Here is a 71309-nt window from a genome sequence, read left to right as displayed (position 1 = left end):
TCAATCCCCAGTGCAGGGCGTGCAGGAGGCAGCCAATCAGTGATTATCTATCATCATTGATGTTTCTATCTATCTTTCCCTCCCCTTTCCTCTCTGAAATCAATAAAAATATATTTTAAAAAAAAAAGAACAGTGCTAGGCCAATGAAGGAAAATAATACCTAGCATGTAATCAAAGTATAAAACGGGACCTAATCTGGACTGAGAAGTAAGAAAAACCCTTTCTCAGGAATACCTGAGAGATGAGTATGCATTAGCCAGGTAAAGAAGGAAGAAGAGTCTTCTGAAAAAAGGGACAGAGAGCTTTGAAATGAAAAGGAGTTTGGCTCATTGGAGGAGTAGAGAAGGCCCATACGACATGAGTGAGAGGAAGAGTAGCTGGAGAGTGAACTATAAAAATTGTATTAGCCCTGGCCAGTTTTGCTCAGTGGATAGAGCGTGGGCCTGCGAACTGAAAGGTCCCAGGTTCTATTCTGGTCAAGGGCACGTGCCCAGGTTGCGGGCTTGATTCCCAATGGGGAGCATGCAGGAGGCAGCCAATCAGTGGTTCTCTCTTTTCATTGATGTTTCTATCTCTCCCTCTCCCTCTCTGAAATCAATAAAAATATATTTTTTTTTAAAAAATTATATTAGTGCCCGGCCACTGTGGCTCAGTTGTTGAGCGTCAACCAGGAGGTCATGGTTTGATTCCCTGTCAGGGCACATGTCCAAGTTTTGGGCTCAATCTCCAGCAGGAGACAACTGATGGATGATTCTCTCTCATCATTAATGTTTCTATCCATTTCTCCCTTTCTCTCTCTGAAATCAGTAAGAACATATTAAGAAAAAAAAATTGTATTAGAGCCAAATCATAATATACCTTCTAGGTCTTACCATTCCTGAGCTATGGGAAATCACTAAAGAGTGACAGGATCTTTAAAGACAGTCATATTTGTGTTTTTAAAAGGCCATTTTGGCTCCTGGGTTGAGGATGAATTGGAAGGGGCAAAAGTAGTTACCTACTGTGGTGGTAATGCCATTGCCTTGCTCCATTTCTTGAACCTAGGCAATGCAATTCTATTGGCAGAGGTGAGCTCAGAGCTACTGATGCCAAAACACCCCAAAATCCTGGCCCAATGTCCCTCTGCTGCTGTTGCCAGCCTGAAAAAACAAAACAAAACATAGGGACTCCCTGCAGGATGTCTGCTCCTAGCTCTAAGTGAAGTTATGTATGGTGAAGCAGGCAAAGTGGAAAACATTTTGTTTCTAGTCATACACCTGGCAGGGAAGCAGCTACAGCTGCTATTTTCTCCAACTCCCTGCCAATCAGTATAGACAAAGCATGTCAAACTCTCGGCCCGCAGGCCACATGCCACCCACAACAAATGTTTTTGTGGCCTAGCCAATATAACAGTATGTAAGAAACATTTCAATAAAAATTTCTTAACTTAATTTTTACAATATCCTGTTATACATAATCCTATCTAATAAAAGAGTAATATGCAAATTGACCATACTTCCACCACACCCACAAGCCATGCCCACCAGCCAATCAGGAGTTAGTATGCAAATTAACCCAACCAAGATGGCTGCCACCACGGAGAGAGCAGGAGGACTGGGTTTCCCTGGCAATGGAGGAAGCCAAGCTTTCCACCTGCCCTGGCCTGCCTTGGCCTCCGCTTAAGGCAAGGGTCCTCAAACTACGGCCCACGGGCCACATGCGGCCTGCAGAGGACATTTATCCAGCCCGCCGGGTGCCGCTGCCTGTCCTGCTTAGCAGCCAACTCGTCCCGGGCCCGCAGTGAGCATAGGAATTTGTTCATAGTTTTTTATTTAAACTATAGTCTGGCCCTCCAATGGTCTGAGGGACAGTGAACTGGCCCCCTGTTTAAAAACTTTGAGGACCCCTGGCTTAAGGCTACAAAGTTTCAATTATAGAAGAGAAATAAATCCGAACAAAAATAGCTGTGGCCACGGAGCGAGCAGGAGGCTTGGCTCCGCTCAAGGCTACAAAGTTTCTTTTTTTTTTTTTAACTTAATAAATCTTTATTGTTCAGATTATTACAATTGTTTCTTCTTTTTTCCCCCATAGCTCCCCTACACCCGGTTCCCACCCCACCCTCTACCCTTACCTCCCCCGCACTGTCCTCATCCATAGGTGTATGCTTTTTGTCCAGTCTCTTCCTGCACCCCCCCATACCCCTTTCCCCCTGAGAATTATCAGTCCACTTCCTTTCTATGCCCCTGCTTCTATTATATTCACCAGTTTATTCTGTTCCTCAGATTTTTAATTCACTTGATTTTTAGGTTCACTTGTTGATAGACATGTATTTGTTGTTCATAATTTTTATCTTTACTTTTTTCTTCTTCCTCTTCTTAAAGAATACCTTTCAGCATTTCATATAATACTGGTTTGGTGGTGATGAACTCCTTTAGCTTTTTCTTATCTGTGAAGCTCTTTTCTGACCTTACATTCTGAATGATAGCTTTTCTGGGTAGAGTAATCTTGGTTGTAGGTTCTTGCTATTCATCACTTTGAATATTTCTTGCCACTCTCGTCTGGCCTGCATAGTTTCTGTTGAGAAATCAGCTGACAATCGTATGGGTGCTCCCTTGTAGGTAATTAACTGTTTTTCTCTTGCTGCTTTTAATATTCTCTCATTGTCTTTTGCCCTTGGCATTTTAATTATGATGTGTCTTGGTGTGGTCCTCTTTGGATTCCTTTTGTTTGGGGTTCTCTGCACTTCCTGGACTTGTAAGTCTATTTCTTTCACGAGGTGGGGTAAGTTTTCTGTCATTATTTCTTCAAATAGGTTTTCAGTATCTTGCTCTCTCTCTTCTTCTGGCACCCCCATAATTCGGATGTTGGTACGCTTGAGGTTGTCCCAGAGGCTTCTTACACTATCTTCATATTTTTGGATTCTTTTTTCTTTTTGCTTTTCCGGTTGAGTGCTTTTTGCTTCTTTGTATTTCAAATGTTTGACTTGATTCTTGTGGTTCTCTAGTCTGCTGTTGGGTCTCTGTATAATATTTTTTATTTCAGTCAGTGTATGTTTAATTTCTAGTTGGTCCTTTTTCATATCTTCGAGGGTCTCGCTAAATTTATCGGCCTTTTCTAGGATATTCTTGAAAAGCCTTATAACTGTGGTTTTTGAATTCTATATCCAGTCGTTTGTTTTCCTCCATTTCTTTCATTTGTGATCTGTTTCTTTGTCTCTGCATTTTCGTTGCTTCCCTGAGTTGGTAGGGTAGATTTGTGTGCTAGGTTTCCTATATGGCCCAGTGGGTCGGCCTCCCCAGTTAACCTGAGGTGGACACTCTTGGTGCACCCCTTTGTGGACTCTGTGTACAGCCTTGTTGTAGTTAAGTCTTGATTGTTGCTGGTATCACTGGGAGGAATTGACCTTCAGGCCAGTTGGCTGTGAGGATCAGCTGTGTTTAGGCTGGGAGAAGTTCGGTGTTGGAGACAGCCTTATAGGATTAGACTTGCCAAATTACAAAAGCCTCTGTGCTCAGCTTGGATGGGGCAAGGTCTCAGGGAGGAGCAGACAGTCTTGGCTTCCCGTCAGCCCTGCCCTTGTGCGCGCACCTCTAGACCTCTGCCTTCCGCGGCTCCCCTGAGTTTCTGCCTGACAGTCCAGATTCCACCCATAAGAGCGTGGGTCCCCAGGGGCTCACCCGGAACTGGGGTTCAGTGCAGTCGGAACTAGGGTTCAGTGCAGTCAGGAGCTTCCGACTCCCTTCCGCTAGGGAATGCCTGCGGCAACCTCCACATTCAGTCTTCTCTGCGATCACTCGTGCACGCCTCCAGACCCCTGCCTGCCGCGGCTCCCCTGGGTCTCCGAGTCTCCATGTGCCTTTCTCTCTATCTGACAGTCCAGACTCCCCCTGTATGAGCCTGGGTCCTCGGGGTTTCGCCCAGAACTGGGGTTCAGTGCAGTCAGAACTGGGGTTCAGTGCAGTCAGGGGCTTCCTTCCCCCTCCCTCCAGAGAAAGTCAGCCAGGCACTCACCCGCCCTTCCTCTCTGCGCGCGTGTCTCCGTACCTCAGCCCTTTGCCACTCCTCTGATTCTCTGTGAGCTTTTCTCTTTCCTTCTAGTTGTAGAATTTCCACTCAGCCAGCCTTCCTGTGGTTCTGGATGATGTCCGTTCTGTCTTTTAGTTGTAGTTTTGAAATTGTTGTGCGAGGCAGCAGTTTAGGTGCTTACCTATGCCGCCATCTTGGTTTCTCTCCAAGGCTACAAAGTTTAAATTATAGAAGATAAATAAATCCCAGATACCAGGGCCTCCACTTGGGTCGCCGGGGGAAGTGGCCGGCCTGCAAACCACCACAGGCCCCTCGCCCAGGCCGCCCCACACCCCAAGGGAACCCCCACCCTGATCCAGGACACCCTTCAGGGCAAACCAGCTGGCCCCCACCTGTGCACCAGGCCTCTATCCTATCTAATTCTCCTATCTAATAAAATAATAATATGCAAATTGACCATCACTCCAACACACAAGATGGCTGCCCCCATGTGGACACAAAATGGCCGCCACAAGATGGCCAGCAGGGAAGGGCAGTTGGGAGGGACCAGGTCTGCAAGGGAGGGCAGTTGTGGGCGATCAGGCCAGCAGGGGAGGGCAGTTGGGAGGAACCAGGCCTTCAAGGGAGGGCAGTTGGGGGCAATCAAGCCTGCAGGGGAGGGCAGTTATGGGTGACCAGGCCGGCAGAGGAGGGAAGTTGGGGGCAACTGGGCCTGCAGGGAAGGGCAGTTGGGGGGAACCCAGGCCTGCAGGGGATAGCAGTTGGGGGAGACCAGGCCTGCAGGGGAGGGCAGTTAGGGGTGACCAGGCCTGCAGGGGAGGACAGTTAGGGGCAAACAGGCTGGCAGGGGAGCAGTTAGGCATCAATCAGGCTAGCAGGGGAGTGGTTAGGGGGGGATCAGGCTGGCAGGCAGAAGCGGTTAGGGGCAATCAGGAAGGCAGTCAGGCGAAGAGTTTGGAGCCAGCAGTCCTGGATTGTGAGAGGGATATCCGACTGCCCGTTTAGGCCGATCCCGATAGGGCCTAAACGGGCAGTTGGATATCCCTCAAGGGGTCCCAGATTAGAGAGGGTGCAGGCAGGACTGAGGGACATACTCCCCCATGCACGAATTTCATGCACCGGGCCTCTAGTTATTAATAACGAACTACAACATTCACTAATGCCTGATTACTATAATCGTGTTGCATTTATTTCCCTTTTGTGCCTTACGCGCAGGCGCACCATTTCTCTCTACTAATATTAGCAACGAATATTTTAGCAGCTGATTGCCACATCATTAGTCTTGGACTGACTTGTTTGGTGTGTGCAACAGGAACTATTTCGATTTCAGAGAACAAGAAAAATATGTTTATTTGCATTACACTTATTAATTTGTGCAGTTATTCAGTGTCTGGTAAGTTAATGTTCAAGAAAAAATACTAATTTTTATTAAAATGTTCCATTATTTTATGTTAACAATTACTCATTTATTTCAGCCCTTAGTATTCAGCATGTCTCTATCAAAATAAACCTATGTTTCTATGAAAATTGAAACTTTCGTTTTTTTTGCTGTCCACATAAACTTAAACCTTGCTTATTTGGCCCATGTTAACCTTTGAGTTTGACATGCTTGGTATAGGCAGTTTCTGGCCAATAGAGGATCAACTTCCAACATAAGGAAGACATTTGATCTTGCATTGGAGCACAGCAAAGGAGTGAGTCACCTAGGCCCATAACCTTTGCAAAGAAAGGTGGTTAGCATTCTCAGCCACTCATGGAGGACAACTACCTCCAGGACAAAGGTTCAGGGGCAATTTTGTGGGCCAGGCTGTGGACCAGCAAATACAACTGCTATCAAAAGTCTCTCCTGCTCTGGCTGGGTAGCTCAGTTGGTTAGAGCATTGTCCCGATATGCCAAGATTGTGAGTTTGATGCCCCATCAGGGCTCATACAAGGAGCAACCAATGAATGCATAATTAAGTGGAATAACAAATGGATATTTATCTTTCTCTCTTCCCTTCCCTCTCCCTCCCCTAATCTCTCTAAGCATGTCCTTGGCTGAGGATTAAAAATAAATAATTTTTTAAAAATCCTCTCCTATGCATAAATCTCTCCTATTCACTGATGAGCAACAGGCCTTGGTTGGTAACCTGTGACTCTTGAGAAAACTACTTTCTGGGCTGCAAGTGGAGGATCATGCCCAGATAGCAATGTTACACCCATCTTCCATCTGTGCCACAGCTTCTCCCTGGAAGCACAAGACCTTACTATCATATTCTTTATTTCATATAGGCTACCTGTCATCAGCTTTGCCCATGCCCCCACCATCTTCTGTTCCTTTGACAGTGTACTCATATGTAGGTGGTTTATGCAGACTGGGATGCAAAGTTACCCTAATATTGTGAGTGCAACTGATAAGTAGAGATGATTGCTCCCCGTAGCCCAAGTTCTTCCTAAGCAGGTACATAAGATTCCCCATATATAGATGCAATGGTATAGTGATTCAAGAACCTGCATTTTTGTTGAAGGAAAATCAATGGAGTTCTTTCTCTACCAAGATGACCATAATCTCAACCTTGAGCTTCTGACCCCAACCTTCCAGAACCAGCTCCAGAGAACTTGCGTTTTCCTAGAGCTAAAACTCCCAGGACTCTTATGTTAGTAACTAGAGGCCCAGTGCACAAAATTCGTGCATGGGGGGTGGGTGCCCTCAACCCAGCCTGGACCCTCTCCAACCCAGGACCCTTCAGGGGATGTCCAACTGCTGTTTTCCGCCCGATCCCAGAGATCGGGCCGAAACCGGCAGTTGGACATCCCTCTCATAATCCGGGACTGCTGGCTCCTGACTGATCACCTGCCTGCCTGCCTGATCACCCCTAACTGCCCACCCTGCTGGCCTGGTCACCCCTAAATGCCCCCTCTGCTGGCCTAGTCACCCCTAACTGCCCCCCCTGCCAGCCTGGTTGGCCCCAATTGCACCCCCCCCCCCCGCCAGCCTGGTCGCCCCCAACTGCCCCCCCCCATCAGCCATCAGCCTAGTTGCCCTTCACTGTCCCCCCCGGTCAGTCTGGTTGCTCCTCACTGTCCCCCCTGCCAGCCTGTTTGCCCCTCACTGTCCCCCTCTGCTGGCCTGGTCGCCCCTCACTGCTCCCCCTGCTGGCCTGGTCACCCCTCACTGCCCCCCTCTGCCGGCCTGGTCGCCCCACACAGCCTGCTGGTCAGTTGTTTGGTCATCCCTCACTAACCCCCCTTTTGGCCTGGTCGCCCCATGCAGCCTGCTGTTCGGTTGTTATTGTGAGGGTGTCATGACCAATTTGCATATTGCCCTTTTATTAGTATAGATGTCAATTGAATTTGGAAGATAATTGAGTGGATAATGTTTTCTTCTAGTCAAATCTGCAAAGATACCAGTAGACCTGTGGAACACTTATCTTTCATCGATTAATAGAGATGATCTTATATTTCCTCTTGGACCATGGTACTCTGGGCAATCCCCCATTATACTACCTCTCAATTAACCCAGGAAAATGTATTTAAGAGCATAGAGGTATATTCCTTGGCCCTTATGCTTACTAAACAGCTAAGCCTTCCACATTAGTCTTGATGAGATGTTAGCGGATCTGAAGTAGAAGACTCCCAGGATTGTCTTACAAAATGATTATTTATCTTCTCTGCTCTGATATCCCCAAAAGTTTACTTCTTTAAGGAAGGAAAAAGATTATGTTCCAAGCTGAAGGCTGCATACCTCAGCTAAAGAATTTGTTTACCTCTGCCCTAATCAAAACTTGAAAGTAGTGCCTTTGACCTGCAGTAGGGATCATCTTATTACCTGTGATCTCTTCCCTGAGCTAGCGTTCTCAAGAAGTTGATACTAATTTGTGGAAATGACTCCTTAGGAGCCATCTAGGCCTTTGAGACATGTAGATTATCCTTCAAGTGATGGTGTTCTTGGACCTCCACAACCTGGAACAGTGGTTCTCAAATTTTATTGTGTATCAGAATTACCTGCAGGGCTTGTTATCCACACTAGTGCACCCTGCCCCCAGAGTTTCTGATTCAGTAGGTCCCAGGTAGGCCCAAGATTTGCTTTTCTGACAAGTATTCAGGTGATGCTTAATCTACTGGACTGGACTGAGAACCATTGTCTTAATCCAGAGCTCTTTGTCAGTAACTTTGATATTAGTGACTGGTGGAGGATGTTGTCTCCAGGAGTCATCCCTTCCCAGTTATAGCTAAAGATGACTCTCCAGTGCAGACAATGGTTTCATAACTATGCCCAAGGTCTGTCCTCATGGAGCTTACAGTCTAGTGGTGGAAGACAGTCTATGAGGCCAGCATTACTATCATACTAAAACCAAAGACATCACAAGAAAAGAAAACTACATATCAACATCTGTTATGAACATAAACACAAAAATCCTCAAAATACTAGCAAATCAAATTCAAAAAAGCATAAAAAGAATTATCCGTGATGACCAAGGGGATTTATCCCAGGTATGCAAGGCTGGCTCAACATTCAAAAATCAATTAATATAATCCATCAAGTAAACAAAGCAAAATAGAAAAATCACTTGATCATATCAATATATGCAGAAAAGGCATTTGACAAATTCAACACCAAATCATAACAAATTCTCAGTAAACTAGAAATATAGGAGAACTGTCTCAACTTGCTAAAGATTACAGAAAACTTGCAGCTAACATCGTACTTAGTGGTGAAAAATTTGAAGCTTTTCCACTAAGATCAGGTACAGGGCAAAGATCAGGTACATCGCTCCTTTTCAACATTTTATTGGAAGTCCTTGCTAATTCAATAATGCAATAAAATGAAATAAAAAGTGTACAGATTGAGAAGGAAGACATTAAACTGTTTTTTTCCACAGATGATATGATCATTTATCTAGAAATTCTATAGCAAGTTTGCATGATAGGTTAATATGTAAAAGTCAATTGCTTTCCTAGATATCAAAAATGAACAAGTGGAATTATAAACTAAAAACACAAATACCATTTTATTAGCAGCCCAAAAGTGAAATAATTAGGCATAAATTTAACAACATATATGAGATCTTTATGAAGAAAACTACAAAACTGATGAATGAAATAAAATAAATACATCCTATATAATAAAACCCTAATATGCAAATCGACCGAACAGCAGAACGACTGGCGGAATGACCAGTCTCTATGATGTGCACTGATCACCAGGGGGCAGACACTCAATGCAGGAGCTGCCCCCAGCCCGCAGGCCCCAACAGGCAGTGGTGGTGGGGGACGGGGCCAGCAAGCGGGCGGCACCAGGCCAGCCAAGGCAGGTGCCAGCAGGGGCCCTCCAATCGCCCCGCCAGTCGCCCCACAGATCGGCCCTATCACGGCCAGGCCTAGGGGCCCTACCCATGCACAAATTTTATGCACCAGGCCTCTAGTAGATACATAAATAAATTCCATGTTCATAGATAGGAAGACTCAATATTGTCTAAAAGTCAGTTCTTCTCAACTTGATCTACAGATTCAATGCAATCCCAGAAAGTCATTTTATGGATATCAACAAAGTAATTCTAAAGCTTATATGGAATAGCCAAGACAATATTGAAGGAAAACTAAGTTGGAGACCTGATACTATCCAACTTCAAAATTTACTATAGAGCTACAGTAGTCAAAACAGTGTAGTACTGGTAAAAGAATAAATAAAAAGAGCAGTGGAACAGAATAGAGAGCCCAGCCACAGACCCACATAAATATAGGCAACTATTCTTTGACAAAGGAGCCAAGGTAATCCAATGGAGCAAAGATAGTCATTCCAACAAATGGTGTTGGAACAATTGGACATGTGCGCAAAAATAAATATAGAACTCCAGATATAGAACTCACACCCTTCACAAAAACTAACTCAAAACAAGTCATAGACTTCATGCAAAATGCAGAACTACAAACTTCTAGAAGATAACATAGGAGAAAACCTAAATGACCTTGGGTTGATGATGCCTTTTTACATACAACATCAAAGACATGTTCCATGAAAGAAATAATAGATGAGTACAACTTCATTAAAATTAAAGTATACAATTTAATTTTTTTTTACTATATTCATAGAATTGTGCAGTCATTCTAAGTTTAGGACATTTTCATCATCCAAAAAAAACAAAATCCTTTACGCATTGGCAGTTAACTCCTTGTTTCCCTGCAGCCTTGCATAATATACCTGCTAATCTACTTTCTATCTCTATAGATTTGCCTATTCTGGACATTTCATATCAATGGAATTATATATGTGGTTTTTTGTGACTGGCTTCTTCCACTTAGCATAATGTTTTCAAGGCTCATCTATGTTGTAGCATTAGATATTAGGACTTCATTCTTTTAATTGCCAAGTAACATTCTGTTGTACAGATATGACACATTTTATTTATCCACTCATCAGTTGATGGACATGGGGGCTGCTTCCATTTTTTTTTTTTTTTGTCTATTATGAATAAAATTGCTAATGAACATCCTCCATGTTTAACATTTTGAGAAACTGCCAACTTGTTTTCCATATTGGCTAATCTACAAGGATTTTAATTTCTCCACATTCTCTTCAACATTTGTTTTCCTTTTTTTAAAATATATTTTTGAAAATAAATTTCAGAGAGAGGAAGGGAGAGGGCGAAAGAGAGAAACATCAATGATGAGAGAGAATCATTGATACATGCCCCACACTGGGAATGGATCCTGCAACCTGGGCATATGCCCTGACAGGGAATCAAACCGTCACCTCCTGGTTCACAGGTCAATGCTCTATTTTTTTTTTTAATATATTTTATTGATATTTTACAGAGAGGAAGGGAGAGGGATAGAGAGCTAGAAACATCGATGAGAGAGAAACATCAATCAGCTGCCTCCTGCACACCCCCTACTGGGGATGTGCCCGCAACCAAGGTACATGCCCTTGACCGGAATCGAACCCGGGACCCTACAGTCCGCAGGCCGACGCTCTATCCACTGAGCCAAACCGGTTTCGGCAATGCTCTATTTTTTTTTTTTTTTTTTTTTTTTAATCCTCACCCAAGGATATTTTTCCATTGATTTTTAGAGAGAGTGGAAGAGAGAGGGAAAGATAGAGAGAATGTCGATGTGAGAGAAGCACATCAATTGGTTGCCTCCTGCATGAGCCCTGACCAGGGCCTGGGCCAGGAAGGAGCCTGCAACTGACGTATGTGCTCTTGACCAGAATCAAACCCAGGACCCTTTGTCCTTAGGCTGACACTCTATCCAGAGTCAAACAGGCTAGGGCTCCTTTTTTTTTTTTTCTTTCTAATGGCCATCCTAATAGGTATAAAAGGGAATCTCATTGTGGTTTTGATTTGCATTTCCCTAACAATTAGTGATGTTGAGAACCTTTCCGTGTGTTTATTGGTTATTTGTATATCCTCTTTAGAGAAATGTCTATTCAAACACTTGCCCATTTATTTTAATATCAGAACTTTTTTCTATTTCAATGAACAGAATATACTTTTCATATTAATAACTAGAGGCCCAGTGCATAAAATTTGTGCACAGGAGGGGGTGGTGGTGTGTGTCCCTCAGCCCAGCCTGCACCCTCTTCAATATGGGACCCCTTGAGGGCAGTCAAACATCCCTCTCACAATCCAGGACTGCTGGCTCCTAACTGCTCGCCTGCCTGCCTGCCTGGTTGCCCCTAAACACTCCCCTGCCAGCCTGATTGATGCCTAACTGCTCCCCTGCTGTCCTGATTGCCCCTAACTGTCCTCCCCTGCCAGCCTGGTCCCCCCCAACTGCCCTCCCCTGCCAGCCTGGTCCCTCTCAACTGCCCTCCCCTGCTGGCCTGATTGCCCACAACTGCCCTCCCCTGCTGGCCATCTTGTGTTCACATGGGGGTGGCCATCTTTGACCACATGGGGGTGGCCATCTTGTGTGTTGGAGTGATGGTCAATTGGCATATTACCTCTTTATTCAATAGGATTTTATTTGTTAGAGCTATTTTAAGCTCACAGAAAATTGAGCAGATTGTACAGAGTTTCCATATATCCTCTCTCCTCTGTTCAGTCTCCCTATGATTAACATCTTGCACTAGTGTGGTACATTTATTACAACTGATGAACCAATATTGATACATTATTATTGACTAAAGCCCATAATTTACATTAAAGTTTACTCTATGTATTGTACAGTTCTGTGAGTTTGACAGAGTCATGATGTAAGTGTAATCATCAATATAACATCATACAGATTAACTTCACTGCTCTAAATATCCCCTGTGCTGGACCTATTTATCCTTCTCTCTGTACTCCAAGCCCTTGTCACCTACTAATCTTTTTACTCTCTGTATAGTCTTGCCTTTTCCACAATGTAATGTAGTTGGAATCATACAGTATATACCATTTTCAGACTGGCTCTTTTTACTAAGCAATATGTATTTAAGTTTCTTTCATTCTTTTCTTGGCTCAGTGGGTCATATCAAGGGTGGGGGGGAGGTCTTGCCTCTTGGTATTCCCATTCCTAGCCAGATTGTCTGCATTTTCTCTTTTTATTGCTGAATATTTCATTGTATGGATGCACCACAGTTTGTGTATCCATTCACCTTTTAGGGGACATTTGGTTGCTTACAGTTTTTTGCAATTAGGAATGAAGCTGCTATAAACATTCATGTTCATGTTTTTGTGTGAATGTACTTTTCAACTCATTTGGGTAATCACTGGATCGTGTGGTAAGATTATATTTAGCTTTGTAAGGAACTGCCAAACTGTCTTTTAAAGTGACTCGACCATTTTGCATTTTTACCAATGAAGAATGAGAATTGCCTCCACATTCTTGTCAGTACTTGGTATTGTCAGGGTTTTTGTTTTTTAGCCATTGTAACAGGTTGTAGTATCTCACCAATTTAATTCGCAGTTCCCAAATGACATATGATATTAAGCATTGTTTTATATGTTTATTTGACATCTCTGTTTGAGGTATGTGTTCATATCTTTTACCCATTTTTTAAACTGGGTTATTACCTTTTTTAAAAAATACTTTTTTATTGATTTCAGAGCAGAAGGGAGGAAGACAGAAACATCAATGATGAGAGAGGATCATTGATTGGCTGCCTCCTGCACCCCCTGACTGGGGACTCAGCCAGCAACCCCGCAGGTGCTCTTGATGGGAATTGAACCTGGGGCCCTTCAGTCCTCAGGCCGACACTCTATCCACTGAGCCAAGCTATCTAGGGTGTGTCATTAACTCTTTATTATTGAGTTGCAAGAGTTACTCATAGATTCTGGATAGCCATCAGTCCCTTATCAGATATATAATTTGCAAAGTTTTTCTCTCCTTCTATGAGTTGTCTTTTTAATTTTTTGATGGTAACATGTGCAGCACAAAAGTTAATTTTGTGTCATCAGTGGTGTTATCTCCTAATGACTTGCATTCCTATCACTTGTGGCCAGAGGGTGTAGGGGCAGCAACAAAAGCTAGAATGGGCTGTAGAAACCGCAAGAAAAGAGACGGCTGGGGAGAGGCACTGACGCAAAGACATGGGTGAAGCAAAGGAAGGAGTAAAGGGGATCTGAGTAAAAGATGCACCTCTTGCTCTGGGAGTACTTGACTAATGTTCCTAGGGGGGATCCTGTTTGCTTTGTAGCCCAACAGATATGCTGGCTTCACCGCCAGAATCCTGCACCCTCTTCTCTCTACTGCAGGCTTGGGACAGGGTCATCCCGGCAGGGGTCTTGTCTGTTGGTATTCCCATCCGTCGCTGACTTTCCTGTATTTCTCTGAGAAAGGGAAACGCACATGTAAAGGGAATGTTTGAGGTCCCTCTATAGTAAATACCAGTGTTTAATGTTCCTCAAGGGCTGGGACACTGTTTCATTTATCTTTTCATCTCTCAGCAGCTAAAACCTGGCACACAGCCTTTCAATAAGTGTTCGTTCCGAGTGACAGAGGTGGGAGACCATAGATAAGGCCAGAGGGAGGGGCTACTGTTTGTTGCTGAGGATGCTTGAATGCCTTAAGTCTCGGAGAGTCCGGGCTAGGAAAAAAGTTGTCTCTGCTGACAACAAGGGAAGCAACTAAATAATTTCTGATTCCTACTGTCTACAGGAGCTGATGGCTCCCGAGGTAGATATGGGGGCCCGAGAACTCTCTGGAGAGTGAAGAAACTAAAGCCCTTGTCACATCTGAGCTGCGTTCATAGCGGGAGAGGGAGGAGGAGGAGAGACGCGAGCAGGAGGAGGCGGAGCCTCTTGGCCGGCCTCTGCCAGTGGAGGTTGGGAAGCCTCTCCTCCTTCCCCTCCCCGGTGCCTCCACCTGGCTCCTCCCCTTGTTCGCCAACCTCCCCTCCCCCCTTCTCCAAGGACAGTGTGCAAGCAAGCCGCGTCCGAGAAGAGCTAGAACAAAAAGGCAAGAGGGGCCCTTGGGTAACAAGCGAGGGGGAAAGCTGAGAGCGACGTGGAAATGAACGTTCTGGGAGGAGGCGGTGGGGAGAACGGAAAGGAGCAGCAGGGAAAGAAGAGGTGGTGTGGCATCAGAAGCCAGAGGGGGGATGGGTAGAGCAGTCATGAAGAACCCTAAGCCCCTGGGCTCACCTCCCTCGGCTCCCACACACAGCCGGTTCCCTGGGAATCAGGGATGGGTGGAAGGTGCTTGGACCTTGTTGCTCTTGGCTGGTAGGCTCCTATCCTGGCACTCATCCAATTCAAATCAGTGCACCTACGATGCTGACTCTTATTTCCTCCCTCCTGCTTCTCTACACACGTGATTTTATGTTTAGGTTTGAGTATTTCTTCATTTTTACGTATGTGTCACTGTGGATCTATAAGGGATGCTTATATTTGAATCTGCGTGCATTTCTGTGTCCTGTCCCTATGTAACTGTCTTAGACATGCAGAAGAATCGGAGCAGTTTTTTTTTGTGATCAGCACTACTAACCTCCTTGCTATGGTGAATTCTCTCTCTCACTGAAGCCTCCAGGTGTGGGTTTCTATCCCCCAGGAGCTCCCAGAGTGAATGAGAAAGAAAACAACTTAGGGGAAAAGGGATCGGCATACTCATGTTTTGGTCTTTTCTTTACAAATTTTTACCTTCCTATTTGCACCAGCCACTTAGTCTTTCATTTTTTGAGAACAGTAGAAATTTGGACATGAACGCTAAATAGGAGATTGTCTCTATCCACATGTTTATATTTCTTTTAGCATTTGGTTTCTTTGGTCTTTTTTTGTATCTGTATGTGTTAGAAGTACAGATAATATGAAGCTGTATCTGTATCTGAACATATTTAACATTTTTCATATATTTGTGTGCATTGTGTGTTGTTCGTCAGTTCACTAATGCTTTCAACAAGTATTTATTGAACTTCTGTTATGTGCATAGACTTCACTAGACTTTGGCAGGCTGTGGGAGAGTTTTAAGAAATGGACATGATCCCTCCCTGGGTGAGTTTTTAGTCTAGTCAGGGGAAATGGCTTTAGTAATCATCTAGTTAAGGGGGCTGTAAACTTTTTCAATAAAAAGACAGATGGTAAATATTTTAGGCTATGCAGGGCATCTGGTCTCTGTTGCAATAATCTACTCTCTTGTAGCACAAAAGCACCCATAGATGATACATGAAAGAATGAGAGTGGTATGGACACTGAAATTACAACTTTAAATAATTTTCACACGTCATGAAGTTGTTTTTTCAACTGTTTTTAAAATGAGAAGGGCTAGATTTGGCCTATGGGTTGTAATTTGCTAACCCCTGATCTAGTCTAACCTTCTTTTCAATAAATAATACGCAATTAAAATACTGCAGAAAGTAGTAATTAAGTGCCACATGAATGATCCAGGTCCAGACAATATGTTACTAGGGGAGGTCCAAAAAGGAGCCCTCCTTGACCTGTGGTCATCGGTGAAGGCTAAATAGGTTTGATAAGGGTGCGACTAAGATGGGTCTTAAATGATGGAGCGGGATATTGATCTGTGGAAAAGGCACCAGGACAATAAGGAACTGTATCGCCTTCTGGAAAAGGAATGCATTGTGTCCAGGAACAGAAGTGGGGAGGAGCAAAGCATTGTTCAGGTGATGATGAAACAGAATTCGTGGGAGCAAAGGTTCAAGCTCCAGGCAAGGGCTAGATCTTGGAAGTTTTGAATGCCAACCCAAGAAGTCTGGACTTATCTGTCAGCACTGATTATATGAAGTATGTCTGTGAATCTGTGTCTCTTAATAACACTCTGTGTGTATGTATGTCTTCATGAGTCTCATTGCATGCATTTTATTGGCAAGTGTGTGGATCTGTGTTTATGTGTGTGACCTATATCTTTATCGGCAGTTACCCTATTTTCCCAGATGCACACCAGAAACATGATTTGTGCTTAAAGGTCATCACCCTCTGTTCATGTGAACGAATCTTCTCTCCACTGAGGCCTCAGAGGTCTATGACCTTCCATGGAGGTTTATTTTGTGTCTCTAATAGAGTGGACAAGGGAAACACAAGGAGAGGGAGACAAGCTATTGTGGTGGGCAATTCAGATGGAAAGAGGCAGTGAGGATAGACGAGACTGGAGTGATAATAAGAAGGAAGAATAGACTTAGCTAGTTTGGTTCAGTGGATAGAGCATCGGCCTGTGGACTGAAGGGTCCCGGGTTTGATTCTGGTCAAGGGCACGTACCTTGGTTGCAGGTGCCTCCCTGCCCCAGGCCCTGGTCAGGGTTCGTGCAGGAGGCAACCAGTCGATGTGTTTCTCTCACATCAATGTTTCTCTCTGACTTTCCCTCTCTCTTCCACTCTCTCTAAAAATCAATGGAAAAATATCCTCAGATGGAGATTAACCAAAGAAAAAAAGAAGGGAGAAAAATAGGATTTGGTAACTTTTGATTCTGAGAATAAGGAGGAAATAAGTTTTAAAATATAAGATTTTAGCCTGGATAACTGGGAGAATGATGATTCCATTGGCATTTTATGGACACAAAATATGTCTTGCATGTTCCTTTGAGAGAGATAAGCCCTAAAGACAAAAATATGAAGGTGCTCACAAGTTGTGTGCACATATCTGTGTATGTGTGACAGTGATTTTGTGTTATTCTTCTCCTTTGATCTTATGTAGTGTGAGGGGCAAAGGCTGAAGACAAAGGATCAAGAGATGTTCAGGAAGTGAAGAGCCTGAGAGGGATTGGAAAAACCATAGAAAGTCCCTAATTATATAATGACAGGAGAAGATTTGACTTTGGGTGGTGGGCACATGGTGCAATATACAGATCTTGTAACAAAGAAACCCACACTGAAACATGTATGTCACCCCAATAAATCTAATAAATATTTTAAAAAGTAATAATAAAAAGTAAGTCCCTAACCATTCCTGAGCCTGACACTGTTAACATGCCCAAGCTTTAATGCACCTTTAAACCTTAAAGTCCATTTCCCACTTAGCCCAATTCCATAATACCCAGCCCTAACCTTAACCATAATCCAACCTATCTTCGCTTTTCTGCTTTCACTTTGCTGGGTCTCATCTGATTCCTAGGCTCTGCAACAGCCCTTCCCTTCATTAAAAGAAAGAATCCCTAAGGCTAACTTAACTTTCTCCTTCCTTTTTCATTTCTGCCCAGTCAATCACTCTCCTCCTTGACCTTTGCTTATTCTACAAATAGGCTCCAATTGGCAGGATCAGCCAGGACTTTTGTGGTCTCGGGCTTGATGACTGTGACATTTCAGCTTGTCACTCTGGGGGTGTGTGCCTCTCTTTTGGAAGAAGTTCAAGCTCTCAGGCTGCAAAGCCCAGACTCCGTTTAGTGAGAGAGCCTGACTCAAGTGTCTCTATCCAGTCTAACAGCCATTTCCAGAGCTCATAACACCTTGATCCAGCTGTGTCTTAACTGACTACTATTTGCATTCTAGACTGGATCATGACCCATGAAGAGCATCATGCAGCCAAAACCCTGGGGATCGGCAAAGCCATCGCCGTGTTAACCTCTGGTGGAGATGCCCAAGGTAAGGAGGAGGGCCCTGCTTGGTTAGAGACAAAAACATGGCTGATGGGCCCCCTTGAGCTTCTTGACTCCCCTTAGCCTGTAGAATGAACTATCCTCCTGTTACAGATTCACACTGGAATCTTGGGTTTTCCTAAAAATCCCTCAACTGCTTTGGATTTTATTTTCTCTACTTTTATTTACCTAAATCTTCATAAAACTTCTTTCCAAATTTCTCTGAAGATGTGGGTCCATTTGGGTCCTTTGGTACCTAAAAGACTGGTGTTGTCTCAAAGAACATTGGAAAGAAAGAGACTGATGATATAAAATGATTGAGGAGGCAAGTGGATAGATTCACTTCAAGTACCGTGGAAATGTTGGGAAAAGGAGGAGACCCAGAATTGGTATTTGGTGGGCTCCAGCTAGAGCTTCAGGATTAACTCTGATGTCTACAGAATTCCTGCACTGACCAGGGTCAGGCACCTCACTCTTACGGCACATGTCCTTCTACTAGGCAGAGTTCTACTCAATTCTCTGTTTTTTCTGGCCTTCCTCCCCTTCCATCCCTTTAGCCCTTGAACACACAGAACAGCAGCAGTTATTCGGTGCAGATCCATGGTGGGGGTGGGCAGTGGGCAGAAAGCCAGAGGGGACCCATTTCTGAGTTGCGTTGAAGAAAAACCAGGTTTATGGAAAATGAAGTGGGAGATAGGGGATGTGTGATTTATTTTGCTTTTTCCCCTCCTTTGATGATCTTGTATATTCTAACTTAATACATGGAAGAGAGGCAGAATCTCTTTGAAAGGGACAGTAGGACACAGACTGTGATGAGAAAGAGAAAGAAAGAGATTTTGGCTAGTGTCCCCTTCCTCTGCACCACTCTCCCTAGGCTTTCCAACACTTTGTGGTAAGCACACACTTTGTATAGAGCCCTGTCTCATATGTTGTAAAGAAGGTGATTTCCTTTGGGAACTTACAGTTTAATGAGAAAAGATGTCATACATTACTAGAATGCCTATGTAGGACACATAAATAGCAATTATTAAGTGTGCTTAACCCAGTAGAATCCACTTATACAATGAAAAGATAGGATTAACCAGGGAAAACTTCACAGAGAAGATAGATTTCAAGAAACTGAACTCTTCATTCAGCTAAAGTGCTTAGAACAGTGCCTGGTACATAGTAAGTACTCAATAAATGTATTACTAATTAAATAAAGTGAATAATTGAGCATCTGCCATCTGCCAAGCAGGATGCTAAACACTAAGGCTATATTAATGAAGAAGTCACACATTGTCTTTGTGTAATTGTCCTTCTTGTTAGTATGCTAGACTTTAAGCATCTTTTAAAACTAACATTTATTTAGTTATAGTTGGATGTATATTATGAATAGAAGAATGCTAGAATGAGGAAGCTGAGGAAGGGGTGCAGAGAAGCCCAACTTTAGGAATAGAGGGAAGATTAGAATGCAGAGCCCAAGTTGAGGCTATAGAGACTGTTGACCTGGCTCCTGCCGCTTCACTCTTCTCTCCTGGAAAGATCCTGTGCCAATACTGAGCTCTTCAACATAAACTTTGAGTGTTGATGCTAAATCTTGGGTAGGATGGCCTGTAGAATGGATCAAATTGTAGAAAATGAGTAAAAGTGATGACCTGGTAAAAGTACCAAGTAAGTCACCCAGAGTTGTGAAATTATGAAAAAGAAGATCTCTCTGGAAAGGGAAAGAGGTAAGAGGGAAAAAAAGGTTTAGGATTTAACGTGGGTCTAAGAGCAACAGAGCCCTTCTGGCATCTGATCCTGAGCAGAGAGACCCTCTTACTCTAGAGATGACCATCACCTGTGTTAAACATGTGTGAAGGGAAGGGTCATCTTCTGTGAAGGCAGTGGCTATTGACAGGCTGATTTCTGGAAGGCCCACCTAGGACAAGGCCCAGGGGATTCTATGACAGAATCAGTGTACAGGAGCTATCTCACTGTGAGTCCACATAACATCACAGGGCATAGCAGTATGCACCGAGAGTGGTGGAGGATGAAATTCTAGGGAGGCAAGGAAGCAAAGCAGAAAAGTCACAGTAGAGCTGAGAGGTCCCAACTGAAGGAGCAGCTCAGATGCAGAGGCAGCCTGGCCAGGGATAAATTTAATGGTGCCTATTCTCTCAGGGAGAGCACAGAAGTGTGTTTTCCCTGGAAGCTAGGGTCACATGGGAAAGTGAGGTTGGGCTCTGTAAAATCCAAGGAAGTCATAGCTCTGTCATTCCCTGAGCCTTAGCAAAGCTAATAACCTCTTAAAGTAGAAGAGTGGTCAGGAATGAGGAGACATCCTGAGCTCAAAAGTTGGGCTGATGAGATACCAAATCCTACATCTCTTCCCAGCCCTTCCCCCCTAAACCATGCCACAGTTGGCCTTAGGAAATCGGCATGTCTGTCAAAAAGGACCTCAGTCATCTGCTCTTGCCCTCTGTCTTCAGACCGACAGTCCATTTAATTAACTTATTTCATTATTATTATTATATTTTTTAATCCTCACCCAAGGAATGAGGATTTTTTTTTTCATTTATTTCTACAGAGAGTGGAAGGAAGGGGCGAAGGAGAGAGAGAGAGAGAGAGGACGAGAGAGAGAGAGAGAGAGAAACATGAAGTAAGAGAGACACATCGATTGGTTGCCTTCCGCTTGCATCCTGCCCTGGGCCAGGGATTGAACCTGCAACCAAGGTACATGCCCTTGACTGGGAATCGAACCCAAGATCCTTCAGCCTGTGGGCCAATGCTCTAACTACTGAGCAACCAGCCAGGGCCAGGCAGTTCATTTAAATGCATGTTCACTCTATTTTTACATGTTTACAGGAGCAGGGATTCTGTTCTCTCTCTGATTGCTATTCTAGGAGTTATAATTTTCAGTGACATATTCATCAGAAAGAGTAATTCACATCTAACAAATATTTCTCTTATTTGGAGTTTAATAATTTTTCTCTTATTCAAAGTTCAGTTAAGGTAGAAAGAAACATTTTAGCTTCTGCTTTAAAAAAAGATAGTGATCAAGTCATATATTAGTTTTATTTCTATCTTGTAGAGAACCATCACCCATAGTTCTTCTTCCCAAAGCCTCTTTCCAACAGGCTGTAATTGGAGACTCTAAAAAATTGCATGCTTCTGATGTTCTCCAGAGCCCCTCCTAGCTGTACCCAGAATACCCCCTGGCTGCAGCCTGTAATCTTATCCTTCATCTTGCTTCTAATAGGTCAGACAGCTGCTCATAGAGAGTTATTTAGGACAACATGGAACAGCCAAGGGGAGCCTGGCCAAGACTGGCCTGGGGCCAGAATAGGCCAATGAGTTTGGATAGCAGAGTCCAAAGAATTACTGGGACTTCCTAGTATAAACTATCTATACATCCTGGTCTGTGATTCCTAGGGGACTAGGAATTTGAGACAGGTCCGGGACACAAGAGGGTCCTAAAACTTGATTTCTAAGAAAACACTCAGCTATCCATTTAGAAGCAGGAAAGATGACCTCTAGAGGTTGGTAGGGTTGAGGTAAGAAGAAGGCAGAGGGAGGAGAGAAGAGAATCTTCTTTCCTTGTAGGATTTTTCTTCTGCCCAATGGAGTTGGATATTTTGTGCCCACCATCTTTTGTTTCCTTTACACTTAAAACCTTTTACTTATTTATTTATCTTAAAATATATTTTTATTGATTTCAGAGAGGAAGGGAGAGGGAGAGAGAGATAGAAACATCACTGTAGAGAGAGAATCACTAATTGGCTGCCTCCTGCATGCCCCCACTGGGGATTGAGCCCACAACCCCCGCATGTGCCCTGACGGGTAATCGAACCCTGACCTCCTGGTTCATGGGTTGACGTTCAACTGCTGAGCCACACAGGCCGGGTACACACAGGCTTTTCTTAAAGCTTCTGAGAAGCTCCCTCCCTTCACAGACTTTTCAGTTTTGATTCCTTCAATCTGAGTGTGTTAACTCGGAACTCTAGCCTTCATGGGGCTTTGCTTCAGTGATGTCGTAAATAAGCTTTGATATCAGTGCTCACCAATGATCTCTTGTTAGCATGCCCAACCTTGCGGTTGTTATTTTAATTATCAGAAGCATTAGACACTGTTCCCACATCTTAAAAAACTGTAACCTATGGCTTCGAAGACATTGCTAAGTCCTGGTCTCCTTTTGTCTTTCTGGTTGCTCCTTAGAGTTTCCTTCATGGATTCCTCATCCCCTGCCCATTCCTTCAATGTTGGTTTTCCTCAGGGTTTCTTTCCTTGCCCTTTTCCCTTCTAATTCTTCGTATTCTCTTGAGACCGTCTCTTCCAAGGTCACATGATGTCCCACAGGAACTCAACTCAAAATATGAGTGTATCATCCCCACCCCTATCTTCCCAAATCAAAACCTGCCTCTGCTCAGTTAACTGCATGACAGTTTTACCCTTTGTGAAAGTCAGTCATGGGCATTTCCTCTTCTTCCACAAAACTTTGAAATCTAATCACATTGCTGATTTAGATGTAAGTCCCATTGCTTCTGTTTCCTGGGTGTCTCCTGTCCTGTATCTCTCTCACAGCCTAGAACCTCATCATTTTTTGTCTGGGATATCTGATGGCCATCTAATCCTGTGTCATCTTTTTCAGTCTGTCCTCCACACTGCCAGAGCCATCTCCTGTTATGTCGATCTCATCCTGTCCCTGTACCCTCACAGTGCTTCAATGATTCTCCATAGACTGTAACTTTTTTTTTTGGTCACAAACCCTTTTAAGAATCAAATGAAAGCTGTGGACCTTCTCCCAGAAGAAGTGCCCATGCCCGCAAAACCATTACCCATGGATCCTTAGTCAAACACTGGCCTACAGAATGAAGGCCACTTTCTCATATAGCTTACAGGTGCCTGCCCACCTGTGTAGCTTCATCACTCACCACTTCCTATTTTATATTTTACTAGAGGCCTGGTGCACGAAATTCGTGCACAGGGGAGGGGGGTGTCCCTCAGCCCAGCCTGCACCCTCTCCAATCTGGGACCCCTCGAGGGATGACCGACTGCCCGTTTAGGCCCGATCCCACGAGCCTGCTTGCCCCTAACTGCCCTCCCCTGCAGGCCTGGTCACCCCTAACTGCCCTCCCCTGCAGGCCTGGTCCCCCCCCCCAACTGCCCTCCCCTGCAGGCCTGGTCACCCCCAACTGCCCTCCCCTGAAGGCCTGGTCACCCCTAACTGCCCTCCCCTGCAGGCCTGGTCCCCCTCAACTGCTCTCCCCTGTAGGCCTGGGTCCCTCCCAACTGCCTTTCCCTGCAGGCCTGGTCGCCCCCAACTTCCCCCCTCTGCCGGCTTGGTCACCCCTAACTGCCCTCCCTGCAGGCTTGATCGCCCCCAACTGCCCTCCCTTGCAGGCGTGGTCCCTCCCAACTGCCCTCCCCTGATGGACATCTTGTGGTGTCCATCTTGTGTCCACATGGGAGCAGGATCTTTGACCACATGGGGGCAGCCATCTTGTGTGTTGGAGTGATGGTCAATCTGCATATTACTCTTTTATTAGATAGGATAGAGGTCGGGTGCACGGGTGGGGGCCAGCTGGTTTGCCCTGAAGGGTGTCCCGGATCAGGGTGGGCGCTCCCTTGGGGCGTGAGGTGGCCTGGGCAAGGGGCCTGTGGTGGTTTGCAGGCCGGCCATGCCCCCTGGCGAACCAAGCGGAGGCCCTGGTATATGGGGTTTATTTATCTTCTACAATTGAAACTTTGTAGCCTGGAACGGAGCCAAGCCTTCTGCTTGCTCCATGGTGGCAGCCATTTTTGGGGGGATTTATGTATCTTCTATAATTGAAACTTTGTAGCCTTAAGTGGAGGCCTGGGCCGGCCAGGGTGTGTGGAAAGCTTGGCTTCCTCCATCACCGGGGCAACCCTAGCCTCCTGCTCTTTCCAGCTCTGTGGCTGCCGCCATTTCTCTTTGGATTTATGTATCTTCTATCATTGAAACTTTGTAGCCTTGAGTGGAGGCCTAGGCTGGCAAGGGCAGGCGGAAAGCTTGGCTTCCTCTATTGCCAGGGAAACCCAAGCCTCCCTCCTGCTCTCTGTGGCCGTAGCCATCTTGGTTGGGTTTATTTGCATATCTGCTCCTGATTGGCTGGTGGGCGTGGCTTGTGGGTGTAGCAGAGTGATGGTTAATTTGCATATTACTCTTTTATTATATAGGATTTTTTATAATACTGAATTACCTAAGGTTATTCCTTGAAACTTGCCTTTATTTGTGTTATTCTCCCTGCCTGGAACATTTGCCCCAAATTGTCCAACTGACAAAAAGATTAAATGGAAATTGTCCTTTAGGTCTCAGCACAAATGGTCTTTTCTATATAGCCTTCCCAGACTTCCTCCTAGCAGTTGAAATGCTCCTTCTCCTTGTTCCCACTGCACTTTATACAAATCTCCTTCATAGGGACCCATAGTGTCACCATATTATAATTCTTCACAGGTCTTGAGGACCATTACCAAGCCCTTTATCTCTGTATCCCCTAACTCTGTGTTCTTCTCTGCTGTATACCCAGTGCCTACATAGTACCAGGAACATGATATGTATTCACTAAATATTTGTTCAATGAGTGAATGGACCTCCAATATGATTTGGAGCTTACAGCCATATTAGCCTAAAAAAAACCAAAACAACAACCAGAAGCAGACATTCTAGTCTTTTTTATTCTCTTCCTTTCCAGAGAGCTTTGGGTTATGCAGTAGTGTGTGATGGATTTTAGTCTGGTGCTGCAGATTTTTCCACCACTGGCTTCTCCAGTGCTCACTGGTAGATGGTATTTCCCCAGGTAGGGTTAAGGAGCATGCAACTAGATTTTAAATTGAAACAAAAATACATACTGGAATATCTTGAATAAGAAGTTGATCTCTTATGGCGCTATGATTCCTTGAACATCACCTTGAGTCCCTCCTCACATTATAAGCCAGAGAATCTCAACTGTGTGGTACACATTGGAACATACACCAACTCAAATGACACTAAAAAGCTGTATATGTGTGGAGACAGGTCACTGAGCCTCAGAGAGTCATGTCTTTGTCCTGAAAAGCCTACCAAAGCTGGATGTATGTCTAGATTCAGTGCAGAAGGCAAAGAAAAACCTAGGACAGCCATTGAGATTAGGAGGACATAGCATGGAGGTCGGTAGTGTTGGTTTAAGCATTTTAGGACTTGGATTCAAATCTGAGCTTTTTAAGAGTACTATCTCTGTGACCTTGACCTCTTGAAACTTCAGTTTTTAAAATTTGTAAAATGGAGGCAACTCCAGGGTTGTGGATAGTATTAATTGAAATGAAGTTTGATAAGTACTTAGTGGTGTCTAACACAATAAGCATTCAAAATTATCATTCCCCAGATTGCCCTGGCAAGGAAAGATAGGATTTGGCAGGGAGGGAAAATGAGGGGGGTGTCTGGAGCTACATTAACATTGAGACTTGGATGAGAGGAATATTCTAGATTTAGAAAAAAGCCTAGCCCAGCCAGTGTGGCTCAGTGGTTGAGCATCAACCTATGAACCAGAAGGTCATGGTTCGATTTCCCATCAGGGCACATGCCCAGGTTGTGGCTCTGTCCCCAATGGGGTGTGTGCAGGAGACAGCTGATCAATGTTTCTCTCTCATCATTGATGTTTCTGTCTCTCTCTTCCTCTCCCTTCCTTTCTCTGAAATCAATAAAAATATATATTTTTTTAAAAATAGGGGAAAAGCCCGGCCAGCGTGGCTCAGTGGTTAAGTGTTGACCTATGAACCAGGAGGTCATGGTTCGATTCCTGGTCAGGGCATATGCCCGGGTTTCGGGCTCGATCCCCAGTGTGCGGCAGGCAGGGAGCAGCCTATTAGTGATTCTTTATCATTATTGATGTTTCTATCTCTCTCTCTCGCCCTCTCCCTTCCTCTCTGAAATCAATAAAATATATAAAACAAAATAAAATAAAATAGGGAAAAGAACTGTCTCCTATCTTGGATTCCAGGGCTGCTTTTCTTAGGAGTAACCTCTTTCTCACTTCTTTCTTTTCTCCTTGCAGGAATGAATGCTGCTGTCAGGGCTGTGGTCCGAGTTGGTATCTTTACTGGTGCCCGTGTCTTCTTTGTCCATGAGGTAGGTTGTCTACTTTGTTCTCCATTTCTTTTTTTTTTTTTTTTTTTTTGCTACATGCTTAACCTGCTCCTTTCCTCTCCCCACTTCCTCTATCCTTACCTCCCAGTTACATTGCTGTGTCTGATTTGTCTTGGCTCTCTCCCCACTCTCAGCCTCAGTAATGATGGTAGGACCCAGGGATCTGAGGACTGGGTCCCCATGTTGCCTGTTCAGTTTAAAGGAAGAAGTACCTGTCTTCCCTCCACCTCCCTCCAAAACAGAGAGAGAAGCTGAAATGAGTTAGTATTTCACAGCAAATTGAGTCTATCCAGAGATAGAGCCGTAGGAGGAAAGAGTCTCACTAGATTTCTGTAGTTTGCCCAACTTTCTGAGGTTCTAATTCCTCTTTGTTTCCCTTCTTTTCGTTTCCTCTTGTTCTTTGTCACTCTTCTTTAGGTAATGTCTAGCTGTCTTCTCTTAAATTGTATAGTCTCTTGTCTTTTCAAGTCACATTCCTCTCCCTCCCTCCAACATCCCCTTTTCTTCTCCTCTGCTGTTACCAAAACCATCTGTTATGTAGTTCCCCTGGGAAGCAGATTAGAGGAAATGGGATGAGCCAAGAACAAGAGGAATTAAGATTAAGTATTAGGAAGGACGTGAAAAATGGGAGAAACTAGAAGAGGGTATTGAAAAGTTAACATCTCCTTCCTTGGACTGTGTTAGTCTCACAAGTATCCAGGAATCTATAATGGGAGCAGGTGACTTCATTCTCTGAGAACCTCTTCCCAGGTCCTGTCTTGATCCTGGGAGTTAAGGGGGAAGCCTAGCAGAGACTGAATCAGTCTAATGTGCCCCACAGGGTTATCAAGGCCTGGTGGATGGTGGCGAGCACATCAGGGAAGCCACCTGGGAGAGCGTTTCGATGATGCTTCAGCTGGTACGTTCTAGAGGACGTTTGTCCCATGTTTTGTCCTTGTTTCACCCCATGCTGCTTTGGGCTCATGGTTTCCCCAGTCCCCTGCCATGTGGTTTGATGGGAAGGGATTCAGTGATGAGGTAGGGGCTGTGCTTGCCCTTTATTCTTCGCATTTGAAAGTATCACCCTGGTTTCCTAAAGTGGGATAGAGAGTGGGGATGTGATCATAGGACAGTTTGCTCTGTATATAAAGGTCATAGGCACGACTTGGGGAACTGGCATGTAAGCAAGACCTGCTCTGGGGTCACGGAGAAGGTCTGGCCCTGAAAATAACCTTACCCGAGGACTGGAGCCAGAGCCAGAAGTAAGGTTGAAATATGCTAGTCCTCATGTGATGGTGATGAGGTGGCCTGAAACCAGACCATTTAAGGGAGGGAGGAACCCAGAGAGCCTTTCAGAGTTAAAAATCAACCAACCAAACAAACGAAAAACTAAAAATACCCCGATCATATTCACAACCCTTTGTCTTTAAGTCATTCTTTAAGTCACTATATACTCATTTTCTGATTTACTGAAAAATTTACAAATTATATTTGTATCTCCATCCTTTGCCTCAATCCTCTACCACGCCATGGAAAGAAATTTAATGTGCAGGGCTTAGTGACAGTTCTAGGCAAGTGATGGTGCCTGCCATAACGTGGCCTGGGAATGAGCCAGAAGTCTCCATCAGTGCCCCAATGTTCTGGATATCATAAGCTTATATGATTTTTGAAAAATAAGTGTATTTACCTCTCTTGGGTTATCTGTAAACCCCTGGAAATTTAAGGCTTTCTATATACAAAGCTATTTTTCCTGTGAATACCTGGGTATTGGGGTTCTTTCCACTAGCACCCTAGATCCCACAGAGCGAAAGGAGAAGACTGGCAGTGCCTGGTTACAATTAGAACTCACAGTGTGGTGGAGAGGGAAAATACTACCAAGCACATTGAGATGATGCAATCCTTAATGTCAGGCCAGTAGGGAGAACTTCCAAAGGGTGAAGATTATTTCAAAAGCCAACAGACATCTATGTATTCGCTTTGAGGAAAATCATGTTGATAACAAGGCCTTCAAGCAAATGGGTTGATCTTAGCAGCCTTCCAAGAGGTGTAGCAGAATGTAGGAATGATGCTGTGACATCCCAGCCAGTGTTATTGCCCCTTTCCATTCGATGGAACAAATGACTCTTAAAGATGTTAGGAAACTTCCCAGGGACCACATGGTTATGTCAGCCCATCACAGATTTGGAATAGGGGAAATTTGAGCATGTTGAGCCCAAATTTGGCTGTGTCATCTGGTGAGCTGACTTCTCCCTCTTCCCCAAAGGGAGGCACAGTGATTGGCAGTGCCCGGTGCAAGGACTTTCGGGAACGAGAGGGACGACTCCGAGCTGCCCACAACCTGGTGAAGCGTGGGATCACCAATCTGTGTGTCATTGGGGGTGATGGCAGCCTCACTGGAGCTGACACCTTCCGTTCTGAGTGGAGTGGCTTGTTGAATGACCTCCAGAAAGAGGGTGAGACATTGTTCTCATCAGTATTGTTTGTGCGTGCACACACACACCCCTTCCCTTCCATTGGAGAAAGTTGTTACCTAGACAAAATAGGCAGTCTTTGTCCTCCTTTTTCTGCCATTGCTTACATTTCCCACTAGCTCCAGTTCCCCCTCTCTCTGGTCATCTGCTCTTTGGCATGCTGGGCACCTCACCCAGGGCTCCTGATTTGCTTTCCATTGTCAGGTAAGATCACAGCTGAGGAGGCTAAAAAGTCTAGCTACCTGAACATCGTGGGTCTGGTTGGCTCAATTGACAATGACTTTTGCGGCACCGATATGACCATTGGCACTGACTCTGCCCTGCACCGGATCATAGAGATTGTAGATGCCATCACTACTACTGCTCAGAGGTAAGGGGCTGGGGGTGGGCAACGTGGGAGGATGGCAGCTGGGACAGGCTAAGAGCTCCAAGCTAGAGAAAATGGAAGTGTTTGAGCTATGGTGACTATAATGACTAGTTTTCTGAGGCTAGAACACATTTTTAACTAGGAATTATCCCTAGAGCACTGAAATTGCACTGCTCTCGAAATGTGTAAGATTTGCCTCTTGTCTCTGTCTAGCCCACTGTCCAAACATGTAGCTCTGAGGTCTTTATACCACTTGAGTCTCCCACATGATTAGTGTCTAGACTGAGGTGAATCCAGGGAGCCCAAAACCTGAGCCACCCTTTCCAACCACATCATAGAGATTGTAGAGGCCATTACCACCACGCTCAGTGGTTAAGGGGCTTGGAGGCAGTGTGGGAGAATGAGAGGGCGAAGGGTAACCGTTTACCCCAGGGGAATCCTGGAGGATTCCAGGTTAGTCAAGTCCTCACTTCTTTTCCCTTTCTCTCCTTCTCTTCCCGAGCCCCATCCCTTCTGGAACAGAGCCTCAGTACTGACACCTTTGTTTTTTTGTGTTGTTTTTTTTTTTAAACAAATAACATATATATATGTTATTGATTTCAGAGAGAAATAGAGAGATAGAAACATCAATGATGAGAGAGAATCATTGGTTGGCTGCCTCCTGCACGTCCCCTACTGGAGGGAATCGAACTCACAACCTGGACATGTGCCCTTGGCCGGAATTGAACCTGGGACCCTTTAGTCTGCATGCCAACAATCTATACACTGAGCCAAACTGTCTAGGGCAGTACTGACACCTTTTGCTGCTGCGTTCTCTTAGGCCTAGGAAGGACACCCTGTGGCTAAAGTGTTTCCCGTAGGTCTTCCTATTCTCTCAGGAAACCTTCTGGAAGGCCTAGCAGCATAAATACATCTTCCAGAGGGGTTACTTGGTCTAAAAGTGGGTACAGCTGATCTTAACCATAGGGACACTTGCACAGTGTAAATGTCTGTCTCTTGCAGCCACCAGAGAACGTTTGTGCTAGAGGTGATGGGCCGGCACTGTGGGTAAGATCCCCATCTTGACTTGTTTATTCCATGGACCCAGCACTAGCCCTTTCCTTCTCCCTGTGGAGTCCAGAGAGGCCTCCAGTGGTACAGACCTGGAGGTGCACACGCGCCTCTTGGTGTGGCCCCTTTCCCTGTCCCCCCTCCAATGCATACCTACACATGCATGAATGTACATGTGTGCATGTGCACAGGCACACGCAGTGTGAAAGAACAGGCAGTGCTCTGAGATGGAAGCCACTGTGGGAGGTGAGCATGAATAGAAAGTGCCCTGCAGGGGCAGAATCCCACTGAGAAGCTGTCTCAATGGTTACCCTCACCCCAAGAATGAAACTGAGGGTCCTCAGTGCTTTCACTAACTATGGGGACTGGCGAATGTGTTGGGTACAGGGGAGACTATCTGTCGAGTGTAGCTCCTAGCGTGATGCCTCTGGTTCTCATCTCAGATACCTCGCCCTTGTCACCTCTCTCTCCTGTGGTGCCGACTGGGTTTTTATTCCTGAATGTCCACCAGAAGATGACTGGGAAGAGCACCTTTGTCGCCGGCTCAGCGAGGTACTGGCACTTTTTCTTTGCCCTTAAAAAATAAAATTCCTCACCCTGTTTCACTGATGTTCCATTTCCCTTCCATCGGTTTCATCCACTGACCATTTCCCTCTTTGTGCTTGATCAGACAAGGACGCGTGGTTCTCGTCTGAACATCATCATTGTGGCTGAGGGTGCGATTGACAAGCATGGGAAACCAATCACCTCAGAAGACGTCAAGAACGTTAGTATGAATGAAGTCAGAGATGTCTTGAACACCTTCCCACCCCGGGCCCATTCCCTAATGATTTCTGAGTCTCTCCTTAGTCCTTCTGCACATCTCTCCCAGGGTTCCCGCCCCCTGGTTTCCTCCCACCAGGAATCATTACAAGACCAGATAAGTTGTCCATGCTTTATCTACGTCTCTTTTTCTTTGACTCTGTATCTCCCTTTCTCTGTTCCTCTCTTGGTCTCTCCAGCTGGTGGTAAAGCGTCTGGGATATGACACCCGGGTCACTGTCTTGGGGCATGTGCAGCGGGGTGGGACACCGTCAGCCTTTGACCGAATCCTGGTAAGTCCTGGGGCTTGGTGGCCCTCCTGCCTTAGAACCCTCAGCTTGCTGTCCTTCCCCTGCAGGACTGTACCTCACCAGCACAGGGCCTTAAACTACTGGTCACGCTGCCCCGCCACCAGCCTCTGCAGTGGCTGGACCCATTTCCTTACACTCAAGAGTTCTCTTCTGTTGCAAAAAATAATGGGAAACTATATGATCCCCCAATGGTGAGGTCTCCTATCTTAGAGCTATGAGCATCAGTGCAGTTGTTAAGATCTAATCTAACCTCAGACACTCAGTTTGAACCCTCTTATCCTACTTTCATCGGAAGAGAGAGGCAATATCCTTCCTTGTTTTATCAATAAGAAGGGAATATTATTAAGCCTCATCGAGCCCCTTGACCACTATAGTGGGACATGTTTCTCTGGAATCAAGTAGTATCCTTGGGGTTCTGATGGCAAGAGGATGAAGAGTCATGAAGCTTTAGATGCAATCTGGGCAGGGAGGTAGAGGCCAGTAAGTTCTTGGCTACAGTCTTTAAATGTGGAACTCAACCATGTGAGTGGGAAAGGGCGCTAAGTGCCCTGGTTCCCCAGGCCAGGCCAAGATAGGGAGGCCTGAACCAGACTTTGCTCCTTGGGCTCCTACAGGGCAGCAGGATGGGTGTGGAAGCAGTGATGGCACTACTGGAGGGGACCCCAGACACCCCAGCCTGTGTGGTGAGCCTCTCTGGTAACCAGGCTGTGCGCCTGCCTCTCATGGAGTGTGTCCAGGTGGTAAGTACTGACTCCAGTGCCCCTTCCTAATGCTCCAAACCCATCTCTGAGCTGGAGCTTATGGGGAAGGAGACCAACTCCAGGGCTGCTGGGGGCAGGAGCAGAAGGAAGGCAGCACAGCAGAGTAAGAGACGTCTGGGGAAAGGATGCCATGGGCTTTGCATAGCAGCTGTAACCTCTCCAACCCAGCCTCAGTTTCTCCATCTGTGACATGTTCCTAAAGAATGGGAGACTCTACATCTTGCCTAGTAATGAGACCCATTATCTCATGATATCCAACCTCAAACCCCTTCATCAAGTCTATTAGAAGAGAAATGCAATATCTCTCCAAACTTTATTTATTTATTTAAAATATGTTTTAATTAATTTTAGAGAGAGAGGAAGGGAGAGAGATAGCTAGAAACATTGATGAGAGAGAGACATCAATCGGCTGCCTTCTGCATGTCCCTCTGGGCATTGAGCCCGCAACTCAGGCATGTGCCCTGACCAGGAATTGAACTGTGACCTCCTGGTTCATGGATTGATGCTCAACCACTGATTTACACCAACCAGGCTCTCCAAACTTTATTTTTTTATTTTTTTAAATATATTTTTATTGATTTCAGAGAAGAAGGGAGAGGAAAAGAGGGATAGGAACATCAATGATGAGAGTGACTCATTGATTGGCTGCCTCCTGCATGCCCCCTACTAGGGATTGAACCCACAACCCTGGCATGTGCTCTTGACCAGAATCGAACCTGGGATCCTTTAGTCTGCAGGCTGACGCTCTATCCTGATCCAAACCAGCTGGGGATCTCCAAACTTTATTAAAAGCAGGGGATATTATTAAAGTCTGGCTAGGTAGCTTATATCTTCCTCTGATTTCTACCCTGGACATGCTTCTCTGAACTAACATGAGGTACTAATACCCACCTGGAGGGCTGGTATAAGGATTGGAGAGAAGCCACGTGAAGGGTTTGATGCAGTGCCTGGAAACTGTTGCATGCTCAAGAAATGGTGTGGCCCTTATAGAGGAATCACTGATACCACAGAGCGAACATCGTGGCTGAGAGCTAGTGTCCGGCATGAATGCTCAGGGCTGGCTCCCACCTCTTGGGCTGCTTCCCTATGAGACTTGGGGTTCCAGTGACCTACAGCCCAGACAAGCTCCAGCCTTGCTTGGAACTGGATCTCTAAAAGCCTCAGAGCTAAAGCACTGGCTCCCAGAGCAGAAGTCAAGTGGTGGGAGCACATGGCCGGGGTCAGCTTTCCTCCCCATCTGGGTTATCTACAGGGTCTTCTTCATGCACTCACTGGTTCAGGGGCTGCTTGAGGCTGGGCCCTGAGTGTGTGATGGAGGAAGATGCTGTTTTATATGTGAGCACTGCTACACTCTGCCCATCTTCTAATAAATAGAGCATTGGATCAGCTTTCTTCTATTGCTGCTCCTTACTCAGAAAATTAAGGGAAAAATAAAAATACTTCTTCTGTGAAAGTTTGAGGGGCATAGGAAAGGTGGGGTGCAGGGTGGACAGGACTTAGTCGCACGTCAGAGATGGGCAGAGTCTCCCCGTGGGATGGGCCTCCAGCTATGCAAGACCTGCCCTGGAGTCATGATTGTTGCTGTGCTCCTCCCTCAGACCAAAGATGTGACCAAGGCCATGTCCGAGAAGAAGTTTGATGAAGCCCTGAAGCTGAGAGGCCGGTGAGGAAACGACCGGAAGCTCACTAGCTACAGCAATGAGATGCCAAATGAAGCCAAAAGTCACAGAGCTTCTGACCTAAAATATGAGCCTCTGCCTCTTCCTCTTCTTATTATCTCTGCAAACTTTCTTCCCCAAGAGAATTAGCTGTGAAGTAACCTTGAGGCTCAGTTCATCCCAAGGATGCCCTCCCTGAGACTGGCCTTTTATAATCTGTTATTTCTCTCTGTGGAGCCCGGCTAGATTATAAGTGTCTAGGCAAGGGGCAGTCTCTGTGCTGAGCCTGGGGAGGAGAGTGCTCGGGAGGGTTTGATGAATTAGTGCCCCCTTTGCAGACCCTGCCCAGTCCCTGCTGCTGCCCCACTTATGTCCTTAGAGATTTGCCCTGTGGAATTTCACATTGGGAGCAAAACTTCAGACCAGATCCCATTGGCTGCTGGCTTGGGGAACAGATGGAAGACACCTCTCTCTACTTTTTACAGGAGTTTCATGAACAACTGGGAGGTGTACAAGCTTCTGGCTCATGTCAGACCCCCAGTGTCTAAGGTACTGGCAAGTTATTCACCCTGCTTCACCCTGGCGTGCCCCCAGACTCCCTCTATGAAATGCTTCTCCCAACTCCTAGTACCTCAGCCTTTCCAGCTTCTTTGCCCCACTATCACCTGCAGTGCCAAGTCCCTGACCCTACTAAGATAACTTTCTGTTAGCCACCCCCAGGTACCAGCCCTGTGTTCTTAGCATGCCCTGGATATCTCTGACCAAGACCCGTGTCCAACTCAGGGCTGATGTGATAGCACGCAAGGAACAGGAAAGAGGGCTTAGGTATTATTTTCTCTGGGCAAATCTGGGACTAGTCACACCTAAGTGCGTTTAAGCCACCTCTTCCACTGGAGTAGTGTTTATATTTATGTAGAGCAGAGACCCTGGTGCTGATGCAGATTCTTGGGTCATTCCTCCAGAGGGGATTTAGATCTGGGGCAGGGCCCAGGAAGAGGTAGATTTAATGAGCTCCCTAGATGGATTCTAAAGCAAGTGGTCCGAGGATCTCACTTTGGGAAATGCTGCTCTGGAAGGTCTTATTCATTATATAATGACTAGAGGCCCGCGAGGTCGGCCAGCCGGGGAGGGACCGCAAGAGGGCTCCAGGGCATGTCCGGCCCATCTCACTCAGTCCTGATCGGCCGGACCCCAGCAACAAGCTAACCTTCCAGTCAGAGCATCTGCCCCCTGGTGATCAGTGCACATCATAGTGAGCGGTTGAACAGCCTTAGCATATTATGCTTTGATTGGTTGAACTGATGACCGGACGACCAGATACCTAGCATATTAGACTTTTATTATGTAGGATATCTGGGGTCAGGGACAGCAGCTTTATTGATTGATTTGTGATACAGAATTTTGCTTCCATTGTATGAGGGAGCAAGCTATGCAGGAGTTCCCTGAGAGAGGGATGTGTGTTGTCAGGCAGATGTCCTGATTCAAGGACCACAAGAGACTCAGTTCAGCTTCCTTTCTGACCTGTCCCCCCCTTTTCCCCTGCTCCCTCTCTGCTTGCTTCTCCACAGACGGGCTTGCACACAGTGGCCGTGATGAATGTGGGGGCCCCGGCAGCAGGCATGAATGCTGCTGTCCGCTCCACTGTGAGAATTGGCCTCATCCAGGGCAACCGAGTCCTGGTTGTACATGACGGCTTCGAGGGCCTGGCCAAGGGTCAGGTACGGGAGCTGAAAGGAAAGAGGGTGGTATTCTGGGGCCACGGAGCAGTCATGGGGGATAAGTGTAGCAGGGAGTCACCTGTCTGTTCTCTTTTCTGCCCCTGTCCCTCACTACCTTTCTGTCTCATAGTTCGAGCAGAAGTAGATAATTAATTTTAGGACAGTAGAAACAGGCAAGGGCCACTGAATCGGACCCTTTGCAAGCAACATGTCTCTTTTAATTCTCTATCCCAAAGCTCAACACCGTGCCTCACATAAGTAGGTGCTCATTATTTGGGGATGAGCAGAAAGGGTGGAAGATGTCCAACGAGGTGGGGAAAAGCCAATCCCTGGTGGTCCTCTTCCAACCAGAGGATGTCAGGGTGGGTCAGAACTCAGGTGGGGTCAGTGTACGATCTGACCTTTCCCTGCAGATCGAGGAAGCTGGCTGGAGCTATGTTGGAGGCTGGACTGGCCAAGGTGGTTCTAAACTTGGGACTAAAAGGTAAGTGGCATTGCAGGAGCACCCCCTCCTAGTTACCCCTTCAAGGGAGTCAGTTCATCAGGTCAGGGTCCGCTGGGACCACTGCTGTTGTCTGGGATTCTCCCCCCTATGCTCACTGTTGCTTCAGTGAGAGCAGACAGGCCACCCCACCTCTTTTAGCAGCTCTGGGAGTTTAGAGCCCCAGTGTGTGTTCTTGGGTGGGGGTGGGTAGGGAAGAGGGCACAAATCAAGAAATTAAAAGTAAAGTGTCCTCTAACTTTTCTCTCTCTGCTGTCTCTTCCCCAAATTTCATTATCCTCCCTCCCCACCCCCACACCTATTCCCACCCACCTCCACCCCCAATTAGGACTCTGCCCAAGAAGAACTTAGAACAGATCAGTGCCAACATCACTAAGTTTAACATTCAGGGCCTTGTCATCATTGGGGGCTTTGAGGTGAGTGCCGGTCCCATTTCCTCCTCTCCCTCCCACCCTCCCACATGTCCCTCTCTCCCCTCACCCTGCCCTGCGCTATCTTCTCAGGCTTACACCGGGGGCCTGGAACTGATGGAGGGCAGGAAGCAGTATGACGAGCTCTGCATCCCGTTTGTGATCATTCCTGCCACCGTCTCCAACAATGTCCCCGGCTCAGACTTCAGTGTGGGGGCTGACACAGCACTCAATACAATTTGCACGGTGAGAGCCCCCCACCCCGCCCATGCCTCTGGCCAAGATTGTAAGCCCTGGACTGAGTCTGGTCCTGGAAAGTGAGATATAGTTTTTGTACCAACCAAGTGGCTGTATTTGAAAAATGCTTCTTCAAGTCCAGGCATTTGCACAGACTAACCATTTATATGTGTTTATTCTCCTCATCTGTGAGTCCTCTGACCAAGAAATGTGTCAAGACTCTGATACCAAAAGTTTTTTTCCTTTCTGAGGTCACAGCCTAATTTCCGTGCTCTGAGCAACGGAAAGGGTAGCTTTGCAGTGTGCACGGCAAGTGTGCCTGCCGTCCTGAAGGCAGGAACCTAAGGTGCCCGGGGAGGAGATAGTTCCAGGGTTAGGTTACGAGCAGGGCCACGGAAGTGACAAGAATCAGATTCCCTGACTGTGTCTTTCTATGACCCTTTGTCTTTGCAGACCTGTGACCGCATTAAGCAGTCAGCAGCAGGCACCAAGCGTCGGGTGTTTATCATTGAAACTATGGGTGGCTACTGCGGCTACCTGGCCACCATGGCAGGACTGGCAGCTGGGGCTGATGCCGCCTACATTTTTGAGGAGCCCTTCACCATTCGAGACCTGCAGGTAGACAGCCACCCAGAGCCTGCTAGGTGGCTCTCCCCTGCCCCAGTCTGTCCCCACCGTCCCCACAGTGACCTGAGCTGAGAGAGCTCAGGATGAGGACAGAGCTGATGGGTCTGGGAGTCTTGCGAGGAGACTAGAGAGAGCACTGAGCAGGCATTCCTTGGTGTGACCTCACATACACGACCACAGCGCCTACTGTTGGAGCATTCATTTAGAAGGATGGCATGCTGCTCGGACCTTTACGTGTGTTTTTCATTTTATTTTCACAACAGACATGCTAGGGCAATACTATCTTCATATTACAGATGAGAAAGGTTTAGAGAGGTTAAAAACTTTTGTAAACTCATAACTGATTGAGAAAGTTGGTGACCTTTCTACTACATCGCACTGCCCTTCCCAGTTTCCCTTGCTACCAACGTGGGCTCTTCTCATTCCAGTTTTGAGAAGGGGTTACTCGTTCACCTCCAGGGTGAGGCTCTGACTCTTCTCTCTCAGAGGGACCATATGACCCTTACTTTCCAAGATCCCAGTTCCCTGGAGGAAAAAAAAAGCCACACAGTGGATACTGAAGGAGTTTCCTAATCCAAGACTGCAGCCAGCCCCCGCCAGGAGTGGAGGGAGGGACTTTTTCTCTCCTACCCCCAACTCAAAGCCCAAGTGAAGGAACAGGTTCCTCCCAGGTGAATCACTGCTGTACATACAAGCAACTCATGTAAAGACTGATGCTGAGAGCAGAGTCAGCCCTCCAAGGGAACCAGAAACCCCTAGGAAGGGAGAAAGAGAGGGGTTGCAAGGGGGCTAAAACTGACAGTCACCACAGCTGTCTCCAACTTCTTCCTCTGCCTGTCTCATTTGCGGTCTTCATTTAAATTTCAGTCTGCCCTGAACTTCATAAAGGGATCAGGCCCAGTTCCCTCTGGGAGAAGCCTGGTGGGGAAGAGGTCTCTGCACTTGCCCGACCTTATCCACTCCCACAGACTTAGGATTTACTGCTTCATTTTTAGGCGAATGTTGAACATCTGGTGCAAAAGATGAAAACAACTGTGAAAAGGGGCTTGGTGTTAAGGTACCTCATCCACGGTTTGCTCCTAACTGAAGAGAGAAAATAGCCAGGCTTTGGCCCTAGCCCACAGAAGGGGTCCATGGTTGGGACACTGAGGAATCTGGATACAAAGGGAGGGACCCTGAATCATGGGAGGAGATAGCAGAGGGCAGAACAGAGCCTACAGAGGCAGAAAGGGGGTGCCGGGGTGGGGAGACAACCAAAGTCACGGCATTTGGTCTCTACCTGGCAGGAATGAGAAGTGCAATGAGAATTATACTACTGACTTCATTTTCAACCTGTACTCTGAGGAGGGGAAGGGCATCTTCGACAGCAGGAAGAATGTGCTTGGCCACATGCAGCAGGTAGGGAAGACGCCCCAGTCATGCCCTTCACCAGACAACCATACCCTCCCAATCCTGAGGCTCCCACTGGTCTCTGACCTGCTGGAGGCTGTGGGTGCCACAGAGAGCATGAGCCTACAGTCTTTTACAGTCATAGAACCAAACCGTCTTTACCCTGGAAATGGCCTTAGAGATTATGTGGCCCATCCTCCTCATTTAGGGCAGGGTTTCTCAACCTCGGCACTATTGCAATTTTGGGCAGGATAATTCTTTGTCGTAGTGGCTGTTCTGTGCATTGTAAGACAGTTTAACAGAATCCCTGGACTCTACCCATGAGACACTAGTAGCACGGCCACCCCAAGTTATCACAAGTAAAATCTGTCAATGCCCTCTGGAGGGTAAAATTGTCTCCAGTTGAGAACCACTGATTGCAATGAAAAAAATGAGGCCCAGAGAGGAGAAATATTTTTTTCAGGGCTATTCATTAAGCTTGGATGAGAGCCAGAATGAGCCTCAGCCATTGTTCTTCCCTCCACACCATTTCATACGGAGCCTGTGGAATATGAGTACAGGCATCTTGCTGCTGGGCTCCATTCCACTAACTGGGTTTCAAGGGAAAAGGAATTCCTTTCTACCACCCACATCCAATCCCCACATTCAACCCCCACCCAACGTAGGCCTCACTCACTTACAGTACTAGTGGTCTGAGATCTCCCCCATCCCAAATGTCCCCAGCTGATGCTATCTAAGCCTTGCCCTTTGACCTTCCTCTACCCACAGATGAATTCCCAGTATCTCAGTTTGAAATAGTACCTGCAGGAATGGTGTACTATTATATGAAAGTATGAAGACCTCGTTCCTGTTTTTCCTTCCCACTTTCCAACCTACTTTCTCTTAGTTCAGAAAAAAATCTACATCTATAATAATAAAAGCGTAATATGTGTAATATGCGAATTAGACTAGATGTCCTTCCAGACGTCCTTCAGACGTCCTTCCGGACGACCTTCCAGACGAAGTCAGGACTACGAGGAAAGTCTGGGTCCCAGGTGCCTGCCAGTGGCTGGAGGGAAGCCTGGGTCCCGGGTGCCAGAGGGAAGCTGGTGCCGGCAGCAGGGGGAAGGAAGGCCTACTCTTGCATGGATTTCGTGCATCGGGGCTCTAGTGTTTTATATTATTCTGAGGTGCTACCAAGAGCATCCAGACTGGGCTACAAGGAACACTTCAATGTCATCGATGATGATGACTGACAAAAGCTGCTAGGTTGAGGAGGGGTAGGGAAGTGACCGAGTGGCCAATGAGACTAGAAGTACATGAACAGGATCTGGGAGTTGTGGAGCTAGGAGAGGCCATTGTGACACCGGTCATCCCTTTACCTAATTAGTAACTCTTATACCTGACAAATGGCCATATATTCCTGGCAAGCTCTCTCCAGTTCCCAGAACTATCTCAGGATTTCCTTTCATAATTAGATTTCTAGATTTCTGTTTCTGGCAACTACCTGAGTCCATTCTTTCCTTTTTCTCTGTTTTCAGATATCTCTGCTACTTAGAGCCCTTCCCTCTGTGATTTTTATGATTCTTTTTCTAGGGTGGGAGCCCAACTCCATTTGACAGGAATTTTGCCACTAAGATGGGTGCCAAGGCCATGAACTGGATGACTGGGAAAATCAAAGAGAGTTACCGTAATGGTAGGTGGGGTAAGAGGGTAAGGCCCCTCTGAAGAGACGCCCCAGTATAGAAGCTGACTGACCATCCCTTATTGCAGGACGGATTTTTGCCAATACTCCAGACTCGGGCTGCGTTCTAGGGATGCGGAAGAGAGCCCTGGTCTTTCAACCAGTGACTGAGCTGAAGGACCAGACCGATTTTGAGTGAGTACATCTGCTTCCTGGAGTGATTCCCTCCCTGGTAGTTTCAAAGTCTACTTTTCCCGGTCTGCTCACTGCCTTCAGTTTTTCTCTTAGGAGTAACATCTGTAACTGTACCTAGAATCCGATGCCCATGCCCTAAATCCAGCCTCTTTTGCTCAACTTCTTCCCATAAGCATTTGATAGTTGATTGCCCTGCTAAAAGATTAAATCATCACCTACCTCAGGGGTAGGGAACCTTTTTTCTGTCAAGGGCCATTTGGATATTTATAACATCATTCATGGGCCATACAAAATTATCAGCTTAAAAATTAGCCTGCTATATTTGGCCAAACATTTAATTAACTCACCCTAATGCCTTGGCAGGGCCAGACCAAGTGACTTCGTGGGCCTTATACGGTCTGCGGGCCGGACACTCCCCACCCCTGATCTACCTCATTCCTTTGTAGGCACCGCATTCCCAAGGAACAGTGGTGGCTGAAGCTGAGGCCCATCCTCAAAATCCTAGCCAAATATGAGATTGACCTAGATACCTCAGAACATGCGCACCTGGAGCACATCAGTCGGAAGCGGTCTGGAGAAGCTCCTGTGTAAACACCTTTGGAGTGAGGGGAATGGATTGTCTGATCATGGTCAGCTCACCCTGATAGATCACACATTCTCAAGTGTTTTAGCTCATTTTTCATTAGGTTTCCTTTTATTCTCTAACTGCAGCCAAGATCAGCTCTGGCTAGGGGGCAATAAGTGAAAGCTCCTTTTAGGTAGAATTTATCAAGACTTCTACCCCAGCTTCATCCATCACACAGGCTGGGCTCCTCTACTGCTAGATTTCAGTTACTCGGTTAGAATTTTCCTAAAAATAAGCTTTATTTATTTCTTTGTGATAACAAAGTCTTGGTTCCTCTACTGTGTTTGCTGCAGTGACAAACAATAACTACACTAATAAATGCCAACTGGTCACTGTGCTTTTGGATCTCCTGCTGTCATCTTCACCAGTAGAGCATAGCACTACCAGACTCTGCCCGGACAGGACACATGGGAAATGCAGCCCATGTGAACAGCCCATGGGCTTTTGCAGCAACTCCTGGCTTTGTACACAAGGTCCTAGAACATAGTACACTGGTCCTCACCTTCATCCGCACTAGCTGCTTCTGCAGTCAGAACGATGCTCAACTCCCTGTGCTTCTCTTTCTGATCATATACCCATTACCCAGAGTTGCTTTTCCCCAGCCATCCCATGACTTCTACTCCTCCACTGATAACCCAGGGTTCTCCCTTTTCAACTGTTTCCCTGTACTCCTTCCTGGGTGAGAGCCAGACTCCATTTGTGGGGAGACATGTATATTTGGAAAGCTTGGGAAATTTAGACAGCTAGTCTGGGACTTGATTTGGTTGCAATACTGTTTTGGAAAGATGTCCATTCTTACTCAGCTTAATTTGTTTCCTGTCCCATAACAACAGCTTCTTCTTCCTTATTAGCCAAGTGCCCATGTGATGCAGTCGGTCTTCAGGATTGGGACTACAAATTATACCCAAAATGGTCAGGATGATGCCCTGGTTTAAGCTTAGCCTCCAATAACCAGATCCTGGCTCTCAGCACAGGCAAACATATTCCTCCCAACTCAGTTTCCTCACCTGCTTGGTGAAGCAGGAAGGAGGTTCAGGCTTACAAGGGGTAGAGAAAGGAATTATAGCTAATAAATCAGTTTTGCTGGCTGTCCAGAGTATTACTCCTTTACTCTAAAAAATTATCTAGGTGTAGTGACTGAGAAGTCGTGTCAGAGTCCAGAATTAAAGCAGACAAATGCTCTTTATACAGGAACTAACAATAAATATCAAGCATTGTTATCACTGAATCCTCAAAATAGCCTATGTGGGGAGGGTGACAGCCCCATTTCAGAGATGAGTTCAGGGTGATTAAATAATGTGGAGAAAGGTAAGAACAGCAGAAATTGCCAGTTACTTCCAGAACTGTTTATTTTGTAAGGAAGCAAAAACACCAATAGCAAAAGAGCAAAAGCAGATATACTTTTTCAAATTAGCTAAGTCAGCAGATTGTTCATTTTTATTTGTAGTTCCCAATTGTTTTTTTTAAAAGGTTTTTCAAATTTGCATACAGGTCATCTAAGACCAATAATAACTTGATCTAGCCCTATCTGGTTTGGCTCAGTGGATAGAGTGTCGGCCTTTGGACTGAAGATCCCAGGTTTTTATTCCGGTAAAGGGTACATGCCCGAGTTGCGGGCTCTGTCCCCAGTAGGGGGTGTGTAAGAGGCAACCAATCAATTATTCTCATCATTGATGTTTCTATCTCTCTCTTCCTCTCCCTTCCTCTCTGAAATCAATTAAAAAATAATAATAAGTTGATCTAGTTTAGGGACATGGAAAGGAGTATTGTTGACTAAGTATTAGTCACTAAAACAGATCTTTTTTGGGTAGATGGGCCATCTCTAAAGAGACTCTTATAATGCTCTTCCACCAGCCCCAACTCCATCCCCTCTACCAATGTCTTGTTTAGATCAGTAAAGAGCCAATTTTCTAAAACAAATGAAAGAAAAATAATTCCAAGCCCTTAGCAAAGTGAGCTTCATATAGGGAATGAGGAAGAGCCACGGGGAAAAGCAGCCCAACTCCTCTCCTACTAGAGCAAACACCTTCGTCTATGGTATAGGAATGCCTGCTAAACCATTAGAGCAAGCTGGCTTTCAGGAAGAGAAAGAAATGCAGTAGAAGAAAGTTCTTAGGACTGCTTAGAACCTGCTATCCTACTATGTGGAAAGCAGTGAGACAATCTTTCTGAAATAATATTGCTAAATTATTGTAATCCTTAGGCACAACCATGGAAAAGAGGCAAAGACTGCGGTTTTTTTTGATGGTGAGAAAGGTGGCCGGTCCCTTCTGAATGCCCCATGAGGTAACACTCTAGGGATACTATCCAGCCCAATTCTCCATCTGCACACTATTTGAGGCTATATAATACATTCATCTTTGGGCAAATGTTAGATGGAATTTTCTTAAACTTCTTCACAGATCAATTAAAATGCTTCTAGAGGATTGTTCCAAACTGTTAATTATGTCCCCAAAGGAAAACCAAACACACATTCTTTGAGTACTTTGTAATTTTCATCTTCCTAGAGAAAATTAGATTGCACTGTTGGCTTTTTCCCTAAAGAGGAGGAGAGATGGGAGACCTCTTCACAAGGTGCAATATAATAAGTAAACAGAAGACAAAAGCGAGAGATCTTTTTCTTGTTGTTTGGTTGCTTGGTTTGGGGAGAGGAGGTTACTGTTGTGACATGTTGCCTCAAAATATAAACAACACAACAGGAACAGCTGCTTTTCCTGTTTTCCAAGACAGAGAGACAGCAGTGCAGGGAAAACCTCACCCAGAGTTGCCTGCATAATGGTGCAAACGTCTCCTCTGGGCTATTCTACGAGTAACAGGTATTCCTTCAGAGAAGCTGGCAGCGGAAGGCCCTTCACTGCATCAGGCAGATACTGGAGTCCCAGGCTACGGCGCACAGCATAGCGAGAGAGTGTTTTTAGAGTTCCTGGGGCTGAGCACAGAACAGTCAGTTTCTCACATAGCTGCTGGTCTCTGGCCACTTCTCGTGGCATGGTGCCATTTTTCCTTAATTCAAAGTGTCCAACAGCCCTGTGGAGGAGCTCAAAGCAAGAGTCCTCTTTCTCAGTTCCAAGTCCCCTGACTAGCAGAGCCACCAGGCGGGAGATGGGTGTCTGGCCTTTTAGGTTGATGACTCTGACCTCTGCACCATAATCAAGAAGGATGCTGACGCTCTCAAGATTTCCCTTCATGGCAGCCCAGCTGAGTGGGGTATCATTGTTGTAATCCAGGGCATTGACAGAGGCCCCACTCTCTAGGAGGGCCCGCACACAGTCAGCATTGTTCTTAAAGGCTGCCCAGTGAAGGGGGGTGTCTCGGTTGCCATCCAGTGCATTGGGGTTTGCACCATACTCCAACAGGACCTCCACACAAGCCTCATCCTTCTCAGCTGCATAGTGGAGGGCTGTTCGGTTGTAACCATCCAGGGCGTTCACCTGAAGAGAGGGAGGAACTATATTACAGTAGATGGACTACTGAAGATGATAGGTGGGCAAAGAAGCGTGCATGTTTATCCACTACCCTTGCTTGCAATGTTCTGAACAGGAGGGTCAACAAGCAATTCCCAGGAGGGTCTTGGTGATTAAGGTAGAGATATCACAGGAGCTTAGGAGCAAATAGGAAAAGAACTGTACCCAAGCAACACTATTATGTGCACTTCCTCGCTGGCCTTCATTCTTTAGGTGCTTGCTGCTGTTCTCATTTATTATTCACTAGAATCTCTACCACAGAATAAGGGCTAAAGAAAGAGAAGATATGCCCTGGCTAGTATGGTTCAGTGGTTAGAGGCAACTACTCAATGTCGATGTCTCTATCTCTCTCTGTCTCCCCCTCTGCCCCTCCTTTCCCCTATATGCAGTAAAGAAAAACTGAAACATTTAAACTGAGTTCAACCTTGTATTTAGCTAAAAACTCTCATTTTCTCCTCCAAGATATTTTCATTGTCATCCCTGACATTAATCACTGGCTTTCATTTCAGGGTCACTCACAAAAGTGTTATGGAGCCCTGGTCAATTTGGCTCAGTGGATAGAACATTGGCCCATGGACTGAAGGGTCCTGGGTTCAGTTCCAGTCAAGGGCACGTACCTTGATTGCAGGCTTGATCCCTGGCCCCAGTAGGGGTGCGTGCAGGAGGCAACCAATCTATGTGTCTCTCTCTCATCAATGTTTCTCTCTCTGTGTCCCTCCCCATCCCTTCCACTCTCTCTAAGAATCAATGGGAAAATATCCTGGGGTGAGGATTGACACAAAAAAAAAAGTTATGGAAAATATAATGACAGTAGAGAACAACATAGCTGTGTGGAGATCAGATGCTGGAGCTGCCCTTTAGGCTTACTGATTAGTGTGTTTGGAGCCTGCACACCAGTTTCATGGCATGTCTGATTCAAACTAGTGCCTCTGCATGTGCACGTTAAGATAGCTCACCACAAGTCAAACTGCTTATATAATTATTTAACAAGCAGTTAGCAATTATTACATGCCAGTGTTCTAAATACTTTACAACCTTATAAAGGAGATATCATTGTCATCCCCATTTTACAGGTGGGGAAACTAAGGTAAAGAAAGGTTAAGTAACTTGTACAAGGTCACACAGCAGGAAGAAGTGACAGCTAGAATTCAAATCCATGAAGTCCTGCTCCAGAGTCTATTCTTTTAATACTATGCTGCTTCTCGCTAATGCCAACATAAATTAAACTATGGTTTTTACAGAAGCAAGATATACTAAAACAGAAAATAATTGGTAGGCAGAAATAGCACAAATAACCCAATATTGAGGAAGGGATTGCTAAATGATATGTATCTCCCAGTGACAGTGATATTAAGAATGCACGTCTGGTAGCAGCAGGTCTCACATGGTTTAGATTTAATCAGAGTCAAGGGACCTCTGCACTTACGCTCTTGGACAGTCAATAGGCAGTAAAAGGATTAAATGGAAGTATAAACAACTCCAGAAGGAAGGCTGGGAGAGAAAGGAGAGATAAGATTCCTTCTTTCTGGACAACTTTAAAAAGAAAGTCAAAGGAATGAAATCCTTAGGATGATTTTATATATTTGCCATTGCATTTTGCTTTCATATAGGCTATGCCAATATTACCAGGAGCTAGAAGGTGGGAAGAGATGGGAGAAGAGATAAATTTTAAGAAAATGTGAAGCTCCAGTTTTAGTAAATCATTAACGTAACAGTGTTAAGAACATTACCTCAGCTCCCTTTTCCAGGAGTAACTCCACACAGTCGGCATCGGACACCATGCAGGCACAGTGCAAAGGCTTCAGCGTGCCATGGGTGCAGTTCACATCAGCTCCCTACGGCAGAGGGCAACTTCAGTCAGTGTGCTCAGCTCTGGCTCATCAAGCAGGACAGAACTCAGAACTGAGTCCATGGGGAAGAGGGTTCTAACTCAACTGTAAACAGACTAGTGGTCCCAGTTTCTATTCCTATTAAATAATATTGTAATATATAAACCAAACAAAAACACTGACGATGAATAAAAGGGGCTGTCAATTCCTTAAATCAAGTTATTTTCTCCACAAGAGAGCCTGCCAGGTCATTTGGACATCACTGAGGACATAAGCTGATATGTAAAAGCGGTGGGAACCTCATCAGCAGGCAGGAAAGCCTGAAAAACTTTCTATGAGCACTAAGCTCTGAAAAAGTCAGGAAGTCAGACTGAAGCCAGCAGAACCGAGCGCGCTCTTTTTGCCATTCAACAGATGACCATCACTAATAGTAAGGTCACCTTAACATCTTTTTGTTTACAAACATTTTCAAATAGCCTCTTAGTGTCAGCATTCTTTGCCATCTAGCCGCTGGTACTTTTTTCCCCCCCAAATCTGATCAAGGAGATGGAGATACTACAGTCAGACCAAAGTCACTGAATGACTCAGCAGCAGAGCTAGAATTAGAACGTGACAAAATTTCTACTGCGGAGCCTTCGGATACCACTTTTGCTGAGAACAAGCTAACACCGTATGACGTTTTCTCCTCACTGCTGTGCCACAAAACTCTGAAGCACCTCAGAGCTCTAGGCTGTAAGTAAGGATTCTAAAGTTGTTAAAAAGAATGTACAGAAGTAACCATCTGGATAATTTTCTAGGGATCAAAAATTACGCTGTAGCCCTAGCCAGTTTATCTCAGTGGATAGAGTGTTGACCTGTGGACTAAAGGGTCCCAGGTTCCATTCCCATCAAGGGCACATGCCCAGGTTGCAGACTTGATCCCAGTAGAGGGCATGCAGGAGGCAGCTGATCAATGATTCTCTCTCATCATGATGTTTCCGTCTCTCTCTCCCTCTCCCTTCCTTTCTGAAATCAATAAAAATATATTTTTAAAAAATTACGCTGTAACTTCTCTTCAACAGGAATAAATATGCAGAAAAAGGTATCAGAGACCTTCTAGGATATACTAGTCATGAATTATTGAACAGTAGTGGTTAAATATCAGATATTTAGGTATTTTCTTAAGTCAAAAATTACCATGTATTTTAGGGGTTGATACTATTCTTTACAGAACTATAAGTGGTAGCTGTTGTTAGAAGGCAGGTGATATCTCTCCATGTAATCATAAAACACAAAGATTTGAAAACCACTTCTGCTTTGCTGGTCTCCTTCCTCCCTTAGTACATATGTAGAAGACTTTGAGCTTGCTGGATCCAATAGACACCATATCCAGACAGGGATTTCACAAAAAACATGAGACCAGGGTTATCTAGAACATATTTTCTGAAGGAAAATATCAGATGCTCAAAGTGAAAAGGAAAGGGGAAGAGAAGCAAAAAATAGGGAAAATATATTTCAATGGTCAATTACTACATTTAAAAATACTGAAAAATTACTTTGTGATCTTGAGCTGAGTCAAAGCTGCAAATCTGTACTCTATTAGGATTTCCCAGGAACTTTCACCTCCCCAAGGACTCTGTGTCAATAACAGCACACTCACCCCTCTGATGAGGTCCTCTACATTATCATGTGGGAAGGAACGAATGGCAGCAATTGTTCGGATTAAGCGCTCTGAGAGAGAGTATTTGCTCTGAATGCTCTGCATAATATACCACATACTGGAACTCATCAAGGCTCGGGGTTTGTTCACATGCTCCAAACTGCCTGAAACAAAGAAGTTTTAGGCATACACAGTATCACTGAGCTACCTGTTCTTAGGGGTAGGAGTCCTCTGAGGCCTTCCCAATACTAAAAGCAGATTTCAAAGAGATCAATGATTAGTTAATATAATTTTCTCTTAATCTAAAGAATTAATAATAATTGCTTAGGGAGCTGGGTAAACCTGGACACAAATGACCTGACCATTAGAACCTCAGTTCTACTCTCTGACCTAGCCTAGCACAAGATTTCCCCAAGAGGTCCCAAGAACCCCATGGAGTTCTGTGTGGTTTGAAACAAGTGTACACAAGGAAGGGGATTTTTTTAAAGTCTAAAGATGCCACAAAACATTCTTTTCCTCCTCTGAATTTTGTGGTCTTTATTATCAGCACCACCTTTAGGTTATTACAGTGGTCGGCAAACTCATTAGTCAACAGAGCGGCAAACCGTGGCTCGTGAGCCGTAGTTTTCGACCACTGGGTTATTTGATATGTTTGGCTTTGAATTATAGTTATATTCATATGTTTTCTCCTTCTACATTGTAATCAGCCCAGTCCCTGTTTACTTTCACTTCAGATCCAGAGAAAACACCAAGGGGTTTTATTGAGCACTGACCTATGAACCAGGAGGTTATGGGTTCAACTCCCGGTCAGGGCACATGCCCAGGTTGCTGGTTTGATCCCCAGTTGGGGGCATACAAGAGGCAGCCGATCAATGATTCTCCCTCATCACTGATGTTTCTATCTCTCTCTCCCTCCAGAGGAGCCCTCTTTTTTAAAAAAGAAAGAAATTATAATCAATTGGAAGGTAAGGCTTTTTTGTCTTCCACTTTTTTGCCCATGTAAGGCTATCCACAGAGACTTGCAAAAAGTAGGTATTTAATAAATATTGGTTGATTGACCAAAGGGCATGGAAGTGATTGTTACCTGTGAGGAGAGAGGGAAAAGACTTCGGAACAACTACATTTTGTTAATGACAAAGTATCTGTGAAACAGTTTAAAATGTTTTTAACAAAGAAAAAACGGGAAATATTGGAGGTAATATTCTTTTTTTTTTTTTTTTGAGGTAATATTCTAAAATAAGAAAGAAACCTAAAAGTACAACTCTGGAGTTAATTATATTAAATTAGAAAAGAATCCAAAGTTTGCACCAATGACACAATTATAGGGAAAGAAGCAGATTTGAGTGCAAAATGAATTAAAAATTTTAGTAACTGGCCATTTGTGAAAACTGAGAAATAGATTTGGGAACTATATATTGAGACCACAGGACAATTCTAGGATGGAAGAAGAAAATAATGTAATATTTGTAAATTCAACTATGATCAAAGTTTTGGCTGTATATATCAAGCATATCTCACAATTTGTAGAGAAAATATAGTATGTAGTATCAGCCCTCTATGTGTAACTATTTAGACTCTCTCTATATAAAAGCCTAAGCATGAATGACCAGTCAACAGGTCGCTATGAGGACACACTGACCACCAGGGGGACAGATGCTTCCACAGCCAACCACCCTTGGTCGGCCAACCTCCTGCGGTCCCTCCCCCTGGCCAGCAGGCCCAAATCGGCCAGATTGCTGGCCAGGCTGAGGGACCCCACCCATGCACAAATTCATGCACTGGGCTTCTAGTTAAACTATAAGTTCCTTGGGGGTAAATATAATCTTATTTTCAATAGTGCCTGGCACATGATAGGTTCTCAATAAATATTTGTTGAACCAATGTAAAGCTTATTACTTTGGATCTTAAAAAAATTCAAGACTTGTAATTAAACAACATTATGCATATGATGATTACTAAGGGAAAAATCCTAAAATTATTTTGGTCATTTCATATTATATCATTTTTGCTTTTTGTGATAGAGTATCCCCTCATACATTATGTAACATACTACAAACTCTAATAGTTTCTATTTTGCTAATCACTAGCCATTTCTGTTTAAATATATATACAGTAATAATTAATAGAATGCAAGTTAAAATTATTCAATTCATAGGTACCAATTATTCAAATTGGGAATTCTTCTCCCCTATGTTATTATGAATAAGCTTACACACTTGTTTGTATGTCTCTCTAAAATTTTCTAGATAGTTTAGAATTAGCATAATCTGTCCAACAGCCACTAAACTCCTCAGAGACAAGGGTCAGTATTTTATATTTCTTTGTTGCAAGGAAAGCGCAGAGGTGCGTTTGAATCAGAGATTCCAAGAATGGGGACAGAAGACAGAGCATCTGAAGTGGAAGGCTTAGACCGAGTGGTCCTGTTAACCGATTCTGGGCCATGATCATCTGAAGATGCTAAATAAACCCTGCAGTCATTTTGGGGGGTGCTCATGGAACTCCTAACTCAGAATATGACCAGGGGTTCTCTGCTGCTGCCTCCAAGTTCCTGGTGAAGAGTGAAACTCCGGGGCACATTGACAACATTCACTGTCAGGAAGGGTCCATGAAATCTAAACTCGACCTATCTCCAGTCAGCAGCCATGCACGGTTTGACCCCCAAGTGACCCCTTTCCTCTCCTGGAGCTGAAAGCCCTCTTTCCCCCATTTACTGTCACTTCAGATCCAGAGAAAACACCAACGGTGTTTTATTGCGAAGCTAAAAGCGAAGTCGGAGGCGACACTTAATAGCTCTGGTGCTTCCACGGGGAGGGGAGACCCTCGGCCCAGCCAGAGGAACCCCCAACCCCGCCGCACCTGCTGGGGGAGGGCTCGCGGCAGCTTAGTCTCGCCGAGACTAGTGGGCGGAGGGTAAGGGTACGAAATGAGAGGACGTGAGGTGTCACTTTCCGCATGTCTTCCCCTCAAACTGCAGCAAGCCTGGCAGGTCTCCCGGAGTCGGTACTTTGAGGGGGTCGCATAAACTGAGCCGCGGAAGCCCCAGAGGCAGACCAACCCCCTCCCTGGACTCCCAGAGGCCGGGACGAGATCTCAGGCTCGAGGGCTCGAGGACCCCGAGCGGAGAGTGGAGGAAGCGTTACCGGGCTTGGTGCCCCGGATTAGGGAACCTGGATGCAAGCATTCCCGCAGCGAGGGCCGCACTCACCGAACCGGGGGGTTGAGCTGGGTCGTGAGAGCGGCTGTCAAGGAGTGACCCGGAAGCAGAAGTTGTCACCAGCGGTCTCCTCTGTTTACAGGACTTAAAGAGCGACTAGGATAGCGCCTGCGCACCGACCAGTGTCCGTAGGAGGGCCGCGCCTGCGCAGACTCGTGAAGCATCGGTCCTTCCCAGGCCTAAAGAACCCGTCGCTCTGTCTGCAGGTCCAGAGGCTTTGCGCGCAGGCGCAATGTGGCGCTTTCGGCCGCAGCCGCGGGGCTCGGTTCCCCCGCCACCGGGCTCGGGTCCACCGCGGTGGGGACAAGCTCATTCACTGGCTGTTGGACCCACTCTGTGGGGCCGCACCTGCCTAGATGTGGCCTACAGTGGATCCATCTATGCCCCCCGCTGCCTCCCACGGCTCCATCTGAGATCAGTCCTGAAGACCTAGTTCCCAGATTATTCCCCAAGTAGCCGCACTAGTTCAGGAGACTGACCAGTTAGTAAGAGGTGTCTTTGGCTAATAAAAGAGGCTTCCAGAATTATTCATAATATTGGAACGCATTTATGCTCCTTGGAACCCTCCTGAATATTGTCAGCCCTCACTCAGAAGGAGCTATACCAAAGGTAAACCACCTAAGTGCAGTAGCCCAAACGTTGAGGACTGAAGAAGAGGTACATGCTAACAATAACGGGTCCCACCAAGAGAGATGCAGATGCCTGCGATGTACTTTCCTATAAAGCATGAACATTTCGAAGCCAGTAGCACGTAGTATAGTGATGCATACAAAAAGTGAAGCAGCCGACACAGACTGTAAGTGCTGTGGTCTACTAGCAACCTTTTTAACCAAGAGTGCCCCAGCACCCACTTGCCAAAGCTTGTTCTTAGCAACAATATTTAAAAGTAAAGCAGGGCTCAGACCATCCATGTACAACAGTGAGGGGGTGGTGAACTGGAAAAAGCTCACGCCCAGTCTGAGTGTGCCTCCTCTGAATTCCAAACGCAAAAGGGTTTTGCCATGCAGAAATGTCCCCCACCTCCTCCACTCTGCTATGGTGAGATTGTCTAATATTTAAAGGAAGCTGAAATCCCAGATTTTTAAAAAGTGAATTCTCCCAAATTGCAAGTGTTGGCAACTTTTCTTTTTCTTCTTTTTAAAAATATATATTTCTTTATTGATTTCAGAGGGGAAAGAAGGAGAGAGTGGTAGAAACATCAATGATAAGTGAGAATCATTGATTGGCTGCCTCCTGCACGCCCCCCACTGGGAATGGAGCCCGCAACCCGTGCATGTGCCCTTGGCCAGAATCAAACCTGGGACCCTTCAGTCCGCAGGCCACGTTCTATCCAGTGAGCAAAACTGGCTAGGACTCTGCAACTTTTCTTTCTTTTTTTTTTTTAAAGAATTATTTTTAAAAGCAGGCAACATTCAGCCTGCAAACCACCAATTCCAGACTCAGAATTAAAGGCAGTTTTGGTCATTGACAGCTCTGTGTGGGCAGTCCTCTGATTGGGAGTGAGACTGGAGACTTGATTTGAAGTAGTAGCTACATATTAACTCTATTGTTTTTTAATTCATAGGTTTACTTGGGAATGTTTGAATGAGACTTTATGGAAGCTAGAGTTTCTCACCCCCACCCACCAAACTGCTCTAAGGCATTTGGACCAAATCACTGACCTGGAAATGGTTTGATTCTATATCCATTGCTTCTAACCTAGAAAAGTATATTAGGGCCCTAAAGAACATTAGACCTCCAAACATAAAATCATGCTGATCCAAAATAAAGGAGTTATTTGAGAACCTTAGTCTTTCCTGACCACCAGCAGGGATGATCGTAAGAAAAATCAAACCACCTGCATGTCCTGTCCAGACCTAACCTCATTTCAGTCAGTATCTCTCAAATTCCCATTTTTGTGTCCAGAACTGTGTGACTCACATTAATACCCCAGTGATATATTCTCCCCTGTACCCTTTAGATCTTCCTTGGCTGTGGAATTAATGAGATGAGAGGCAGAGATGTAATAAATACCGTGGGCCCAGGCCTGCTAAGTCTTCCTCTCTCCAGATCAAGGTGATGCTCTGATTGGCACCACCCATACCTTTCTCAAAGTGGAGCACAGCTTCACACAACTGACCTATTGAGGTTGACTCTCTGGCCTTCATTTTGTTAAGTCTAGCTCTAGTCACTAGAGTCCAGTGGATCTACTGCTCTGTCTAAGAGAATCCACTGCACAAAAGAAGAAGGCCCTGCCTGTACCCAACAGAAATGACAGAGTCAAAAAGACTCAGCACAAGAAAGTAGTACATCTGAAGGGTGTCATCCGTCCCTTCTCTGAGGTTCCATGCTTTGGCAGCTCTTGTTCAATGTCATGTGCCAACCAGGATGATAGAAAGAAAAAGCATAATATAGAATACCTAGATTTTTGCACTGGCTCTGAGATTGGTAGTTATTTTGTTCCATTTTGGGGGGTAAAGGGGGGATCAGTATTCTCATTTGTAAAGTGAGAGCACAGGCTGAAGTAATCTCTAAATATCTTTCTATTTCTATAAATGCTGAATCTACCTAATTCCTAAGCAAAAAATCCTGCTTCCAAAATTTTTATTCCCTAGTCCAAATAATAAAAGCTTTATGGCTGTTGTAATACTAATACTGTATATTAATGGGACCTGTGAAGGTTTAATTTTAAGATGGCCAAGTCTACATAGTTTCTGTTACATTTTTGCTTCTTCTGGCTCCTCATTTCTAAAACAGGGTAAAGACACTGGTGATATCCAGCTTCAATTTTTAATGTCATATAAAAGATAAAATGTTTAAGCATACAAAAAAGCTAAAAAGAATAGTATGACGAACTCATTATATCCATCACCTATGTTTAACACATTAACATTTTGCTAAATATTTTAATCTAATTTTTTCTCTGTTGTTTTTTTTCCAGCTTTAGGGTTTTGAAATGAAACACTCAAACAATATCTGCAGTTCTCACAGGTTTGAGGAAATTTTTTATGAGGTTCGATTTGACATCGCATAACTTTTCTACAAACCTAAGCTATCTCATGTTTATTTATTCATCTCTTCCTTGAAAAAATATGACATTTTCCCTGTGTTGTGTCATCTCTCAAAATTTCTTGGCTGATAAATGCTAGAGTATATAAATTCTGGAAAACCCCAAGCATGTTATAAATATAAGAATAATTAGTCTCCCAGGGAGTGATAAAATAGGCTGTCTATACAGATTATTTTATAGTGTTTCTGAGAATCTACTGCACAACCAAAAGAGAGTTCAGATCCATTCATTCATCCATTCATCAAACATTTACTGTGCACCTACTTTGTTCAAAGGTCTATTCTCAGCAGGCAGGGAAGATAAAGATGGAAAGATAATTCCCTTTCTATCAAGGGCTGGGAGAGAGAATTGCAAATGGTTAATTGCCATTAAAGATGATTATTTCAATGAAGTTTTTATGTACAAAGTCAGTGTTGAAGAACAGTTCTACTTCATGGTGAGATCAAGATAGTGGAGAGAGGGAGGGTCTGTGAAGATGTTTCTTGGGGAGAAATTTACTTGTGCTGTTGAGTTCCCACTCTCCTCACACACAGAGAAAGAGACAGTACTTGTGCTGTACACTCTTCTCAAGTATAAAGAGGGGCTTCTGTGGGACTAGAGAGCTTGGAAATGGTTCCTTATAGTTGTAAAACACAAGAACTGCACTGACTCTTACCTACAAACTTGAAGAAGGCAGTAGCCATAAAGCAGAGGTGGCTGCATTGGGATCCACTAATACTCCCAGATTTGGTCGGGATGACGAATGAGTAAATGTTTCCCTGGACCAGATGTGGGTCACATAGAAGGCAGTCAGCATGGGGTTGCCTTTGGTCTATTCCAGGGGTGGGCAAACTTTTTGACTCGAGGGCCACAATGCGTTCTTAAACTGGACCAGAGGGCCGGAACAAAAGCATGGATGGAGTGTTTGTGTGAACTAATATAAATTCAAAGTAAAGGAGCGGAGGGGAGAGCAAGAGAACCCTCCGCTCTTTCGGCTCCGCGGGCTGGATAGAACAGCTGAACGGGCCGGATCCGGCCCGCGGGCCGTAGTTTGCCCACGGCTGGGACTCTATTCAAAAGGGCTGTCTGGAAATGTGGAGGGACCCAGTGACCAGAAGTTAGAGATGAACACAGAAATCCTAGAATCTATAGAGGTTGTCACAAGCAACCATCTGTGTCTATCTAGGACAAAGGGACTCAAGTGAGAGGTCTCTGATGATGGTAATCTCCAAAGAACCTTTAATAGCACTCTACAAGAAAGTCAACTTGAACCGTCTGCCAGACCCAGGTAGTACAGACCCATCCTATCAAAAACAGATCTGCCCTACCCCCTCAGCTGTCCAGCCTCCTCCCATTTTTACACAGCAGATCAGATAGCAGTTACCTAATGGGGGTGGAGGTAAATTGGGGAGAGCTGGAGGCTGGCAGCCACTAGCCACAAAAGGCCTTGTGCAGGGGACGAGGAGAAGGAGAAGTCTTAGACTAATACTTTAGAATGAAGACTGAAGTATTTGGTTACCATCTTGGACTGGAAACATTCTATTTACTAAATTAAGACTCTCTTTTTTTTTCTTTAGTTAAAGCAACTGTCAATTATAGAACAATGAACTAAAAAGTCAAGGAATCTGCTCAATTTTCCATTCAGGGGCATTGGAAGATTATCACCTCCCAATAACTATTTAAAAAATATAGTAAAAGCCAAAAAGTAAAATTGTATTTTGATCATTTCCCATGGATCTTGCATTTAACATTCCAACTTCGTCTTTATATATTTCAGTTTATTTCTATTTTTCATATTTTGATAACATATGTAATTCCATAAGTTGTTTTTTTAATGTGTTGTATCTCTGTAAGACTTTTTGCATTATTTTTTCTTCTCTCCCCTGCTAATTCCAGTTCAGCTCTTAAGTGTTCATTAGATGGTGTTGATTGACAGAGCAACTAGTGTTCCTATTTTCAGACCTTGGCATAAACTTAAACTAGAAATTTGATAATGATGTTTTGCTTGTAATTATTGCTGCTATCACTGTTCAACTTGTGTTAGTATCCAATCTCCATGAGTAGAGCATTTGAGCTGTCCCAGGTTACAGATCTGGGTGTCTTGCTCTTTGAGCATTGTGGCTACCTATTGGCGACAGGCCTTTTGGAGTGAAAAACTCCTTTCTTCACCTGCTGGCTCCAAACCCTTTCCTGATTTTGAGTGCAATCCTCTAGAGCCGTGATCGGCAAACTGCGGCTTGCGAGCCACATGCGGTTCTTTGGCCCCTTGAGTGTGGCTCTTCCACAAAATACCACGGCCTGGGCGAGTCTATTTTGAAGAAGTGGCGTTAGAAGAAGTTTAAATTTAAAAAATTTGGCTCTCAAAAGAAATTTCAATCGTACTGTTGATATTTGGCTCTGTTGACTAATGAGTTTGCCGACCACTGCTCTAGAGTGACAGTGTGCTGGTGGAGAGGAATTCTGCCTTGCAACCTCTCTAAGTGGTTACAAGAAGCCTTTCACAACAGTTTTTTTTTTTTTGGGGGGGGGGGGGTTCTCACCAGAGCTCATTAATTATTCTTCTGTCTAAAAAGGCCTCACCCCTCTTTAGGGGCCACTAGAATCCATGTTGATGGCAAAGTTTTTCGGACACCTTTCCCAAAGAAAGTAAGAAATAATTCATATCCCCTCAGCTGTCCCAAATAAGCATTTCTCCCATCATCAAAGAAAAAGAAAAGAACCAAAAGGAAGTTTGAGATATCCTAAAGGCAAAGTAGAGAGAGGGGAATCAATAAAAATTAACAAAGTAAGGTGAAAAATAAGATCTAAGCGCCAGACTAGATGAGAAAAATAAGCTTTCCTTTATTGTTATAATAGTGTATCCTCTTTACTTTGAATTTCTTTACTTTTTAGGGTTATTGCTTATAGCATAATCCCTATTTTAGGAACAATGTAGTATTATGTGAACACCATCAAGACCAGGCTTCCATTTCTGATAGTTACTTTACCTGTCTAAGCAAGTTACATTATCTAAGTTTCTGTTTACTGATCTATACATCAGGATGAGAGCAACAACACATACCCCAAGGGTTAATTTCACAAAACTTAGATCGCATTTGTGGACAGTGGTTTTGTAAATTATATATATGTTAGATCTTATCTATGTCATCTTTGTATTATTTTATACTAGAGGTCCGGTGGATGAGTATTATGTGAACACCATCAAGACCAGGCTTCCATTTCTGATAGTTACTTTACCTGTCTAAGCAAGTTACATTATCTAAGTTTCTGTTTACTGATCTATACATCAGGATGAGAGCAACAACACATACCCCAAGGGTTAATTTCACAAAACTTAGATCGCATTTGTGGACAGTGGTTTTGTAAATTATATATATGTTAGATCTTATCTATGTCATCTTTGTATTATTTTATACTAGAGAGAGGTCCGGATGGATGGGTGGGGTCTGGCTGGCCCACCCCGATGGGGGCCCATTGGGCTGGGCCAGTGGCAGGGAGGGCCCATGGGCAGTTAGCCGGCCGGCCTCACCCTCAATCAGGGTGTTGGGGGATGATCGGGGGCCAGATCAGGCTGGTTGGCTGCTGCACCGCTCATTCTGGTCATTCTGGTCGCTGGGCTTATCTATACTAATAAAAGGGTAATATGCTAATTAGACTGGGAGACCTTCTAGGAGACCTTCCGGGGTCCTTCCAGACAAAGCCATGGTGGCGGGGCCGAGGTAGAGGAGGTTAGGGGCAATCAGGCCGGCAGGGGAGCGCAGTTGGGGGTGATCAGGCTGGCAAGGGGGTGCAGTTGGGGGCAAGCAGGCCAGCCGTGGGGGGGGCAGTTGGGGGCGAGCAGGCCAGCAGGGGGGGGGCAGTTGGGGGCAATCAGGCTGGCAGGGGTGAGGCAGTTGGGGGCAAGCAGGCCAGCAGGGGGCAGTTGGGGGTGAGCAGGCCAGCAGTTGGGGGCAGTTGGGGGTGATCAGGCTGGCAGGGAGGCAGGTGGGGGCGATAAGATCTGCAGGGGGGCATTTGGGGGTGATCAGGCCAGCAGGGGGGGGGGGCAGTTGGAGGCGAGCAGGCCAGCAGGGGGACAGTTGGGGGCGAGCAGGCTGGCAGGGGGCATTTGGGGGTGATCAGGCCGGCAGGCAGAGTGAGCGGTTAGGAGCCAGTGGTCCCAGATTGCAAGAGGAATGTCTGTCTGATTGCAAGAGGGATGTCTGATCCTGGATCGGGCCTAAACCAGCAGTCAGACATCCCCCGAGGAGTCCCAGATTGGAGAGGGTGCAGGTCGGGCTGAGGGACCTACCCCCCACCCCCACCCCCCATGCACGAATTTTGTGCACTGGGCCACTAGTATATATATAAATTTGTTTAAGGAGGTTACCAAATGTCTAGTCTTCCCAGTTACATTGTAAGCACCTTAAGACAGGAATTAGATTTCCTGCACTTACCTCCCTGCCACTGCACAGTCCCAAACTCAGTAGGTATTGGATAAATGCAAGCTGAATTTAACTACAGTGAACTGCCCTCCCAAAAGACAGGAATAGTGGAATGCCTCTATGTACTGGGTCCGGAGAAAGAACTCCAAAACACACATAAAAAGAAAATTGAAAGGGAGCTTTGGAAATAGAGCAAAAGAAAAGAGAAAAAAGTTCAGAGAAATATAATGTCAGCCTCTTGAAATTTTTTATATACTTAAACCTTGTCCTAGAGAAAGTAATTCAGCCGAGAAAAGAACAGTATTAATGTGCAGCAGGGGTAGTCTCCCAAGACGTGTCATCTGGATTAAACAAGGACCTCTTTCAGAAAACTGCTCAGAGGCAGACATGCTCTCAATATTCAAACTCCACTCTTTCTTCTTCCCTTTAACGTTCCGCAAGGCTCAGGGAAATTTATGAATCACTGTTTTATGTTTTTAAATTAGCTTTTCATCAATGTTTTATTATTATTTGGCTCTATAGTTCACCCATATTTTTCACTATTCGAATAATTTTGAATGATTTTGAGACTTCATAGAGAAAGGCTATCTAAAGATTTTTTTTTAAATTACAGTAAAAATACAAATAACAATGTTAATGATAGAATTTAAATTACATATTCACGATACTATTTGTCCAAGAATGTGAGCAGTTATAGCTACATTTCCTAGCAAATCAAGACTGCAATAGAGAAACTCTAGCCAGAGAGATTTAAGATTGTTCAAGGGAGGAAAATTAACAGAGGAAATGCCACTGGTCTGGGACCAGTGGGTGGTCCAGACTGATCTGGAGAATCCTACTAGCAAGAAAATGATTGAATTCTGTGAATCAATTTCAAGGGCTTGACAAAATAGAGACAGACTAATAGATAGAGAGTAGGCAGACAGCTGTGGGTGGGAAGGGTTGGGGGTATAGAGGGATTGAGCAAAAAAGAAAAAAAAAGAGAACTTAGGACATGGACAATAGCATAGTGATTACAGGGGGTAGAGGGGGGTGAGTGGAGGTGGAAGAGGGCATAGAGGGGATAAATGGTGATGGAAAAAATTAAATTTAAAAAACACTCAAAACATGAGGAAGACACTGCATCCCAAGTTCTTTTAAAAATTTAAAAATTAAGACAAAAAAAATTTCAAGGGCCTGAGTTCTGGCTATTTCTAGTAGGAGTATGTCTCCTCCTGCAGGGGAAATAGAGCATTTGTTCCTTCAGGCTTCTCACTCAGAGTTCAGTAGTAATTAGTTCTTTGTTCATTCATTCATTCATCCATCCATTTATTCAACAAATACTTGTTTCTTATGATAGATGCTGAATATTCAGCTGAAAATAAGATCAACATAGTCTTTGTCTCCAGGGAAATTGTAAGTTTAGTGTGGGAAATAAACATTAGATAAAGAATCACCTGAAAGTCTAAAAGATCACAATGGTAATAAGGAAAACTTTGGAGGGCAATATGGCCATTCAGTAGAGTACCACAATCATACTAGGAGGTCAATGAAAACTTACCTGAGCACAAACCTCAAAAATGAATAGATATAACCAGATCAAAGTGTGGAGGAGGTGCAGGGAGTAGGCTTTCTAGCAAATGAAAAAGAATATTCAAAGACTCCAAGAGGAAAAGAGCTTAGGAAGTTGGAAGAAGAGAAAGAGGCCAGAATAAGGAGGGAAATACAAGTTGAGGCTGGATGCTCCAGATCAGGCAGGGTCTTGGGGGACATGTTAAGGATTCTAAACTTTATCCATAAAGAATAGGAAGCTATTGATGGGTTTTATAACCATAATTGTCTTTTAAAGGATCACTTTGATTTTATGATAAAGAATGGATAATAGAAGGGGAAGATCAAGGATTAAAATGGGAAAAACAGAAGTTAGGTGATCTAGGCAAGAAATAATGGGGGCTTGTACTAGGGTAATGGCTATAAAAAGGGAGATATATGGATGAATTTGAAATATTGTAAGGTAAGAATTATTAAAACTTGGTGATTTATTACAAAATGAAAATGAAGGTGTACAGATTACCAAGGATGATTCCTAGATATTTGCTGTGAGCTCCTGGATGAACTGAGAAGCCATTTACAAAGTGGGGAACTGGAGAAGAAATGTGTGTGGGGGGTGGGGGGGCAGGGGAGGAGGGAGCTGATCAAAGATCAGTTAATTAAATATTTATTGAGGTTACTACTATATGGCAAGTATAGACACTGAAAGGTAAAAAGTAGAGGCAATACAGGATCCCTGTTGGCCCAAATCTTTTGGATAACAGAGTTATCCTTTGATAACTCTTGTTGCCATTAATAGATTACTTCAATATAATGTATCTATGCAAGAATGAACAATGTCTAGCAGGAGCTCAGAAAAGATATACCTTTGCACAACCTGGGGGGTTCAGAGAAGAATTTTTAGAGGAGCTGATAACTGAACAAAGTCTAATGATTAAAGGGTGTAAATATGGTAACAAAAGTAGAGAGGGTTTCTCTCTGCACCCCTCTCCCTGCCCCAGAAAAAAGAAGCCATTCTGTTGAAAACAATAAATATACTGACTAGATTTATTTTTAAACTCCTTAAAAGTATCCAAGTTAGTTTCAAATAGGATTCTTTAAAGACCTATAATCCCAATTCTATTCCAAAGCACAGGAAAATGACAACTTCAAAAATTCTTTAATAAAATAAATATAATATTGAAACTAAAATTTGAGAGTGTACAAAAGAGAACTATATGCCAACCTCATTCATTTAACATCAATGTAAAAATCCTAAAAAAAATATTAGCAAATGGAATCAAACAGCATGATATATCATGACCAAGTGGAAATTGTTTCAGAAATGCAAAAATGGTTCAATGTTAGTAAATACATAAATATATTTAATAATTTTATATATTTTTATTTATCATTATTTTTTAATCCTCATCCGAGGATATTTTTCCATTGATCTTTTAGAGAGAGTGGAGAGAGAGGGAAAGACAGAGAGAAACATCGATGTGAGAGAAACACATTGATTGGTTGCCTCCTGCACGAGCCCCAACCAGGGCCCGGGCTGGGGAGGAGCCTGCAATAGAGGTAGGTGCCCTTGACTGGAGTCAAACCCAGGATCCTTCGATCTGCAGGCTGACACTCTATCCACTGAGCCAAACCGGCTAGGGCAATAATTATATATATTTTTAAAGTCTTGCAGTTATCTCCATAGTGCTGGAAAAACATTTGAGAAAGTTCAAGGTGTATTCCTAATAAAATAACTTTCAGAAAAAGAATAGAAGAGCATTTTCTAAGCATTGTAAAGCATCTTGCTTACCAGCATCTTACTATTTTCATGGGAAAACACTGGAAGGATTCCTGCTAATGTTGGAAACAAAAGAATGTCCCTATTAATATCATATCAAACATGGTGTTGGAAGTTATTTGTCACAGTATTGCTACAGAGAAAACAATTAATGTATGAGAATTGTAGATAACATGATGGTGTGTCTAGAAAATGAAAGCAAATCAATGGAGAAACTACTGCAAAGAAGAAGATGATTCACTAAGGTAGCAGGATATAAAAGCAATTTACAGAAGGCTTCATAGATACAAGGAAGAACCAGTTAGAGGATTAACATAGAAGAGAACATCAACATCCCAATTGTAATAGAAACCATAATTACAAAACTCCTAGGAATAAAATTAATAAGAAATATGTAAAAACCTAGCTCTAGCAGGTTTGGCTCATCAAAGAAGCCTTATGATGATGGAAAATTCTGTTTCTTGATTTAATTATATGGTGATGGTTATAATCTACACATATGGCAAAATTGTATATAACTATATATACACACACACAAATGAGTGCATATATTACTGATGAAACCTGAATAAGCCCTATGAATTATACCAATGACAATTTCCTAATATTTATATTATACATAGTTATACAAGATGTCACCATAGGGGGAAATTGGGCAAAGATTATAACTTCCTGTGAGTCCATAATTATTTCAAAATAAAAAATAATTAGTCTAACTAAAAACAAACTTGTTGGAATTTTTGTTGAAATTCTATTAAATTAACAAATTCACTTGTATCTTTCATTTGCTTGATTCCACTTTTGTGTCTTTGGGGAGTATTATAAGTAAAGTTTTCTCAGGTGTTTACATATTTCTTTTTCTTTTTTAAAAAAAAAATCCTCATCCAAGGATATTTTTCCATTGATCTTTTAGAGAGAGTGGGAGAGGGAAAGACAGAGAGAAACACTGATGTGAGAGAAACACATCGATTGGTTGCCTCTTGCCGGAGAGGGTCCTGCAACCAAGGTATGTGCCCTTGACCGGAATCAAACCTAGGACTCATCAGTCCACAGGCCGACTCTCTATCCACTGAGCCAAACCTGCTAGAGCTAAGTTTTTACATATTTCTTATTAATTTTATTCCTAGGAGTTTTGTAATTATGGTTTCTATTACAATTGGGATGTTGATGTTCTCTTCTATGTTAATCTTCTAACTGGTTCTTCCTTGTATCTATGAAGCCTTCTGTAAATTGCTTTTATATCCTGCTACCTTACTGAATCATCTTTTTCTTTGCAGTAGTTTCTCCATTGATTTGCTTTCATTTTCTAGACACACCATCATGTTATCTACAAATTTCTATGTAGACAAATAGATTTTTATGGAAAAAATAAAGAAGAACTTCCAGGAAAACACTAAAAAAGAAGAGCAATGAGGAGAGATTGGTCTTATCAGATATCTAAAATACTATAAAGCTTTCACAATTAAGACAGTGTAGAATTGGTACACGAATAAACAGACATACTAATGTTAAAAGTCTATGTATCAATCCAATACATGAAGAAACTTAATATATGATAAAGATGTACTTTTAAATGAATGCTGTTGAAACCACTGGGTATCATTTGGAAAAAGGTAAAATTGAATCCATAACTTATATTGCACGCCAAGATGAACTCCACATAGATCAGTTAACTAAACACAACAAAAATGGAAACCCTACAAAATATAGAAGAAAACATTGGTAGATTTCTGTATAATAGGCCTGTGGGGGTAGTGGAAAAGCATTCTCATGACTCAAAATCTAGTATCAATAAAAGACTGATAAATTACATCACATAATTTTTAAAAATTGCATGGCCCCAATACCATAAGTAAGACCAAAGAGAAAGTCACTGGACAGAGTTAATCTTCTTAACATATAAAGAGCTTCTAGAAATTAAAAGTCAGAAATCCTGTAGAAAAATTAGCACAAGAAATGAACAGATAGCTTTTTACAGTGGCCCTTAAAACAATAAAACAGACTCAACTCATTTAAAAAGAAAAGAAAATCTCATTACATTGAGAGCATTTCTTACTGTGTTGTCACAAATCTCAAAGTTTAAGAGCAGTTTGTTGCCAAAACTCTGGGGAAAGAGACTCAGATATGCTGCTGGTGAAGTATAGAATATTTGGTACTATCTAGCAAAACTACAAATAGATGCATTCACTCTTTAACCAACAGCAATCACATTCTCTATGAATCTATACTAAAAGTACATTTGCACAAACTTGAAATGATATATACACAAGGTTATTCATTGTGGCATTATTTTATGGCAAAAGACTAGAAATATTCTAAATACCACCAATAGTGGGGAGTTGAATAGTCAAATAAACTATTTCTATGTATTGCTGTAGAATAATTGTCACCGTATATTATATGAAGTGAGGTGCAGAACGGTGTATATGATAGCTACTTTTGTAAAAAATGAAACATTGAAGGGTAATCCAGAAACTAATAAAAATTGTTATTATAAGAGGTGGGGAGGAGGAACTAGATATCAGGCGATAGGAATGGGAAGGAGACTCTGAGGACACTAGAATCATGTAATTGTTTTTACATATTCAAAAAGTTGATTAAACCAAAAAGAGAAATCCCTAAAATTGAAAACAAATAAAATAAACCCAAATATATATAAGACTGGTAACATAACCAAAGAAAGAATTATTTCAAATGACTTTTAAACATAGAACTTTGTCCTTCTTTAGTGGGATATATTCTAAGAACAAAACAAACTGCAAAGAACTAACTTCATTGTGTAGTTTTATTGTTAAGTGTGCTAATACTGGTATTGTGAAAGTGTTTTATGTATGTTATAAGATAAAGCAAGTAAGTTCAGTGTACGTCAGAAATAATAAAAATGTAATATCAAATAATTTAAACATGTAGTGTTTTAATTAAATGTAAATTAAATCTAAGCTACAGGTATTCTGACAAAAGTAATAATCTCACTGAAGAACATGAACAAGCTAAATAACTGGGAGCTATGGATGAACCTCTGAGTGAAGAAACACAGAAGATTGTTCTTCAGTGGGCCAAGCATGATGATTCCTCAGAAAACTTCTGTGAACCCTGATACTGAATATATGGATTATTCTTAATTCTAAGCAAAACACAGTTATAAAAGACCAGATGCTTGGAAGATAGGGGATATAATAAGAAAATTGTTTCAAGTCACAATGAAAAGACCTTGAAATATTTTGGCTTTTGATCAAAGGAAATGTGAAGAGAACATTTTTCACTGATGGCTAGGAGGTCTCTGTGTAAAAACAAAAAGGGCATTCTCCAGACTTATATCTGGACTACATGAAAACATTAATGTGCATTACAGTGACAGACAGTCTTTACAAGACACCTGTTTGGAAAAGAAATGGGGACACACATTACAGAATTTCACCAGTGGGTTTGATGGAATTTTGACTGAAGGGGAAAATCCAAGAGAACTTGTATTTTCTCTACTTAAAAGAATTAGGCCTTTATCTAAAGTACTACCATTCTCTGGGCACCCAGATTTTCAACTACTCACTAGAAATGAAGTTTAATATTTAGAAAACAAAGTTATTCTTGGAAATATTTCAAAAAGTCAAATAATTTCTTTTGTACTTTTATGAAATCCATTTTTTGCTTGGGGTAGAAAAAGGAGCAAGATAATTACAGGCAGACTTTAGAACGCACTATGGAAATCTTTCTAAAATTATGGATTATATTGGTTAGCTTAAATGTCAACTGTGGGAAAATATTCAGACTCAGGGTTTGGGCACTGCTTTGAAGGTCTTGTTTTCAAAGAAATTGACAGCAAATATGCAGAAAGTGGGCCCACTTATGAATACCATCTTACTAGACAAGAAATAGTATCATTGTTTAATGCATTTGGAAGAATTTCAAAAGTATAAAAGAATTGGAAAACTTCAGGAACTTGCTGCAAAATATTCATTACAGAAATTAGTTGAAATGTGCCTATTTCTGGAAATGGAGGCCAAAGAGTGGAATAGCAATGAAAGTTTAAAATCAAGCTTTTTATATAAAGCTACTTTTACTAAAGGAGAATTATATTGCTTAAGTAAACAGTTTATTTTGTAATTGAGTTTAATTTAAATATATATAATATTATTGTGAGTCAAAGTATTACTTCAATAATGTGATACAAATTTTACAGTTTAATATAGAATAAAATCAAGATTATCAAATTTTAAAATAAATGAAATTAAAATTTTTCATGGGAAAATATAGCAAATTATAGACTATAAAACAGATTAGAGAACTTGAAGACATAAAAGTAGAAACTATTCAAAATGAAGTATTGAGAGAAAAAAGACTGAAATAGAGTCAGAGTAAAGTGATCTGTGAGACATATCAAGCAATTTAACATACAAGTAACTGAAGATTCAGAAGAGCTGGGGCTAAAAAATATATATATTTAAAGAAATAATGGCTAGCCAGGCTGGCATGGCTCAGTGATTGAGCGGCAACCTATGAACCAGGAGGTCACAGTTCCATTCCCTGTCAAGGCATATGCCCGGGTTTTGTGATCCATCCCCAGTGTGGGCTCAATCCTCATGGGGCAGCTGATCAGCTATTCTCTCTTAACATTGATGTTTCTATTTCTCTCTCTCCCTTTCCTTGCCCCTCTGAAATCAATAAAAAAAAATTTTTTTAAAGAAATAAAGGCTAAAACATTTCAAAAATTTGAAAGTTCAATGAAATCCACGCAGAATAAATGTAAAGAAAACCATGCCAAGGCACATCATAATCAAGTGACTTAAACCAAGAATAAAGAAAAAAATTCTAAAAGCAGCCAGATGAAAAAAGACATATTACAGATAGAGCAGGAATTGACAAACTATGGCCCATGGGCCAATTATAGCCCACCTCTTGTATCTGTAAATAAAGTTTAGTTGGAGCGTAGCCCCTACATTTATTTATGTATTTGCTATGGCTGCTTCTGTGCTATGATCTTAGAATTGAGTAGTTGTAGCAAAGACTATATTGTTTACAAAGCATAAAAGATTTACTATCTGGCCTTTAACAGAAAAGTTTGCTATCCCCTGCTAGAGAGGGACAAAAAAAACAATGCCAGCATATTTCTTTAAAAAGCTATGCAAGGCAGAAGCCAAGGTCAACCCAGAAATTTTTACCTGGCAAAAATATCTTTCAAAAATAAAGGTGAAATAAATACTAAATAAACAAAAGATAAAATGTTAAAGGAAGTTCTTCAGGCAGAAGAAAAAAATAATAGATGAAAATTTGAATCAAAAGGGAGAGTGTGAAAGGTGATATGTAGGTAAAATATTAAAAACATTTTTCTCACATTTAAATTTTTAAACTTTTAAAAAAATTATTGATTTTGGTGGAGATAGATAGAGAGAGAGAGAGAGAGAGAGAGAGAGAGACTGATTTATTGTTCCACTTATTTATGCATTCATTGGTTGATTCTTGTATGTGCCCTGGTGGGGATCAAATCCGCAAACTTGGTGTATCTGGACAACACTCTAACCAACTGAGCTACTGAGCTATCCAGTCAGGGCTTTCTCAGATTTTAATCTCTTGAAAATATAAATGACTAAAGTAAAAATAATAAAAGTGCACTTGAGGTTTTAGTATATGTAGAAGTAATATGTATAACAACAAAAATACAAAGGACATAAGGGAGGAAATGAAAGTATGTTGCTGTAAAGTTCTTACTCTATTTGAAGATAGACTATGATAAGTTAAGGGTGTATCTTGTTAAACTCTTGAGCTGCATTGTCCAATAGAGTAGCTACATGCCACACATGGCTATTAAAATTAAAATTAGACAAAATTAAAAATTCAGTTTTTTAGTTATACTAGCTATACTTCAGTATTAATAAACATATGTGGTTAGTGGTTACACATACTTGACAGTGAAGATATAGAACAATTCCATCTTCACAGAAAATTCTATTGGAAAGCACTGCTCTAAAGTAATAACAACAATAAAACAAAGCAAAAGAAAGAGAAAAGAAGAGGAAGAGTTACAGAGGAATCATTTAAAAATTCAATTAGTCTAAATATTGGAATAGAAATAAAAAACAACAGATGAGACAAATAGGAAACAAATAGCAAGAATATAGATTGAAATCTAATCTTATCAATAATTATAAAAATGTAAATGGTCTAAAAATCTCAATTAAATGATAGAGATGTTCTATAGAAAACCCACCTTAAATATAAAGGCACAGATATGACAAAAGGAAAAAATGGAAAAATATATCATTCAAACATTAATCCAAAAATATCTGAAATGCTTCATTAATATCTATTAGGACATTGAACATTACCAGGAATAAAGAAAGGCCATTTCATAATGATCAAGCAGTCAACTCACCAAAATGATATTAACAACTTAAATTATTAAAGACATAATAGAAGAGTTTCAAAATATAAGAAGCAGAAGTTAATAGAAATGAAAAATAGATAAATTCACAAATATAGTTTAAACCCAAATATTAAATTTTTACTATTAAATATAACTAGACTAAATGCTCTAAATAAAAGAGAAAGGCTCACAATTGATAAAAGGCAAAACAAAATGAAATCTGACTACATGTTATCTACCAGAAATACCATTAAAACTTAAGGAAGCTGAGAGTGAGCATAGATTGGGAAAAGACATATTATGCACCCAATCCAAAGGAAAGCAATTATAATAATATCAGTAAAAATGAACTATAAGGCAAAAGCATTATTACTGAACAAGAAAACCACCCAATACTGGAAAATGTTAAATTCGGTATAGCACCAGGATACATACAGCAAAGATTATCATAACTACAAGGACAAATTCACAAACATAGTGGAAGATTACAATAACCCTTCTAAGTAACCTATAATAATAAAAGTGCAATATGCTAATTAGACCAGACAGCCAAATGACCTTCGGGATGTCATTCCGGATGCCCTTTCAGATGAAGCTGCCTCAGCGGGGGCCAAGGGAGATGCAGTTAGGGGCAATCAGGCAGGCAGGTGAGTGGTTAGGGGCAATCAGGCAGGCAGGCAGAGTGGTTAGGGGCGATCAGGCAGGCAGGCAAAGTATTTAGGGGTGATGAGGCAGGAAGGTGAGCAGTTAGGGATCAGGCAGGCAGAGGCAGTTAGGGGTGATCAGGCAGGCAGGCAGAGTAGTTAGAGGTGATGAGGCAGGCAGGCGAGTGGTTATGGGCAATCAGGCAGACAGGTGAGCAGTTAGGGCTGATCAGGCAGGCAGGTGAGTGGTTAGGAATAATCAGGCAGGCAGGCAAACGGTTAGGGGCCAGTGGTCCCGGATTGCGAGAGGGTGCAGGCTGGGCTGAGGGAACCCCCACTTGCACGAATTTCGTGCACCAGGCCTCTAGTTTATACTATAAGTAAACAAAATCACTTAAGATACAGAAGATTTTTTTTATAAATTTGTTTTAAATGTACTAATGGAAATATCTAAACCTTGCATTCAACAAATGCAAAACATGTTCTTTCATGATGCATATCATATATGTTAAAAACATCAACAAAAACTTATCTATTGCGCAAGTTTTAATAACTTTCTAAAGGTTGATATTGACTAGGAAGTGTTCTTAACTACTGAATTTAAACTATTGACCAATAACAAAAAGACCATGCCATGTCTTTTAGAACACTCCCATGCTTGGAAATTAATAAGTATTTATTTATTTAACAAATATTTAATGCATTCTTATTATGAGCTGGCACTGTTCTAGGCACTTGGGATTATGTCAGAGATAAATTAATAATTAAAAGTCTGACAATACTGTTGGAGAAAATGTGAAATAATGAGAATGTTTATCCAGTTGATGAAGTATAAATTATTATAACCACTTTTGAAAACAATTTGATATTCTTGAGTAGAGCTGAAGGTAATCAGACCCTATGATTCAGCAAGTCCATCCATATACTATATACACTTTGGAAAAACTTCTGCACCACAAGACATGTACAAGAATATTCATGGCAGCATTGCTAGCAATAGCCTAAATTTGAAAACAGCTGAAATATCCATCAACAGTAGAATGCAGATAAATACATGGCAGTATATTCATACAATGAAATACAGTAGAACAATGAAAATAAACAAGCACAGGTACCCAAACAACACTGATGACTTTTATGAATATAATGTGAAAAAGAAGCAAAACACAAAACAATAGATTCTGTTATTCCATTCAAATAAAGTTTGAAAGAATAAATGCATTGTGATGCTATCTATATAATGTTCAAAACCAGACAAAATTATACTATATTGTTTAGGGATTTATTAACATGTGCTTGATAAACTATTTAAAATTAGGAAATTATTATCAAGATAATTTACCCATAGGAGGGAGAAGATTTTGATTCTAGTATAGGAATGGGGGGGACTTCAGGTGTACATGTATGTTTATTTACTTGTATATATTTGTACTATATTTCACAATTAATAAAGGTATGAAGCATTTTAAAATGGAGAACAATATGAATAAAGGTATGGAGGCATGAAGGTGTGCTGGGGATATGGGAATTACAAATAAATTTATGCGCCTTAGAGGGTAAATAGTGAGGCAGAAAGGGGTGAAAAAAATGAGGCTGGAGGCTATGGGAAGCCTTTGGGACATTTTAAGCTGGGTTACAAAAAGACTCAAATCTGCCCACCAGCATGGCTCAGTGGTTGAGCATGGACCTATGAACCAGGAGGGCACGGTTCGATTCCGGTCAGGGTACAAGCCCAGGTTGCAGGCTCAATCCCTCCTGCAGCCAATCAATGACTCTCTTATCATTGATGTTTCTATCTCTCTCTCCCTCTCCCTTCCTCTCTGAAATATATATATATATATATATATTAAAGACTCAAATCAAATCTGAATTTTAGGTAGGTTCTTCTGACTGCTATGAGGAGATGGATGCATGGGAGGAGAGAGAAGGGAGGGGGAAGAGGAAAGGTTGAAAGGGAAACCATTAAAATCCTATAGGCATGAGATAACATGAAGTTTTCTTGTAGAAATAGGGAAGAGGAAATGGATGAGAGAGGTAACTGTAGGCATCAGAAATTATGATAATCTTATTTTGAAAAACACACAATCACTCAGGACTCTTCCAACTTTTGATTCATAGAATAAGAGTATAAGTCAGGAGTTCTTCTCCCCGACATACAGGATGGAAATATAGGCTTGGCATCATCCCATTTCAAACAACATTGAGGTTAGGGGAGAGCATGCAGTCCTCTGGCCTTGAGTTTTCACTTTCTATTTTGTAAGAGGTGGAGACTTTCATGTGTTTTATAGTAAGCATTCCTTTATTGAAAAAATAAAAAGCCACCAAAGGGGCCATTAATTGTGTGAGCATAACATAGATCACCAAAGTAGATGGTTGAAATAAAAAAAGAAACAAAACTAAACTGTTAAGATAAGGAAGAGTTGGAGCTCTGCAGACTACATGTCCTTATAGAAAATGTTTCTTTTTCTAGGTATGGACTCAGTCTTCATTCATCCATCCATTCAACAAGTATGTATTGAGCCATTGTGCCTGGGACTATTCTATGTGCTGGAGATATAGCAGTGAACAAAACCAAACCACTGCTCTAATGGATTTTATA

The 71309-nt window shown here is 43.2% G+C and overlaps 2 protein-coding genes across 5 annotated transcripts; one reads left to right on the top strand and one right to left on the bottom strand.

Annotated features, from left to right (window-relative positions):
- The first annotated feature begins 14232 nt into the window (after positions 1–14232).
- Positions 14233–41137, top strand: PFKM (phosphofructokinase, muscle). The gene is made up of 23 exons (XM_080659072.1): positions 14233–14367; positions 17844–17936; positions 25945–26018; positions 26857–26934; positions 28279–28468; positions 28691–28856; positions 29856–29900; positions 30347–30455; positions 30574–30669; positions 30905–30997; positions 31630–31755; positions 33375–33439; positions 33920–33983; positions 35003–35152; positions 35566–35636; positions 35983–36070; positions 36158–36310; positions 36755–36919; positions 37924–37985; positions 38215–38326; positions 39893–39992; positions 40070–40175; positions 40622–41137. Exons 2-23 carry the CDS (start codon positions 17852–17854, stop codon positions 40764–40766), a joined length of 2343 nt encoding a protein of 780 aa, XP_080515198.1. The 5' UTR covers positions 14233–14367; positions 17844–17851; the 3' UTR covers positions 40767–41137.
- A 989-nt stretch (positions 41138–42126) lies between these two features.
- ASB8 (ankyrin repeat and SOCS box containing 8) lies at positions 42127–51076 on the bottom strand. Of its 4 annotated transcripts, none has more exons than XM_080659075.1 (4): positions 50938–51076; positions 47733–47892; positions 45995–46099; positions 42127–44231 (listed from the first exon to the last, which is right to left on the bottom strand). In XM_080659075.1, the coding sequence occupies exons 2-4, from the start codon at positions 47859–47861 to the stop codon at positions 43599–43601; spliced, it is 867 nt and encodes a 288-aa protein (XP_080515201.1). In that variant the 5' UTR covers positions 47862–47892; positions 50938–51076; the 3' UTR covers positions 42127–43598. The 4 variants fall into 4 exon arrangements, with proteins under 4 accessions (XP_080515201.1, XP_080515200.1, XP_080515199.1 ...); XM_080659074.1 differs by having other exon boundaries at positions 47733–47896; positions 50938–51040; XM_080659073.1 differs by having other exon boundaries at positions 50873–50970.
- Positions 51077–71309: the final 20233 nt, after the last annotated feature.

Source organism: Plecotus auritus (assembly GCF_963455305.1).
Source record: "Plecotus auritus genome assembly, chromosome: 3".
NCBI lineage: Eukaryota > Metazoa > Chordata > Mammalia > Chiroptera > Vespertilionidae > Plecotus > Plecotus auritus.
This window is presented reverse-complemented; position numbering and strand designations above follow the sequence as displayed.

Bases quoted from the DNA above. Each gene is read 5' to 3' on its own strand.
- ASB8 (XM_080659073.1), bottom strand. From the start codon at position 50,913: ATGCTTGCATCCAGGTTCCCTAATCCGGGGCACCAAGCCCG. The intron at 47,893-50,872 runs GTAACGCTTCCT...TGTTTCAGGCAG, and splicing joins AATCCGGGGCACCAAGCCCG to TTTGGAGCATGTGAACAAAC. The intron at 44,232-45,994 runs GTAATGTTCTTA...CCCTCTCTTCAG, and splicing joins TCCTGGAAAAGGGAGCTGAG to GTGAACGCCCTGGATGGTTA.
- PFKM (XM_080659072.1), top strand. From the start codon at position 17,852: ATGACCCATGAAGAGCATCATGCAGCCAAAACCCTGGGGATCGGCAAA. The intron at 26,935-28,278 runs GTACGTTCTAGA...TCTTCCCCAAAG, and splicing joins TTTCGATGATGCTTCAGCTG to GGAGGCACAGTGATTGGCAG. The intron at 29,901-30,346 runs GTAAGATCCCCA...TTCTCATCTCAG, and splicing joins GTGATGGGCCGGCACTGTGG to ATACCTCGCCCTTGTCACCT.